This window comes from Neoarius graeffei, chromosome 9 (assembly GCF_027579695.1).
Source record: "Neoarius graeffei isolate fNeoGra1 chromosome 9, fNeoGra1.pri, whole genome shotgun sequence".
Classification (NCBI taxonomy): domain Eukaryota; kingdom Metazoa; phylum Chordata; class Actinopteri; order Siluriformes; family Ariidae; genus Neoarius; species Neoarius graeffei.
This window is the reverse complement of record NC_083577.1, coordinates 69,794,740-69,866,828: the sequence shown is the minus strand read 5'-3', so window position 1 is coordinate 69,866,828 and position 72,089 is coordinate 69,794,740. Positions and strand designations below refer to the sequence as shown.

The 72,089-nt window shown below is 43.1% G+C and overlaps 1 protein-coding gene and 1 non-coding gene across 2 annotated transcripts; both read left to right on the top strand.

The window, feature by feature from the left end:
* Positions 1-42,466: 42,466 nt before the first annotated feature.
* On the top strand, positions 42,467-68,930 carry LOC132892175 (piggyBac transposable element-derived protein 3-like). Its single transcript, XM_060930571.1, has 2 exons — positions 42,467-43,990; positions 68,853-68,930. Exons 1-2 carry the CDS (start codon positions 42,467-42,469, stop codon positions 68,928-68,930), a joined length of 1,602 nt encoding a protein of 533 aa, XP_060786554.1.
* Positions 60,588-60,660, top strand: trnat-ugu (transfer RNA threonine (anticodon UGU)). The gene has a single exon. It is a non-coding gene; the product is annotated as a tRNA-Thr (tRNA).
* Positions 68,931-72,089: the final 3,159 nt, after the last annotated feature.

The window sequence follows — 72,089 nt, the reverse complement described above, 5'->3', positions numbered from 1 at the left end:
TTCACTCGTGGCTTGCGTAGGTGGTCCATGCCTCGCTGCTGTATAGTAGTGTGCTGAGCATGTAGGCCTGACAGACATGCAGTTTGGTCTTTTCAGTGAAGCTGGGGTTGTTCCAGACCCTCTTGTTCAGTCTGGCCATAACTGCGGTAGCCTTGACAATCCTAGTATTTATTTCTGCATCAATGGAGGTGATGGTGATGCTGCAGGAGATGGTGGACCCAAGGTAGGTGAAACTCTCCACAACCTCCAGGTTGCACCCATTTATGGAGATGCTTGCAGGGTGGTCTGTGCCCTGTGCCATGATGTTAGTCTTCTTCAGACTGACGGACAGCCCAAACTCCTTGCAAGCATGGGAGAGACGACTGACAAGCTGCTGCAATCCATCTTCAGAGTGTGATGTCAAGGCTGCGTCATTGGCAAAGAGTAACTCGCGGATGAGTACCACAGTGGCTTTGGTCTTGGCACAAAGGTGGGTGATGTTGAACAGCTTGCTGTCAGCCCTGGTGTGAATGTAGACTCCTCCACTGCAGTCCTTGAAGGTGTACTGGAGGAGTGTGGAAAAGAAGATGCTGAAGAGTGTCGGTGCAAGGACACAGCCTTGCTTCACTCTGCTGCTGACTGGGAAGTCCTCAGATGTTGCACCATTGTAGCAGACTGTGCTGTGCATGTTGTCATGAAATGAAGTGACCACTGCTAGCAGTCAAGGGGGACAGCCGATCTTCTGCAGTAGTCTGAAGAGTCCGCTCCAGTTGACCAGGTCAAACACTTTTGTCAGATCTATGAAGGCTTTGTAGAGGGGCTTCTGCTGTTCATGACACTTCTCCTGCAGCTGACATAGTGAGAAAATCATGTCTGCTGTTTGGCTACTGGCTGGCTCGAAAGCCAAGGGTGCGGTCTACTGGCTGGCTCGAAAGCCACACTGAGACTCTGGGTAGACACGAGAGGCAAGAGTCTGCAGGCGAGCCAGAACGACATGGGCAAAAACCTTCCCAATGATACTCAGGAGGGAGATGCCCCAGTAATTGTTGCAGTTGCAGAGGTCTCCTTTGTTCTGATACAAATTGATGATGGTAGCATCCTGCATGTCCTGAGGGATATATCCCTGTTCCCAGCAGAAGCAGAGGAGTTCAAGCAAGGGCTGGAGTAGCGCAGGTTTTCCACTTTTCAGGAATTCTGGTGGGATGCTGTCGCCCCTGGGGGCCTTTGCACAAGCAAGGCAGTCAATTGCTTTCCTGAGTTCATTCATGGCTGGTGGGGTATCCAGCTTCTCCATGACAGGTAGGTCTGGAGTGGCATCCAAGGCGATGTCCATGATGACATTATGGGCTATATACAGCTCAAGATAATGCTCAACCCACTGCTGCAGCTGCTTCCCCAATCTGTGATAATTTCACCCGACTTGGACTTCAGGGGTGCGGTCTTGGTGGTAGAAGGACCTGTCACCTTCTTTATAACCTTGTACATCTTCCTTGCATCCCTGGTATCGGCAGCTGTCTGTATACTACTGCAGAGCACTGGCGGCTCGTTAATAGGGGCGATTTGGGCGACGCACTCCCAAACAGGGAGGGAGTTTTTTTTTTTTTTTTTTTAATCTACTCCTACTACCAACAGTAATGTCATTGTCCAATCAGGCTAAGGTCGCGCCTGGTGTAGCCACGCCCTTTTGGGGCGATTTCTGTCAGGTTCAGATTTGCCCCAAAATCTCCCATTGACACTAATGGTACGTACGTTTTTTTTTCCAAAATCCTGCTCCCAATGCATTTTCTATTAGGTTTTATGTGCTCGCACAAGCAGCATGCTTACGTCATACGCCTGTTGCGCCGCGCAAGTGTTGCCAGATTGGTTTTAAGTGCATTTTGGCGGGTTTTGAACATAATTTTGGGCTGGAAAACGCAACTTGCGCGGGAAATGTGTGAACATTCTATGAAGATGGCGGCGAGTGTTGAGTGCAACAATACGATAGCGTCTCTGAAAGAAGTTCCCTTTAGTCGTCGTACCAATGAGGAGAAAACGGCAATCAAACAGCTCAGACCTCCTAGACCGTATTTAAACATCAAGCAAGTGTCTACGAAGGGGGAGAAGACCTACTCAAGAGGTTTTAACAAGAACTGGTACCACTGGAAAACTTGGCTAGCTGGCTGTGATGTAGTCAGTGCTCTTTTTTGCTACCCTTGCATTCTCTTCCACCCTGGAAGTAGCACAGCAGACAGTACAGTAATATCTGATATTTGAATTTACTAGGCAATTTTTTTTTTGCGTGTGTGTGTGTGTGTGTGTGTTACCAGTGGCAGTTTAACATTGCCATGCTTGTAATATTTCAGTAGCCTCAAGTTCTCTCTGACTTGGTGTAAATTAAGCATATTTTCAGTTTTTATATATTGTACAGTATGTGTTCATTGGAGCCAGCAGCACCTTACCTTTTTTCCAACTTGTTAAGCCAAGTTGCACTGACTACAAAACCTTGTGTGTATATAGCTAAATAACTAAAGCCTTTTGTGTTCATTGACAAGTTGTAATACTTTAAATTTCCTTTTAAGGCATGGCTTTCTGGAGGAATTCTTGGGAAAAAAAACTGCAGAATTTATTTAGAATTATTTGTTGTTAAAATGGTGCAATTCCATATAAAAAAAACCCACATAATTAAGCTGCACATGTTTGTTTGATGGTTATGTTTTTCTTCATCTTTTTCAAAACTTAAATAAACACTTGTTTTGGATTTATATCCTGCCACTTTAATTGCATTCTTTAGAATTGAAGAAATTAGAATATGTTTATAATTAAGAATTTGTGTCTACTTATTATAGAATACTGGAATAATATGAGAAAATAAATGAGTAATGTAATATTAATTGATTGTGATGCCAAATGTTTTGCTTTGAAGGCTTCACAATGAATCTTCCTTAGTTTTAGCCTGGCAAGCCAGACTAAATGTGAATATTTGCCACTCGTAGGCAAAAATATTTTTGGCCGCTAGGCGGGTGGGTCTAGTTTACTAGGCTACCTTAGTTTGCCACCTTTAACTTGTTTAGTGTTGCCACCTAGTGGAGAGAAGAGATTGTCTATATTGATATCTGAATTTACCAGGCAAAAACAAGTTCGGCCAATTGATTTGCTACCTAGGTCAATTTACTTCAGTCCTGTGGACATTTACGGTCCGTGTAGACATAACGGGGGAAAATTGCCCCCCCTGAAAAAAAATTCAGGAGCCGCCACTGCTGCAGAGGTTCAGCCAGTAGGTGTTAGCGCAGTGACGGGCAGTCTGCTGGGTGATTCTCCTGGCAGTCCTGAGGGCTTCTAGTGTGCTGGGGCTATGTGCAGCCTTGTAGGCCAGGAGGGCTTTCCTCTTAGGCTCAGTCACAGGCTCCATTTCTTGCCAATGGGCTCCATACCAGTCGGTATTTTTCCACTCTTTTTTCCATAGGCAACCATGGTTGAGTTGTACACAGCATCACGGAGGCGGGACCACTTGGAGTCAATGGTATCATCTGGTGTCTTAACCGCAAGAGCCTCCTCCAGTTTGCTGATGTAATGCTGTGCCTTTTCAACTGAATTCTTCCTGTGCATGTGACGTCACACTTATTTTCCAAACCGGAAATCTGCCATGTTGGATGATAACAACAACCAAGCTGGCTGAGCTTCACGTGTGAGCTGCTGCAATGCTTTATGATTTTCTTTTCATTTCATTGCCTTTGAAGAAAGATAATGCCTACTTTGTGTGTGGTGTATATAATCGTGGTAATAATGCTACTCGCGACAAAGAGAAACGGTTCTTCAGAATTCCCAGAATAATTAAAAATGGTGATGAAACAGATGAAGAACTGTCCAGAGAATGCCATGCGCTGTGGTTCAAAAACATACATTGTGAGGACTTAACTGAGAAAAAGCTAATTACATCCGTATGTGTGGTGACCACTTTATATCTGGTAAGAGTTCATTGCTAATTAAAGCTATGTTTTCTGCTGATTAAATTGAGTGTTAGCGCAAACACTCTGCTTCTCACCTTGCAGGACCACGGGCAAACCTATGTGATTAAACAAATCCAGATTGGGCACCAACATTCAAATTAGGACACGTTAAGATCAAGACGAAAACTCCATTCATCCATCCATTATCTTACCCTGTTCTACAGGGTCATGGGCAAACTGGAGCCTATCCCAGCTGACTATGGGTGAGAGGCAGGTTACACCCTGGACAAGTCGCCAGGTTATCGCAGGCCTGACACAGAGACAAACAACCATTCACACCTACGGTCAATTTAGAGCCACCAATTAATCTAACCTGCATGTCTTTAGACTGTGGGGGAAATCAGAGTACCTGGAGGAAACCCACACAGACACAGGGAGAACATGTAAACTCCACACAGAAAGGCCCTTGCCAGCAGCTGGGCTCAAACCCAGGACCTTCTTGCTGTGAGGCGACAGTGCTAACCACTACACCACCATGCTGCCAGACAAAGACTCATCTCGCAGTATCAAGAAGCAACAGGATAAATGAAAGATCTGCCAAGAAAACCAGATTAGAAGCAGCGCAAACCTTAGCAAGTTTGGATACACAAGGAGAACAATGTGGGTCGACTTTGCCAGATGAGATATTAGCAATGCCATTCTATTAACTCAGTAACTTCGGAACTTATAAGCCTTAATTTGTGCGTTGGTTGTCCACGAGGTTTGTAGTATGAAGTAGTTCACAATATCAGGGTAGTCAATCACTGATAATGAGGCTAAATCCTCTGTAGAATCAGATGGCCTTAAAATATATGGGTCAAAGCCACAAATTCCAACTTTTTCTCTGAATCTTGACTTGGCAGAGGACTCCAGGGTATCATAATATTTCGAAAAAGTTAGAGATGCATCACAGTTACTGTTCGCACAAGACGACATTTTGGATTTGTATATCATCCAACATGGTGGCGGATGCATACGTCACACTATTTTGTCACGTGGTTGCACACAAAGAATATAGGTCGAAAAGGGTTTGCAAATGATTGCCTTCTGGTTTTATTTACCTTTTACACAGCATCCTAACTTTTTCAGAATCAGGGTTGTAATATAAGAAAAGGATTTTCACTAGCTGAGCTGTGAGTCATCTGGGTGATTAACAGCAGGCATGTGTCACAACTCAGACATGTGCTTGCGATGGGTTATACTGTTTCAGCAAGGTATACAGCAGTACACATAGACCATCACACTTAACACTCCCTCTGTCAGTTAATACAACTTTGACTGATGCTTGCTCACAAACTGCCAGCTATACAGTAGTGTTTAACAAATCATATCATATCTAGAAAAATTAATTCATATTGAAAATTATCATTCATAAAAATAAAAATATGTGCAACAAAAAAGGAGAAAATAATGAAAAAATAATGAAAATTTCTAAATTTTACACATTTAAAAATAACTAAGCTTAAGGGTGCTATTCTGTTAACAAGAAACGAAAATGAAGTATAGTATGTGAAAACAGCACAGATCCTGGGAGTATTTCTTGGAGTCTGAGTCGGGTGGCATAATGGTTAGCACTGTCACCTCACAGCAAGAAGGTTCTGGGTTCGAGCCCAGTGGCTGACAGGGACCTTTCTGTGTGGAGTTTGTATGTTCTCCCCATGTCTGCCTGGGTTTCCTCTGAGTGCTCTGGTTTTCCCACAGTCCAAAGACATGCAGTTAGGTTAACATGGGGCAGCCATGGCCTGGGGTTGGTCTGAAGTGCCCTTGAGCAAGGGCACCTAACTCACAACGTCCCCTTGGGCACTGTATCATAGCTGCTCACTGCTCTGGGTATGTGTGTGCGCTCATTGCTCACTTGTGTGTGCATGTGTGTGTCACTGCTTCAGATGGGTTAAATGCAGAGGAGGAATTTCACTGTGTGCTTAAGTCTGTGCTTGAGTGTATGTGTGACAAGTAAAGGTTTCTTGGCTTCTTCTTGGCTTAGATAACTGAGTCATGCTGCTTATTTTCATGCTAGTCAATCTGTTACAGAGGTGAGTTCACATAAGACACACATACAGTACCAGCAACAGGAAGACAAGGATAAGAGGCTTTTATATTAAACATACTGTAAAGTGTATATCTCGGACAAGAGAGAGGCAGAGAGAGCATCCGTAAACAAGGGAAGATCATTAGCCTTGGGTGTGAAAAGTGGCCTCTGGGGCACAGAGTAGGAACTGTCTAATTTCTCAGTTGTCTTTCATAGTACCGGTAAGTGTGTGTGTGTGTGTGTGTGTGTGTGTGTGTGAGAGACTGAGTGTGTGTCTCCACACAGTGAGATCCCCAGCACTCACTGACTGTGCAGTCTGGGTTACATGGGGTTGGTCCAGTTCCTCCCTATGGTTTTATAGACTGCACACATGGCTTCAGGGGCAACACATAATATTTCTTCCTCTCCAATTTACACTATACGCCCTCTCCTTAAGTCTGTGTGTACACTCACCCACACATACACACACATACTGAGAAATATCCTCATCTGTGGTACCTACCTGATCTCATCCCCTACAGACCTGTTGTTACTGTGTGCATTAATTGCTTAGCAGGGGGTGCATCAGTGGGGACATATATAGCTGTGTGTTGACTTGTGTGTGTGCGTCGTGTGTGTGTGTGTGTGTGTGTGTGTGTGTTAGGGGAACTGGATGTACAGTTACAGATAAACTTGTTCAGTAAAGTTAAGGTATTATTAAGCAATAACAGATGTGCACTGTTCGCTCTCTCTCTCTCTCTCTCTCTCTCTCTCTCTCTCTCTCACACACACACACACACACACACACACACACACACACCATTTATCCATTATGACAAAACTGGCAGGCAGTAGGAGGTTGTTTTTGTCAAATTTGTTGTTTTCTTTTGGAGGCAGTGCAGGCGGATGTGTGGCCTTCAGAGACATCCAGGTGGCTACAGTCCTAATTAGACCCGAGGGTTTTGGGGAAGGGAGGAGCCGAGCCCCTGTGATGATTGACGCCGGCAGACAGACTTTGAAAACCCATCTTCAATTCACATAGTGCTCCTGCAAACAGACACAGATGACATGTCATCCTCATGCTTCATAGACTGGGTTTTAGCCCATGAAATACAGAACTCCTGCAGGACATAGAGACAGACAGACAGGAGGAGAGGTCAGTCCCATATGTCTCCTATATCTTCCTGACTGATACAGTCTGCCTGACACATGTGAGAGTGGGTTTAAAGCTATGGGCTGGTTGGGAATAGAAGGCACTACTGTTGATTTGCTGCCTCTTTCTGAGTGATTAAGAAAGTATGACTTGAGAGAACATCATGGCATTGGACCAAGGGGCAGCTTGTTTCAACCTTCAGCGGTTCATGAAAAGGTCACATTGACTCCCACTGGAGACTTGACTTGCGGTCATTACTTTGTTAATAAATGGAATTTGCTTATGGAAGGAAATTAAAGATGGCATATTTGAAATCAAACAATGTTTTTAATGGGGATTTACAGCAGTATATGACCTTAGTGATCTGTACAATGAGATACTGAGCCTGATATTTCAGGTTAGACATAGGTCAGACCCTAGCAAGCACTAGACCTCCATCCATTGAAATGGATATTATTTCTGATGCCCAGACTATTAGAATGACCCCAATAGCCAGCCAACAGTATCAGATCCCAAACAGCCTGCCATAATGAGGCTGAAATTGAAAACCCAAAACTAGACCAGCTTCTGTCAGAGAAAACGTAGCCGAGTGTAAATAAGGACATATGTAATCTCACTTGAAAATAGCCATGCCTGTTTTTTTGCTGACCACCAGACTCATTTGTACACCAACACCACAGTGAGAGTTGGTTCACGTTCTTGGCATTGAGTTGAAATTGCTTAAGGTCAGTTTCATACACCGTCATGGGTGTGTCTTGTCTCCATTCCTGTTTGTGGTTTTCAAGGACAGGATTTCAAGACATAACCAAGGTTCGAGAGGTGTCCAGTATCAAGGGGCTACAAGGTATATCCCTGTTATTTGCAGAAGATATTGACCTTTTGTCACCGTCTTAACTGGACCTTTGACACATACTGTACTGATACATTTTTAGCCAAAAACTACTGTATGCGGAGCTGGTTGAGACTCTGCTGAAGAGCTATGGCACAGTGTGCTGCAGGATGTCTCTCAAAGTCCAGATCCTTGATTCTCATCTTGATGAATTCAAGGAGAACATGGGAGCATACTCAAAGGAGCAAGATGAGCGCTTTCACCAGGATATAATGGATTTTAAATTCTGCTACCAAGGATGATATAATGAGAAACAGAGACTACATCAGGGGGCTGCTTTATGAAAGTGATTGACAGTATAATCATAAATCTTAAAAAGTACTCATTTCTAAATCTTTTCTGGTCATTTTTGTAGAACTTTAGTATAAATACTTTTTTTTAACTTTATGTGAACAAAAAGACAAAAAAAAAAGCTAATTTTTTTTTTGATGAAAATAGGCAAATTATAAAATACCAATGTCCTGGACAGAAAAGCAAAGTTTGATGAGATTAATAGCCATTGTCTATACGTTTGAAGCATAAGCAATTAGAAAATAATATTTACTACTCCAGGGCGGCATGGTAGTGTAGTGTTTAGCACTGTTGCCTCACAGCAAGAAGGTTCTGGGTTCAAGCCCAGTGGCCTATGGGAACCTTTCTGTGTGGAGTTTGTATGTTCTCCCCGTGTCTGTGTGGGTTTCCTCTGGGTGCTCCAGTTTCCTCCACAGTCCAAAGACATGCAGGTTAGGCTAATTGGTGGCTCTAAATTGACCGTAGGTGTGAATGTGAGTGTGAATGGTTGTTTGTCTCTGTGTCAACCGTGCGATGGCCTGGTGACTTGTCCAGGGTGTACCCCACCTTTCACCCTGTGGCAGTTCGTGTAAATGGGTGGAGCACAGAAGGACGGCAGGACAGAACTGAGTTCACAAAAACTCTCTTTATTCAGCTTTTCAGCTGCCAACACACACTCAGACACACGCACACACATCAGCTGTCTGGTTGTGGAGAGAGTCCCTCTGCTCTCATTCTCTCTCCTTAAGAAGGGCGCGGTCACTGGGAAGACACACAAACACATCAATTAACAACAGGTGTAGTGATTCTGCCACTTAACTTCCCCGACTCCGCCCTCCTGTCACAGACCGATGCTAGACCACGCCCCCGCTGCCACATACCCCCACCGCCCGACTCAGGCCGGGCAGCCGTCCGGCTCGCAGCCGACTCCCCCCCCCCCTTGACAGGAGAGGAAGTCCGCCACGACCATCTGTGCCCCCGGCCTGTGGATCACCTTGAAGTTAAAGGGTTGGAGTGCCAGATACCAATGGGTGATCCACGCATTGGCATCCTTCATGCGGTGGAGCCACTGGAGGGGCGCGTGGTCCGAACAGAGGGTGAAAGGGTGTTCCAGCAGGTAGTACCGGAGGGCGAGGACCGCCCACTTGATCGCCAGGCACTCCTTCTCGATGGTACTGTAGCACCCCTCACGCACCGACAGCTTGCGGCTAATGTACAAGACAGGGCGATCCTCCCCCTCCACCTGCTGGGACAAAACGGCCCCCAGCCCTCTGTCCGACGCATCCGTCTGCAACATAAAGGGGAGAGAAAAGTCAGGGGAGTGTAAAAGTGGCCCCCCACACAGTGCAGCCTTAACCTTAGAAAAAGCCCGCTGGCATTGCTCCGTCCACTGGACCGGATCTGGTGCCCCCTTTTTAGTCAGATCAGTCAGCGGGCTGGTGACGTCCGAATAATTAGGTATAAACCTATGATAATAGCCAGCCAGCCCCAGGAACTGTCTCACCCCCTTTTTGGTCTTGGGCCTCGGGCAGGCCGCAATCGCTGCAGTCTTGTTAATTTGGGGACGCACCTGCCCGTTGCCCAAGTGGAAGCCCAGATACCATACTTCCACCCACCCAATCGCACACTTCTTCGGGTTGGCCGTGAGACCCGCCCGCCTCAGCGACCTAAGGACGGCCCTCAGGTGTTGTAGGTGCCGCAGCCAGTCATTACTATAAATAACGATATCATCTAAGTACACGGCCGCATAGGTGGCGTGGGGGTGGAGGACCCTGTCCATCAGCCGCTGAAACGTAGCGGTCGCCCCAAACAGCCCAAAAGGAAGTGCGACGAATTGGCGTAAGCCGAACGGTGTGGAAAAGGCCGTTTTTTCACGGGATAATGGAGTCAAGGGGATCTGCCAATAACCCTTTGTTAAATCCAGTGTCGAGTAAAAACGAGCCATGCCTAGCCGATCGAGCAACTCATCAATACGAGGCATTGGGTACGCATCGAATTTAGACACCGCGTTTACTTTTCTATAGTCCACACAGAACCGGATCGACCCGTCGGCCTTGGGTACCAAGACCACCGGGCTGCTTCAGTCACTGTGGGACTCCTCGACGATGCCCATTTCGAGCATGGCCTCGAGTTCTTCCCGAACCACCTTTTTCTTGTGTTCGGGTAATCTGTAAGGGCGGCTACGCACTACCACCCCCGGGGGCGTCTCAATGTGGTGCTCTATGAGGTTAGTGCAGCCGGGCAGGGGTGAGAACACGTCCGAAAACTCGGTCTGCAACTGGGCAACCTCTGCGAGTTGGGTCGGGGAGAGGTGGTCTCCACAGGGGACCGGAGAGGGACGTGATGCTAATGTTCCTTTTTGAACCTCCGGCCCCAGCTCCGCGTTCTCCAGAACCACCGACACCAATGCCACGGGGACCTCCTCTTTCCAGAGTTTGAGTAGGTTGAGGTGGTAAATCTGTAGCGCCCCACCCCTGTCCGTTCGCTTCACCTCATAGTCGACGTCCCCGACTCGCCGTGTGACCTCAAAGGGCCCTTGCCACTTGGCGACTAATTTAAAGCTCGATGTGGGCAACAGTACGAGTACTTTCTCTCCCGGTGCAAACTCTCTAAGGCGCGTACCCTTGTCGTACAGGCGGGTTTGGCATTCTTGGGCCTGCCGCAAATTCTCCTGGGTTAGTTGTGTGAGTGTGTGGAGTTTCGCACGCAGGTCAATAACGTATTGAATTTCATTTTTGCTTGGTGAAGGTCCCTCCTCCCAATTTTCTCGCAGCACGTCTAAAATGCTGCGCGGCTTACGCCCATATAATAATTCAAACGGGGAGAACCCCGTGGAGGCTTGGGGGACCTCTCGCACTGCAAAGAGCAAGGGTTCGAGCCATTTATCCCAGTTACGCGCGTCCTCACTTACAAATTTCTTAATTATGTTTTTAAGGGTGCGATTAAACCGTTCCACTAAGCCGTCCGTTTGTGGGTGATAAACGCTGGTGCGGATCGGCTTAATACCTAATAACCCAAACAGTTCATTCAGTGTTCGTGACATAAACGAGGTACCTTGATCAGTCAGAATCTCTTTCGGGATTCCAACTCGGGAGATGACGCGGAAGAGCGCCTCCGCAATACTGCGTGCTGAGATATTGCGAAGAGGCACTGCTTCCAGGTATCGCATTGCATAGTCCACCAGAACTAATATAAAGCGGTACCCTCGTGTTGACCGATCTAATGGCCCGACGAGATCCATCCCAATTCTTTCGAACGGGGTCTCGATTAACGGTAGAGGGCGCAAAGGTGCTTTTGGAATGGCCGCTGGATTTACTAACTGGCATTCGCGGCATGCCACCACCTACGGACATCGCCGCGAATCCCCGGCCAGTAGGATCGGGCCATTATTCGGGCTAGTGTTTTATCCTGCCCTAAGTGTCCAGCCATGGGATTAAAGTGAGCCGCCTGGAATACCAATTCCCAGCAGCTCTTCGGAATTAAAAGCTGCGTGACTCGCTCTTTAGTTTGAGTGTCCTGCGTCACTCGGTATAATCTATCCTTCATAATCGCGAAGTAGGGGAAGGACGGGGTGGCGTTCGGCTGGAGCGTTTGACCATCGATTACTCTCACTTGGTCAGAAGCATGCCGCAGAGTCTCGTCTCGCGATTGCTCTAACGGGAAATCCGCGAGGGATTCCCCAATAGAGAGAGGAGGAGCCGGCGGCTCCTCACTCTGGCGCGGAGATGACGTAGACGGCTCTGTGACAGCTGCTCCCGCCAAAGCGACACCGGGACCTCCCCCTGTCAAATGGCAGGACCCACTCTTGACTAAGTGTGTCATTAAACCCCGAAATCCCGGACAATCAGTCCCCAAAATTAAAGAGTGGGTAAGGCGAGGATTAACCGCCGCCTTCACTATAAATTTTTCCCCTCTGAAAATAATGTGGACCGACACTAAAGGGTAGTTGTGAACATCCCCGTGCACACACAACACCTTCACCAATTGTGCTCCCCCCAATGCCTCGTCTTGCACCAGGTTTTGGTGGATTGAGGTCTGATTACAGCCCGAATCCACCAACGCCTGATATGTATCCCCTTGGATACTCACCGGTATGCGATACGCTCTGGCCTGATCGAGGGCGGCTCCTGGCATGTTGGGGATCCGAACCACCGCGCCCACCTCCATTATCGAGCACTGCTGTTGGAGGTGGCCCGGTTCCCCGCAGCGCCAGCAAACCGGCCCGGGCTTCCTCTCTGCACTAGTGCTCTGGGGCTCACTCACCTGAGGGGGGGGAGAGACAGACACAGAAGGGAGACACGTCTGTGTGCGGCGGGCCAGCTGAGGTGGCGCCGGTCCCCGTCTCCGCGGTGGGGGAATGGGGCGAGGAGAAGACACAGGAGGAGGGGAGAGAGAGAGAGAGGAGAGAAGAGAAGAGGTCGTCTGCTGTCCTGCTGTCGGGACAGCTGCCAGATGATCCTCCGCCAGCTCGATTGCCTGATCCAGCGACGCCGGGCGGTGGCACTGGACCCACTCTGCGGTTCCCGCTGGTAGACGCGCGACGAACTGTTCCAGTACCACCTGGTCGATGAGTCCCTCGGCGTCGCAGCTGTCGGCCCTCAACCACTGCCAGCAGGCATCCTGGAGTTGCTGGCCAAACGTGAACGGCCGGCCGACTTCCTCCAAGCGCAGAGCGCGGAAACGCTGATGATGTTGCTCCGGGGTGCGTCCCACCCGCTGGAGGACGGCCCGGCGAAGGTCCGCGTAGGCCAGCCGGCAGTCGGCGGGGAGCTGTAGCGCGGCCAGCTGCGCCTCTCCCGTTAGCAGGGGGAGGAGGTGCGCCGCGCGCTGTTCCACCGGCCACCCCGAGGTCTCTGCTACCTGCTCAAAGAGCGTGAAGAATGCCTCGGGGTCATCCTGCGGGCCCATCTTCGTGAGGGTGAGGGGGGAAAGGCCCGCAGCGGTGGAGTTGGTGGACCCTGCCGACGCGAGGAGGTGCCGGAACGCCCGACGATCTTCCTGTTGCGCCAGCACCAGGGCCTCGAACCGTTGTTCTTGCTCCTTTCGGAGGGCGAGCAGCACCTGGTGCTGGCTCTGTTGGGCCGTGGCGAGGGCGTGGATCAGGTCGGCGCAGGTGGAGGACTCCATGGGGCTGTTGTCTTCTGTGCTCATTCCTGGGTTTCGGCACCACTGTGGCAGTTCGTGTAAATGGGTGGAGCACAGAAGGACGGCAGGACAGAACTGAGTTCACAAAAACTCTCTTTATTCAGCTTTTCAGCTGCCAACACACACTCAGACACACGCACACACATCAGCTGTCTGGTTGTGGAGAGAGTCCCTCTGCTCTCACTCTCTCTCCTTAAGAAGGGCGCGGTCACTGGGAAGACACACAAACACATCAATTAACAACAGGTGTAGTGATTCTGCCACTTAACTTCCCCGACTCCGCCCTCCTGTCACAGACCGATGCTAGACCACGCCCCCGCTGCCACACAGCCATAGTCAGCTGGGATAGGCTCCAGCTTGCCTGCGACCCTGTACAGGATAAGCGCTTACGGATAATGGATGGATGGATACTTACTATCCAGGAACAAAAATTGTGTTATGTAGTGTTATTATTATGAGAAGCATTACAACACATGAGAAGAATCTAAGTTAATGACTAGAAAAACTCCTAATTCTGAAAAAAAGACTCTCTTTCCACTCAGGGTTGCCCTCAGTGTACACAGTAATGCAATGTAACATTAGCACAATGGTACCGCTAAGAGAGTCTCATTATATCTCTATGTTGATGAGTCAGTGTTGCCTGCAGGTGGCTCCATTAAACTGTCTGAGCATAAATGGTAATGCATCTAATAAACACTGGCAGCACAGCATGAGCTCGCTGTCAGAGCTAACCTGCTCATGCCCCCTACACAATCACCACTGTTTCACTTCAATTAATCTGCACAGGTGAGGCTTTTGGGTGTGGGTGTCTGACACTTCCTACCCCATAACCACTGCTGACCAGATATCATTTGCGTGATGGGCCATTCCCAGAACAGATGTGACACTGACCATGGTGTGTGGCATGAGTATGAGTGGATGGAGGTGAAGTGCAGTTTTTTTTTAAATGTTATGTTCTTTTTCTGGCCACTTATTCGACAATCCTACCAAGCTGATCAACTTTTAAGTGTCCTGTTCGATAGTATAGCTTACAGATTCCCACCCTTCGTCCTGGAGTATTCACAATCCTGCAAATTGTCGTGGTTTCCCTGCTTTAATACACTTGTTTCAACAAATCAGCTCATCAAAAGGTCTTGTTGAGTTGAAATAGGCGTGTTGGAGCCCAGAAACACTAAAATGTGCAAGATGAGGGTTTTCCGAGGACCAGGGTTGGGAACCTCTCCGAGCTGATCTGATTTAAATGAACAATTTTTAAGTCATTCTTTACTCATTATTAATGCCAATTTCTGGCCATAGCATCTGTATTTTTTTTTGGGGGGGGGGGGGGGGGGGGGGAATGGGGTGGGTTTGGTGGGGATGGTCCTTTTGTTTGGCGTTTAAAATTCCTGGCAACTCTTATGCATCTAATACACTTATACCAGCTCATATGTTACGCAATATAATTCCACTACAATGTCAGTGCTGCTGATGTGATGAAAATGGGTGGTAAGCATTGGTCCTACAGTGATCCCTTTCTGTTGATGTACAAGGTAGTGGGGATTAACAAGTAAACAAGTAAATCTGCATAGCAACAGATAGGCTACACGCAGTAACTGCATACATACAAGGTTATTTTGTTTACCTGATGGAATGGCAAATGATTACAAATTGACATTTAATTGCATGTCTGATGCAAGTGAATAAGATGCAGTAGGTGTGTGTGTGTGTCCATCATCCAATTTAGACCCCCTAGCATATATCAGAGTCTGCAGTGGTCAGGATTTAGGCCCTTATTAGAATCCCTAAAGATTTTCTCATTAACAAACCAGCTAGACCAGCAGAGCACTTTGAATGTGCACAAGCACCGAGGAAAGAAAGAAAGAAAAAATTGTGATTGTGGTCTGGTCTGCTGCCCACAGGCTGCTGTCTCCTCTGAGTTCTTTGCTAGAGGTGAGCTGAACATTAATGATAATAACAGCGATATTAAAAGAAAAAAAAAACAGAGCTGTTTTTCCAGCCAAAGGTTGAATACAGTGACCTCCCTTCAAGCAGGAAAGGACCTGTGTGTCTGCTGCATTTAGATTCTGGTGCTGTTAGTTCTTGTTAAACCAATATGAGAATCATCATTTCACTCAATGAGTTTTGCATTTGGTGGACCTTTTTTTGCAGCATTCTATGCACATTCACCGGATATGAGCAATCGCACGCTCTGATTGGCTACTCTACTACTAGGCTATCAGCTCATATGCCATGAGTAGAGAAAAACAAAATGGCGGCTTTGTTATCAATTATTTAAAAGAAACAGAAATAGCTAAAAGAATATAGGTCCCCCCCCAATATCTCCTGTTCCATACTCCAGCCCAGTTGGTGGCAGTCATGTATCTTTAAATTGGTTTGCCAACCACCAAAAAACCCAAAAGAAGAACAACAACAAACTGGCGGAGCGTGCTGCTGAACCAGCCGAGGACAAAATAAGAACTCTACTCAAAAACAAAACCCCCAAAAATAAAAAAACACAGCAAAATATGGAATAAAAGTATTTGATGGTAAGAATGTGTATTTTTTTCAAGAATTATTCTAGCATTTTTCATAAATTGTTACTGTCATCTCGCCGGTTTGTTTACATTCTAAGCGGAAATGATTTAATCAGACGTTATGTATAAAGTTTTTATATATCGAATTTGCAAAAAAAATTAATAAAAATATTCAATTTCTCAAAATCCAGTGAATGTGGATATAATAAAACAGTTATTCCATGAAATCGAGTCGTACACATGGCTTATAGCTAACTTGGCGCTACGTGCCTCGTCGCCTATCAGCTCACATACGACTCGATTTCGTGGAATAACTGTTAAATACACAATTTGGGATAATTAGGGATGCATTGATATTGATATCGACACCAGTGTCCAATAGCATGTGATAGTATGCGAGAAGAAATAAGCATAGTGGACACTGCATATTAATGAACATCCAATATGAAATGACAGCTTTCTGGACATATTTCATGATTAATGATGGCAATCAAATCAAAGTAGACTGCAAACTGTGTTCTGTGAAAATACCAAGAGGAAGAATTACAGCAGCTTCCGACAATCCAAAATCCTGATAAAACATCTTAAATACAAAATTCAGCATAAGACATTCATTGCTAAAAGCCCAGGGCACCAAGCAATGCTGCAGGCAGGGCTCTATTTGTGAGAATATTCATTATAGAGACAGTTATGAAGATTGACATAATTCTGGTCGATAGTCGGCTATCAGCTCATGTATGACTCAATTTTGTGGAATAAGTGTTTAAAAATGTATATATATATATATATATATATATATATATATATATATATATATATATATATATATACACACAGTGGTGCTTGAAAGTTTGTGAACCCTTTAGAATTTTCTATATTCCTACATAAATATGACCTAAAACATCATCACATTTTCACACAAGTCCTAAAAGTAGATAAAGAGAACCCAGTTAAAAATGAGACAAAAATGTTATACTTGGTCATTTATTTATCTCATCTCATCTCATTATCTCTAGCCACTTTATCCTTTTACAGGGTCGCAGGCAAGCTGAAGCCTATCCCAGCTGACTACGGGCGAAAGGCGGGGTACACCCTGGACAAGTCGCCAGGTCATCACAGGACTGAGACATAGACACAGACAACCATTCACACTCACATTCACACCTACGGTCAATTTAGAGTCACCAGTTAACCTAACCTGCATGTCTTTGGACTGTGGGGGAAACCGGAGCACCCGGAGGAAACCCACGCGGACAACATGCAAACTCCGCACAGAAAGGCCCTCGCCGGCCACGGGGCTCGAACCTGGACCTTCTTGCTGTGAGGCGACAGCGCTAACCACTACACCACCGTGCCGCCCCCATTTATTTAATGAGGAAAATAATCCAATATTACATATCTGTGAGTGGCAAAAGTATGTGAACCTTTGCTTTCAGTATCTGGTGTGACCCCCTTGTGCAGCAATAACTGCAACTAAGCATTTCTGGTAACTGTTGATCAGTCCTGCACACCGGCTTGGAGGAATTTTAGCCCGTTCCTCCGTACAGAACAGCTTCAACTCTGGGATGTTGGTGGGTTTCCTCACATGAACTGCTCGCTTCAGGTCCTTCCACAACATTTCGATTGGATTAAGGTCAGGACTTTGACTTGGCCATTCCAAAACATTAACTTTATTCTTCTTTAACCATTCTTTGGTAGAACGACTTGTGTGCTTAGGGTCGTTGTCTTGCTGCATGACCCACCTTCTCTTGAGATTCAGTTCATGGACAGATGTCCTGACATTTTCCTTTAGAATTCGCTGGTATAATTCAGAATTCATTGTTCCATCAATGATGGCAAGCCGTCCTGGCCCAGATGCAGCAAAACAGGCCTAAACCATGATACTGTGCACGTCGTGCGCATTCTGGCTGCCGCTTCTCACCGGAGCTTTTTTGTTTTATTTTATTTCTTTTTCTATTTTTTTTTCTGTGTTTGTGTAGTTTGATGTTTGTTTGAGTGTTTTGTCCGCCGGTTGTGGTGTAGCTCCGGACCTAGTTTTGGGCATTGGTTCCCTCCAGGCCTTGGTTCGCTGTGGGTGATGCCTGTGCTCCTTGCTCTGGACTGCAGTGAGCTCGTTGCTCATTTTACATCGTGGTTGTCCAGCGCTCTGTGCTTTAACGCTTGGCGTGATGTTCCAAGCGATGTTGCTTGGTGGTGTCGCGGCAGCTATGCAGGCGGTTTGGAACACACCAGCGCTTTGCGTGGCAGAGCTTCTCTGCTCGCTTTGTGGATCCATGGTGTGGTGTTCTGAGCGATGTTGCTGATGGCGTCGCGCCGGCGGTGCTGGAGATGTGGGACTTGTTTTCGTGCGCCTTTTGGTGGAACTGTGGCTGCTACACCACGGGAATTACATCCTGACCCCTACTTGGTGGACTTTTTACTTTTTATTTTTTATTTATTTTTTTCTTATTATATTTTTAATTTATTTTTTTTCTTTGTCAACTATTGTAAAGCGTCCTTGGGTTTCTTGAAAGGCGCTATATACATTTAACTTATTATTATTATTATTATTATTATTATTATTATTATTATTATTACCACCAGCACCTTTCACGGATGGGATACGGTTCTTATGCTGGAATGCAGTGTTTTCCTTTCTCCAAACATAATGCTTCTCATTTAAACCAAAAATTTCTATTTTGGTCTCATCCGTCCACAAAACATTTTTCCAATACCCTTCTGGCTTGTCGAAGTGATCTTTAGCAAACTGCAGATGAGCAGCAATGTTCTTTTTGAGAGCAATGGCTTTCTCCTTGCAACCCTGCCATGCACACCATTGTTGTTCAGTGTTGTCCTGATGGTGGACTCATGAACATTAACATTAGCCAATGTGAGAGAGGCCTTCAGTTGCTTAGAAGTTACCCTGGGGTCCTTTGTGACCTCACCTTGCTCTTGGTGTGATCTCTGTTGGTCAACCATTCCAGGGGAAGGTAAGAATGGTCTTGAATTTCCTCCATTTGTACACAATCTGTCTGACTATGGATTGGTGGAGTCCAAACTCTTTAGAGATGGTTTTGTAACCTTTTCCAGCTTGATGAGCATCGACAACGCTTTTTCTGAGGTCCTCAGAAATCTCCTTTGTTCATGCCATGATGCACTTCCACAAACGTGTTGTGAAGATCAGACTTTGATAGATCCCTGTTCTTTAAATAAAACAGGGTGCCCACTCACACCTGATTGTCATCCCATTGATTGAAAACACCTGACTCTAATTTCACCTTCAAATGAACTGCTAATCCTCGAGGTTCACATACTTTTGCCACTCACAGATATGTAATATTGGATCATTTTCCTCAATAAATAAATGACCAAGTATAATATTTTTGTCTCATTTGTTTAACTGGGTTCTCTTTACCTACTTTTAGGACTTGCGTGAAAATCTGATGATGTTTCAGGTCATATTTATGCAGGAATATAGAAAATTCTAAAGGGTTCACAAACTTTCAAGCACCACTATATGTGTGTGTGTGTGTGTGTGTGTGTGTGTGTGTGTGTGTGTGTGTGTGTGTGTAGAGCATTAAACTGAAGATGGATATGCAGCGTCAGCAGCACATCTGTGGGAAACCACACACACATACCTGACCTCACAGGTTTCCTGGACCCCTTGTAGAAGATAAAAGGCAGTGTCCGGATTCAGAGGATAAAGCATTCCCTCCTTTACTTCCTTCCTATTTCATTGTAAGATATCAGACAGGTTGATTCATGGACTATAAGTGTTCATCGTGACTGGGAATCTGACATGCCAAAGCATCTGCCACTGTAATCTGCCTCCAGATCTCTGCTTTTATTACATTGTCATTCTGTATTGACTTGATGCTTTCGTTGTTAGAAATGCCCTTGAGGTTGTTATAATGATGATGATGATGACTTTATATGTCTTGACTGAACATTTGCGAACTCCATCTTCCACTCTCGGCTTGCTCTGAGGAGATGTTTCATGTAACTCGTTTCAGAAGTTCTGCAATTCAGTGCATTATAAATATACATCATCAAGATTTACAGTGGTGATAACTGTAGGGCTTGGAAAGTATCATTATTGACAGTCTTCTGAAGCACCATTAGCCTTTCTGCCCAGAGTAATGAGCACAAATCTGCAATCAGCCCTCTTATTGATTTCAGTATAACATGAGTGTGGGGATGATTCTTATTCAAAGGATCACTCTTTCACTGGAGCCTTTAATACTGCTCATTTCTAATTCATGTCATTTATGAATTAGAGATGAGTGGCGCATATCAGCAATATGCTGTGATTGTCACATCATCATCATCGTGAGAATATTTCTTTGACACCGAATCTCATATTTCTCAGGGCATTGAGCATTTATATGATGTAGGCTTTACTTTATGCATGTGATTTTGAATTTCAGTTTTAATTCAGAGAGACACATCCTCCCATTCTGTCTGTTTTTTTTCTCCCTTAGTCAAGCTGTCTCTTTCATTCTTTCTCAGCAATTGTAATCATTTTATATCATTTCTTCAGTACCATGATGTGTTCTACAGTAAACCTGCATGGCATCTGAGTTATTTGCCTCATCGGTGTTTTATGAGTGCTACATTTCAATGTGGCTTGCTACCGGCACATTTATTAAGGCCTGTGCGGCAGACTGGCACCACTGCAGGGAGGGGAGAGTAACAGCAGTGGAGCTACAGGTCTTAATTCAAGAGCACACTATTTTTATGTTCCCCCAGTGTGTGCATATATGGGTGTGTGTCAGAGGGAAAAAAAAATAGTGTCTCTGTGTTTCTCTGTGGACATAGTGATGGAAAGAAGGCCTTGCAGCTCTGCGACGGTTTAGATGTCCATTAGAGGGTGGAAATCAGCATGTCATGTGCTGTAATTGCAACTGACTGCAGGATTGATGGGACTGCGCTGTTGCTTTTTAAATATTTATACCTAGAGCCGAAGGAAGGTTGGTATACATTTAAAGTGTACGGACAGAGACAAAAGAGACACGGAGGAATGGGAGTGAACAAGAGCGGAAAGAGACTTTTCTCAGGGTGGTCAGGATGGCCGGAATAAATTCACTGCTCTGGCATGTCAGTTTCACGCTCTGGCTCTTCCAGCATGCCAGCCCCTCTTTCTCCTCGCTCCTTATCTGGAGTTTCCTTTCAAAGGGATTATTATGTTCACGGCATCGCCAGTGCAGGATCCCAGAACAAAACAGAAAAGGCTGTGCCATTCTCACTGCCTTTATCCAGTTGTTTTTTGGACAGATGGCCACTACGATGGACGGGCTTTGTGATGTTTTCTTTGTTCATCTCAGCCTGATCTGGCGGTTTCACAGACACGCCTACTCTACACAAGGGCAGGCTGAGATTTAGGCTACTCTCTTTCTCTTTTTGTCTTTTTTCCATCCCATGCCAGCCTGCCAATGCACCTGCCCTTTTCTCTCTGCCCACTAGCCATCATTCTTTGTAGTTAATTGGCCTGTTCAGAAAGAGACCTGGCCACACCAAAGCATAGGATTACACCATGCTGCCCTAGAGATCTTCTGTCCATCTCAGTCATTGAGATGCAGTTCCGCTAAAAGGCTCTATAGAAGTATCTCAGCCTGGCTGTGGCCATGTTCCTGATTTTGACATAATTTGTTTCCCATGAAGAAGCCCAGGACATTTCTTCCTCTATAGTGATATCCAAGAAATTTCGAACCATTTTACTCCTTTCTGACTTCTTTCTCTCCTGTTATGGACCAGATTGGCCATAAAACCAGAGAATAGGGCTCTCAGAGTGAATCCATTGCTCTCCTGGTTGAATGGGATAATAGAGTTATTTTACTCAAAGACATAGAGACACAGTTCCTCAGAGTGGAGGCGTGCACCTGGGGAGAATAATAGCCGGAAAACCAGTGATTCAGAGACTAGGGTTTTTGAAGGTTTGCTATTTGTGAGTCTACAGGAGACAGGTGAGGAAACTTGACTTTCAATGTAGAATGATTTGTCTGTCTGCCTTTCACAGCAGTTGTGTCGGAAGCTCATGTATAATGATAGCTTAAGATCACCTTGAGCAGTGTCTAAACCTCACCAGTGTATGAAAGACAATTACAAAAAAATCTTTGAAATGCATATCTTCGGGTTATAATGCAACACTGTCATGTGCATCTGCATCTATGTCTTTATTCAGAATTAAACCCAAAGGGTTGTTTTCAATTGAGATGTGTTTGGGATTTTTAAATCCCTATTAGGTAGTTATTATTTTTGCTTGTACCTATCCATGACATTTTCTAATCAACTTACTTGGTTCTATTTCCACAAATATACACTATATGGCCAAAAGTAGTATATGGACACCTGACCATATCTACCCATTCCAAAATTTCAAAATTGACACAGAGTTTGTCCTCCCTTTGCTGTTATAACAGCCTCCACTCTTCTGAGAAGGCTTTCCACTAGATTCTGTAATGTGGCTGTTGGGGTTTGTGATCATTCAGTCACAAGGGTATTAGTGAGGTCAAGCACTGATGTCAGGCAAAAAGGCCTGGGGCATGTTGGCATTCCAGTATATCCAAAAAGGATACTGGGTTGAGGTCAGGGTTCTGTGCTGTCTACTTGAGTTCTTCCACTCCAACCTTGGCAAACCATGTCTTTATGGACCTTGCTTTGTGCACTGGGGCATTGTCATGCTGGAACATGTTTGGGCCTTTTAAGCTGCTTTTACACGGGTGCTTGCACCAGAACAAGTTGTTCCTGGAACAAGTTGCCCCCAGTGCAACTAACTGCCCATCTAAACATGATTTGTTCCGGAACAATTTGACACCAGTGGGCACAAATTGTTCCACTTTATGAGGTGGTGCAACTTGTTCTGGAACATCTTGTTCCAGGTGCAACTTGTTCCCACTTACTGTCTAAACACAATCGGTGGCAAGTAGGAAGGCTTACACATGCGCGGTAATGTTCATCCAGGTCATTTATCATACAGACAGAACCGCTTCGCCACAAATTCAGTGGTCAGTTCTTGTTGAGTGCTTTTCCTTGTCAAACTTCTCTGCCTTTAAACGATGGAGTCAAGCGATTCCTAAGCCAAGTGCAGTGATAACTGGACTAAAGAAGAAGTTCTTACCTTCATCCAGTTGTGAGGAGATGCAACTACCCAGTTAGAGTTGAAGAAATGAGCCAAGTTACTGCTGAATCACCGAACGTTTAAACAGAAACGAGCAGCGAGAGGACAATAAAGCTAGTTAAAAACAAGCTTCTGATCACTGATTTGTGCATGCACATTTTTGTGTTTGTGTCTAACCTCCAGTTTGTCACCGATAGAGAGTGAGCGTGTAAACACAAAGGAAAGTGGACGCAACTTGTTCCAAGTGCAACTTGTTCCCACTGCCTGTGTAAAAGCAGCTTTACATCCAGTGAATGGAAATTCTTGATGCTACAGCATGCAAAGATATCCTATACAATGGTGTGCTTCCAACTTTGTGGCAACAGTTTTGGGAAGAATCATGTATAGAGGTGATGCTCAAGTGTCCCCATACTTTTAGCCATATAGCGTCGGTCAAAACTAGCTAATATAAATTACCATGACCCTGATCAGGCAGTTACTAAGGATGAATGAACTCTGTAAATTCATTGCTGTAAATGCACTGGTGTAAATACATCGACCATTTTCATCTTCCTGGATGTGGTCTTTCTTTTTCCTGTGAGCTTCACATCAACAAGCCTCATATTTGATCACTCACCCACATGAAAATAAAAACCTCTCACTCGTGACGTTTCTGTTGAACCCCTCATCAAATACTGCACCTCATTCATATCCGTATTTGTATCTGTTTAGAGCACATTATCCGTCATTCCAAATAACATATTTGTATTCAGATACCTCCCTCGTATATCATCTGGTTTATAATACTCCATGCATCAGAAACATACCATGCACTTCGAGCTTGACTAATTATTTGGACAGTGCATGAGACTCAGTGTCTTGCTGTGTCTGGTAGCTCAGGAAAACACTCAGCTGGGACACTGCAGTCAAGCACATAAACAGTTTTTGAAAGATAAGCAACCTTCCGTTCTTCCTCCTCCAACAGCTGCATTCAGCATAAAACATGAGTCATAAATAATCACCGAGATAATTCTGTCATAAATAATCACTAGGGTGCACAAACAACAAACAAACAACAGGATATGCTGAAGTAATGTCCCAGATTTTCCATACATCATTTTAATATCCGAATGAGTTTTGCAGGGTCTGCGATGGATGTTAAAAGAAGGTACTGCATTTATATAATACTGACTTGCTGTCTTTTACCCTGTCAAGGGCACAACCACTGAAAAATGCCAAAGATCTTCCTCATGCCTCTATTTTATACATCATCATGTCTACAACCGCAGAGAAAGGCCAAGGCATAGATTACTTATATGTTGCTCTCATATTCTTGGATTAAGTAGGCATTATTCTATCCCAGCCTCTAATATGAAATCCTTGTATTTCATTTCCGAATCAATTATCAGAGCCAGTCTGGGAGTCTATGAATGAGGCAGCTCAATATATACGCCTTCAGGGAGCTTACCTAATTTAAAGTTCATCATGCCTTTTCCTACTCTATAGCTTGCACCTGAGAAGCTGTGTCATTAGTGAAATGGAGGGAAGGTATGAGATATTTCTTCCTGACTCTGGTCAGATGGCTTTATAAAGGGATAAGATATTGTTAAAGCCGGTTGATCCTGGCCTGAGGAAAGGCAGGCAAAAGAGAGGATTTCTCTCAGTGTGTCATATTACTCTCAGCTCGCTTTCATTATCGGTGCTCTTAAATCTCATTTGAAACCAAGGCTGCTACCTGAGTTTCTCCAAAGTACCCACAGGGAGTGTGGACCTGTACCACAGTATCAATATTGCACAGCTCAAACTCAATCAAACATCTACAAATGGTTTGCTTACTCTTTTCTCAAAGTTTGACTTTGCCATATATTGTCTTTATAGCAACTTTGGGAATAAAATGTGTGTGCTAGAGAAGTTGACTGTGACCATAATAAAATCTAACTTTACATCACTGTGGCTTTGACAATGAGAAATGAGTTCACTTCAGAAAATTTGATGTATTATAAGGAATGTTAGATCTGGTATGTGGCATTCCTTCAGTCTTCAATGAAACTCTTGACTTGTTACAGCCATTATTTCATCAAAACTACCAAGTCTACAAAGGGCTTTTATAATTATTTATCATGTATTTAGGCCGGCACGGTGGTGTAGTGGTTAGCGCTGTCGCCTCACAGCAAGAAGGTCCGGGTTCGAGCCCCGTGGCCGGCGAGGGCCTTTCTGTGCGGAGTTTGCATGTTCTCCCCGTGTCCGCGTGGGTTTCCTCCGGGTGCTCCGGTTTCCCCCACAGTCCAAAGACATGCAGGTTAGGTTAACTGGTGACTCTAAATTGACCGTAGGTGTGAATGTGAGTGTGAATGGTTGTATGTGTCTATATGTCAGCCCTGTGATGACCTGGCGACTTGTCCAGGGTGTACCCCGCCTTTCGCCCATAGTCAGCTGGGATAGGCTCCAGCTTGCCTGAGACCCTGTACAGTGGTGCTTGAAAGTTTGTGAACCCTTTAGAATTTTCTATATTTCTGCATAAATATGACCTAAAACATCATCAGAATTTCACACAAGTCCTAAAAGTAGATAAAGAGAACCCAGTTAAACAAATGAGACAAAAATATTGTACTTAGTCATTTATTTATTGAGGAAAATGATCCAATATTACATATCTGTTAGTGGCAAAAGTATGTGAACCTTTGCTTTCAGTATCTGGTGTGACCCCCTTGTGTAGCAATAACTGCAACTAAACGTTTCCGGTAACTATTGATCAGTCCTGCACACCGGCTTGGAGGAATTTTAGCCCATTCCTCCATACAGAACAGCTTCAACTCTGGGATGTTGGTGGATTTCCTCACATGAACTGCTCGCTTCAGGTCCTTCCACAACATTTCGATTGGATTAAGGTCAGGACTTTGACTTGGCCATTCCAAAACATTAACTTTATTCTTCTTTAACCATTCTTTGGTAGAACGACTTGTGTGCTTAGAGTCATTGTCTTGCTGCATGACCCACCTTCTCTTGAGATTCAGTTCATGGACAGATGTCCTGACATTTTCCTTTAGAATTGACTGGTATAATTCAGAATTCATTGTTCCATCAATGATGGCAAGCCATCCTGGCCCAGATGCAGCAAAACAGACCCAAACCATGATACTACCACCACCATGTTTCACAGATGGGATAAGGTTCTTATGCTGGAATGCAGTGTTTTATTTTCTCCAAACATAACGCTTCTCATTTAAATAAAAAAGTTCTATTTTGGTCTCATCCATCCACAAAACATTTTTCAAATAGCCTTCTGGCTTGTCCACATGATCTTTAGCAAACTGCAGATGAGCAGCAATGTTCTTTTTGGAGAGCAGTGGCTTTCTCTTTGCAACCCTGCCATGCACACCATTGTTGTTCAGTGTTCTCCTGATGGTGAACCCATGAACATGAACATTAGCCAATGTGAGAGAGGCCTTCAGTTGCTTAGAAGTTACCCTGGGGTCCTTTGTGACCTCACTGACTATTACACGCCTTGCTCTTGGAGTGATCTTTGTTGGTCGATCACTCCTGGGGAGGGTAACAATGGTCTTGAATTTCCTCCATTTGTACACAATCTGTCTGACTGTGGATTGGTGGAGTCCAAACTCTTTAGAGATGGTTTTGTAACTTTTTCCAGCCTGATGAGCATCAACAGCACTTTTTCTGAGGTCCTCAGAAATCTCCTTTGTTCGTGCCATGATACACTTCCACAAACATGTTGTGAAGATCAGACTTTGATAGATCCCTGTTCTTTAAATAAAACAGGGTGCCCACTCACACCTGATTGTCATTCCATTGATTGAAAACACCTGACTCTAATTTCACCTTCAAATGAACTGCTAATCCTAGAGGTTCACATACTTTTGCCACTCACAGATATGTAATATTGGATCATTTTCCTCAATAAATAAATGACCAAATATAATATTTTTGTCTGATTTGTTTAGCTGGGTTCTCTTTATCTACTTTTAGGACTTGTGTGAAAATCTGATGATGTTTTAGGTCATATTTATGCAGAAATATAGAAAATTCTAAAGGGTTCACAAACTTTCAAGCACCACTGTAGAACAGGATAAAGCAGCTAGAGATAATGAGATGAGACCATGTATTTATTTATAAAGGTTTTATAATTTTTTAAGAGATTGTCTGAAATGGTGGTAGAAGCAGAAGCTAACTCTGTCACAGCATGCTACTCTCTTTTGGCATATCACCACAGTGACGTGGTCACTCTGACAGCTCCAGCCATCAAAGTTGATAGGGAAGAATTACAGCAGTGGTTTCCCATTGCCTTCGACTGGATTATTATAGAGGTTTTCTCATCTCAACCATTCACACCCACATTCACACCTATGGGCAATTTAGAGTAGCCAGTTAACCTAACCACATGCCTTTGGACTGTGGGAGAAACTGGAGCACCTGGAGGAAACCCGCGCAGACATGGGGAGAATATGCAAACTCCACACAGAAAGAGCCCCGTTGGCCACTGGGCTCAAACCCAGAACCTTCTTGCTGTGAGGTGACAGTGCTAACCACTACACCACCATACCACTTACAGTATGCTACATTTTTAAAAAATATATATATGACTCACATGGCAGCACGGTGGTGTAGTGGTTAGCACTGTCGCCTCACAGCAAGAAGGTCCTGGGTTCGAGCCCAGTGGCTGAAGAGGGCCTTTCTGTGTGGAGTTTGCATGTTCTCCCCGTGTCTGTGTGGGTTTCCTCCGGGTGCTCCGGTGTCTCCCACAGTCCAAAGATATGCAGTTAGGTTAATTGGTGGCTATAAATTGACCGTAGGTGTGAATGTGAGCGTGAATGGTTGTTTGTCTCTATGGCTACGTTTACATTAGACCGTATCTGTCTCGTTTTCTTCGCGGATGCACTGTCCGTTTACATTAAACCACCTGGAAAAGCCGGGAAACGGGAATCCGCCAGGGTCCACGTATTCAATCTAGATCGTATCTGGTCCGGTGCTGTGTAAACATTGAGATACGTGAATACGCTGTGCTGAGCTCTAGCTGGCGTCCTCATTGGATAACGTCACTGTGACATCCACCTTCCTGCTTCGCTGGCGTTGGTCATGTGACGCGACTGCTGAAAAACGGCGCGGACTTCCGCCTTGTATCACCTTTCATTAAAGAGTATAAAAGTATGAAAATAATGCAAATACTGATGCAAATACTGCCCATTGTGTAGTTATGATTGTCTTTAGGCTTGCCATCCTTCCACTTGCAAGTAGTAAGTGATATGCGCTGGGATCACACACACAGCGGCTCAGTCCCAAATCGTGGCTTGTGCACTTCACTCGCGCGCTGTGTGAGCTGCGCAGGGCCGGAGTGCGCACCCTCCAGAGGGCACTCGCTGTTCAGGGCGGAGTGATTTGGAGCGCAGGATGCCTGCGGAGCCGAGCGTATCCGTTTATTGGTGTTGCTGTGTGCACGGCTAACGGTTTTAGTGTAAACGCGAATCGTTTTAAAAACATTAATCTGATGATCCGCTGATTCGACGTAATGTAAACGTAGCCTATGTGTCAGCCCTGCCATAACCTGGCGACTTGTCCAGGGTGTACCCCGCCTCTCACCCATAGTCAGCTGGGATAGGCTCCAGCTTGCCTGTGACCCTGTAAAACAGGATAAGCAGCTACAGATAATGGATGGATGGATGGATATATGATTCTCATGGCGGCATGGTGGTGTAGTGGTTAGCACTATCACCTCGCAGCAAGAAGGTCCTGGGTTCGAGCCCAGCGGCCAGTGAGGGCCTTTCTGTGTGGAGTTTGCATGTTCTCCCTGTGTCTGTGTGGGTTTCCTCCGGGTGCTCCGGTTTCTCCCACAGTCCAAAGACATGCAGGTTAGGCTAGGTGGTGCACCATGGCTCTAAATTGACTGTGAGTGGTTGTTTGTCTGTCTGTGTTAGCCCTGCGATGAACCTGGTGACTTGTCCAGGGTGTACCCTGCCTCTCACCCATACTCAGCTGGGATAGCGACCCTGTACAGGATAAGCAGCTACGGCTAATGGATGGATATGACTCACATATCATATAGGAGAAGTCATATGTCATATAATACCATGGTTGGGAAGCTTGGATGAAGAGATCTTTTGAAAAATCAATATCATGCTAGCATCAACAAAAGCTGGAGCAACAGCAGATCATGCCCATTCATTCTTAATAGCTATGTGCTTTTTGTCACCTGAAACATTCTGAAGATTTTTGTAAACCAAAGAAAAGCATAGGAATGGCATGGTGATGCAGTGGTTAACACTATTGCCTCAAATTTAGCAGGTTCTGGGTTCTAACCTGCTGGCTGACAGGAGCCTTTCTGTGTGGAGTTTGCATGTTGTCCTCATGCCTGCGTGGGTTTCCTCCGGGTGCTCTGGATTCCTCCCAAAGCCCAAAAGCATGTGGATTAGGTCAACTGGTTACTCTAAGGTGGGGTTTACATTAGACCGTATCAGCGGATCATCAGACTAACGTTTTTAAAACGATTAGTGTGCACACAGCAACGCCAATACACGATTCGCGTGCACATAGCAACGCCAATACACGGATACGCTCAGCTCCGCAGGCATCCTGCTCTCCAAATCACTCCGCCCTGAACAGCGAGTGCCCTCTGGAGGGTGCGCACTCCGGCCCTGCGCAGCTCACAGAGCACGCGAGTATAGCGCACAAGCAGTGATTTGGGACTGAGCCGCTGTGTGTGTGATCTCAGTGCATGTCGGGCATGCGCGTCACTTACCACTTGCAAGTGGAAGGATGGCAAGCCTAAAGACAATCATAACTACACAATGGGCAGTATTTGCATCAGTATTTGCAGTATTTTCATACTTTTATACTCTTTAATGAAAGGTGATACAAGGCGGAAGTCCGCGCCGTTTTTCAGCAGTCGCGTCACATGACCAACGCCAGCGAATCAGGAAGGTGGATGTCACAGTGACGTTGTCCAATGACGACGCTCAGCACAGCGTATCCGCGTATTCTCAATGTTTACACAGCACCGGACCAGACACGATTTGGATTGAATACGTGGACCCTGGCGGATTCCCGTTTCCCGGCATTTCCAGGCGTTTTAATGTAAACGGACAGTGCATCCGCGAAGAAAACGAGACAGATACGGTCTAATGTAAACTTGGCCTAAATTGCCCATGAGTGTGAGTGTGAATGGCTGTCTGTCTCTCTGTGTTAGCGTCGTGATTGATTGGCGACCTGTCCAGAGTGTATCCCGCATCTTGCACAATGTCAGCTGGGATTGGCTCCAACTTCCCCTGCAACCCACAATGAATAAGTGGTATCGAGAATAAATGAATGAAAGCACAAGAGAAACTTTGACCCATAGTGCATCATAAAGCTTTGCAACAACCTGCTGTGAGCTATGTTAGACACATCAGTGTACTATAAGAAGCTCACTGCACTGTTAGTACATAACCTATGTCTGAATGAAATCCTGTCTGATGTAGAGCCTGTTTACTGTCAGACCACCTACATGGTTCAAAGGCAGCTGACGGGCTATTGTAGGAACTGACATGCATATTGGGCTGAATATCATAGTCTACACATGTCATATAAATATCATCAAAAGCTTAAACTGTTTCAAAAACACCCCTGCCTACACACATCCTTCAAGAAATAAATGACAGTAGTACACATAAATAAATGTTTGCTGTATGAGTTGAGGGGAATGGCTTTTTTTCTGGAGGAAACAAAAAGCAGGAAGTGATTTCCTTGTTGACCTGACCAATTTAAGAAACAGCCATTATGATATAACACCATATTTTGAGGAGTCTGCTTCAATTTCTTTGTGACTTAAGAGCATCTTTATATTTACATTCATACATTTGGCAGAGGGCGGCACAGTGGTGTAGTGGTTAGCGCTGTCGCCTCACAGCAAGAAGGTCCGGGTTCGAGCCCCGTGGCCGGCGAGGGCCTTTCTGTGCGGAGTTTGCATGTTCTCCCTGTGTCCGCGTGGGTTTCCTCCGGGTGCTCCGGTTTCCCCCACAGTCCAAAGACATGCAGGTTAGGTTAACTAGTGACTTTAAATTGACCGTAGGTGTGAATGTGAGTGTGAATGGTTGTCTGTGTCTGTGTCAGCCCTGTGATGACCTGGTGACTTGTCCAGGGTGTACCCCACCTTTCGCCCGTAGTCAGCTGGGATAGGCTCCAGCTTGCCTGAGACCCTGTAGAACAGGATAAAGCGGCTAGAGATAATGAGATGAGATGAGATGACATTTGGCAGATACTTTTATCTATTGATTTATAAATGTGGATAACCTGGCGACTTGTCCAGGGTGTACCCTGCCTCTTGCCCATAGTCAGCTGGGATAGGCTCCAGCTTGCCTGCAACCCTGTAGAACATGATAAGCGGCTACAGATAATGGATGGATGGATGGATGGATTATAAATGTAGTTTAATCTACATGGTTCAGCAAAATAAATGCTTTAGGAGTCATTGTCCCTCTACATCTCAGATGCAATATTTGTTGTAGCTGTAGAAAACACAGAGGTAGAGTAGGATGCATAGGTGCTTGCATAAAGGAGTTCAACAAACCCTGGTGACAAAGCAGTCAGTCAAGCTACACATATATCCTTGATACACTTTGATATTAATCCAATTCAATCTTATTTTATAGAGAATTTAACAATAGTCATTCTTATAAACGAGCTATAAATCTGGGTCCCAGCCAGAAGTTAGACAGATAATGGAAACACTCAAGGGTAGAAAAAATGTGACTCCAAATAGTGGAATTTTGATGTACAATATACAAATAAGGAAAAAAGTACTAAACTGGATTATTCTAACCACATTCATTGGATATGAGCAATCATGCGCTCTGATTGGCTACTCTACTACGAGGATATCAGCTCATATACCATGAGCAGAGAAAACAAAATGGCGGAGCGTGTTGCTGAACCAACCGAGGACGAAATAAAACCTCTACTCGAAAACAAACCCCCCAAAATACAAAAAAGCAGCAAAATATGGAGTAAATTTGTTTGATGGTAAGAACGTGTCTTTTTTTATTTTTCAAGAATTATTATTATACGGTGGTGTAGTGGTTAGCAGTGTCGCCTCACAGCAAGAAGGTTCTGGGTTCAAACCCAGTAGCTGATGGGGGCCTTCCTGTGTGGGGTTTGCATGTCTGCATGGGTTTCCTCCGGGTGTTCCAGTTTCCTCCACAGTCCAAAGACATGCAAGTTAGGTTAATTGGTGACTCTCAATTGACTGTAGGTGTGAATGTGAGATTAGATTAGATTAGATTAGATTAGATTAGATTAGGTAAAACTTTATTGATCCCTTTGGGCGGGTTCGGGTTCCCTCAGGGAAATTAAGATTCCAGCAGCATCATTACAGATAAACAGAGAAAAGAAATAGAGAAAACTTCTAGATAAATTAAAATAAATTAAGTATTTACATATACAAATATAAAAAGAATAAGATATGGGGAAGAGAGGAAGGGGAGGGGGGAAGGAGGGGAAAAAAGGTGGGGAGAAGGGGGGGCAGGAGAGATATTGCACTTTATATTGCACATTGTCCGGTATTGCTTATTGTTAGGCTAGGCTACCGCTCCTTCCCATCCTCTGTCCTCCTGTTACCCCTTCTCCCCCCCAGAGAGGAGTTGTACAGTCTGATGGCGTGAGGGACAAAGGAGTTTTTAAGTCTGTTCGTCCTGCACTTGGAAAGGAACAGGGAAGGAATAGTGAGTGTGAATAGTTGTTTGTCTCTATGTGTCAGCCCTGTGATGATCTGGCGATTTGTCCAGGGTGTACCCCGCCTCTCGCCCATAGTCAGCTGGGATAGGCTCCAGCTTGCCTGCGACCCTGCACAGGATAAGTGGTTATGGATAATGGATTATTATTATAGCATTTTTCACAAATTGCTACTGTCATCTCACCGGTTTGTTTACATTCTAAGTGGAAATGATTTTGTCTGACATTTTGTATAAAGTTTTTATTTATTAAATTTGCAAAAAAAAAAAATGCTCTGTTTCTCAAAATCCAGTGAACATGCATAGAATAAAACAATTATTCCACTCAATCTCATCGTAGATGGCTTATAGTCAATTCGGCACTACATGCCTCGTCGCCCATCAGCTCACGTACGACTCGATTTCGTGGAATAACTGTTAAATACACAATTTGGGATAATTAGGGACGCATTGATATTGATATTGACACCAATGTCCGATAGCATGTGATAGTATCTCATCTCATCTCATTATCTCTAGCCGCTTTATCCTGTCCTACAGGGTCGCAGGCAAGCTGGAGCCCATCCCAGCTGACTACGGGCTAAAGGCGGGGTACACCCTGGACAAGTCGCCAGGTCATCACAGGGCCGACACATAGACACAGACAACCATTCACACTCACATTCACACCTACGGTCAATTTAGAGTCACCAGTTAACCTAACCTGCATGTCTTTGGACTGTGGGGGAAACCGGAGCACCCGGAGGAAACCCACGCGGACACGGGGAGAACATGCAAACTCCGCACAGAAAGGCCCTCGCCGGCCACGGGGCTCGAACCCAGACCGTCTTGCTGTGAGGCGACAGCGCTAACCACTACACCACCGTGCTGCCCATGTGATAGTACAGTGGGGCAAAAAAGTATTTAGTCAGCCACCAATTGTGCAAGTTCTCCCACTTAAAAAGATGAGAGAGGCCTGTAATTTTCATCATAGGTACACTTCAACTATGAGAGACAGAATGGGGGGAAAGAATCCAGGAAATCACATTGTAGGATTTTTAATGAATTAAGTGGTAAATTCCTCGGTAAAATAAGTATTTGGTCACCTACAAACAAGCAAGATTTCTGGCTCTCACAGACCTGTAACTTCTTCTTTAAGAGGCTCCTCTGTCCTCCACTCGTTACCTGTATTAATGACACCTGTTTGAACTCGTTATCAGTATAAAAGACACCTGTCCATAACCTCAAACAGTCACACTCCAAACTCCACTATGGCCAAGACCAAAGAGCTGTCAAAGGACACCAGAAACAAAATTGTAGACCTGCACCAGGCTGGGAAGACTGACTCTGCAATAGGTAAGCAGCTTGGTGTGAAGAAATCAACTGTGGGAGCAATTATTAGAAAATGGAAGACATACAAGACCTGGAAGACATAATCTCTCTTGATCGTGGGGTCAAAATGATCACAAGAACGATGAGCAAAAATCCCAGAACCACACGGGGGGACCTAGTGAATGACCTGCAGAGGGCTGGGACCAAAGTAACAAAGGCTACCATCAGTAACACACTACGCCGCCAGGGACTCAAATCCTGCAGTGCCAGACGTGTCCCCCTGCTTAAGCCAGTACATGTCCAGGCCCGTCTAAAGTTTGCTAGAGAGCACTTGGATGATCCAGAAGAGGATTGGGAGAATGTCATATGGTCAGATGAAACCAAAATAGAACTTTTTGGTAAAAAAACTCAACTTGTGTTTGGAGGAGAAAGAATGCTGAGTTGCATCCAAAGAACACCATACCTACTGTGAAGCATGGGGGTGGAAACATCATGCTTTGGGGCTGTTTTTCTGCAAAGGGACCAGGACGACTGATCCGTGTAAAAGAAAGAATGAATGGGGCCATGTATCGTGAGATTTTGAGTGAAAACCTCCTTCCATCAGCAAGGGCATTGAAGATGAAACGTGGCTGGGTCCTTCAGCATGACAATGATCCCAAACACACCGCCCGGGCAACGAAGGAGTGGCTTCGTAAGAAGCATTTCAAGGTCCTGGAGTGGCCTAGCCAGTCTCCAGATTTCAATCCCATAGAAAATCTTTGGAGGGAGTTGAAAGTCCGTGTTGTCCAGCGACAGCCCCAAACCATCACTGCTCTAGAGGAGATCTGCATGGAGGAATGGGCCAAAATACCAGCAACAGTGTGTGAAAACCTTGTGAAGACTTACAGAAAACGTTTGACCTCTGTCATTGCCAACAAAGGATATATAACAAAGTATTGAGATGAACTTTTGTTATTGACCAAATACTTATTTTCCACCATAATTTGCAAATAAATTCTTTAAAAATCAGACAATGTGATTTTCTGGATTTTTTTTTCTCATTTTGTCTCTCATAGTTGAGGTATACTTATGATGAAAATTACAGGCCTCTCTCATCTTTTTAAGTGGGAGAACTTGTACAATTGGTGACTGACTAAATACTTTTTTGCCCCACTGTATATGAGAAGAAATAAGCATAGTGTACACTGGCATATTAATGAACATCCAACATGAAATGACAGCTTTCTGGACATATTTCATGATTAATGATGGCAATCAAATCAAAGTAGACTGCAAACCATGTTCTGTGAAAATACCAAGAGGAAGAACTACAGGAGCTTCCAACAGTCCAAAATCCTGATAAAACATCTTAAATACAAAATTCAGCATGAGCCATTCTTTGCTTAGAAGCCCAGGGCACCAAGCAATGCTGCAGGCTGGGCTCTATTTGTGAGAATATTAATTATAGAGACAGTTATGAAGATTGACATAATTCCAGTCCATCCTTGGCTTGTCACAGAAAACTCCTGTGTATTGGCATATTGAAATGTGCTCCTCAAATGTCACTGTGGTCTTTTCAAGATCGTTTAAAGTGTCAAAAGTGTCATTGGTTAAATAAACAAAAAATGAGGGTCTATACTGGTGAGTGGGCCCTGTGTGTATTGCATTGTTATCGTTTGCGAGTGGAAATTCAATGGTGCTTTTCTTTACTGGACAGGATGACAGCAATACCGCGCAAGGGTGAGTGCTTCTGATGGCAGCAGCAGCCTTCCCATTTTATCAGCATCGCCCACGCTGCCACTACCAATCAGCAGCCTATGGGGGGGAGGCGCTGTCACTCATGCAGATGGACAGGGAGCTGGGCCGGGTTGCCGTGGCAGCAGCTGGATGTGGCTGATGCCGTTTAGATGGTGCCACACGGCTCCTCTGAGTCCATGGTGGTGCCAGCTAAACCTGACAGACCAATGACACAAATGAATGGATGGGTTTATAAAAGACTGTTCTCCAGGGATCTGCAGGCAGTTGTTATGAAAATGAAGCATTGAGCAGCTTTCTGTCGAGACGTGTTACCTCTGCTGTAAATAATGTGCCTAGTTAATCTGTGAGCACTGACAACTCTTTCTTCTCTCCACTCACTGATGCGAAGGATGTCTTTTCTTTGCACCTTATTCGCTATGATAATGGCCACTCCTGAAAAAATTTACCTCCGATTTATCGTCATTTCAGCTGCATCGGACTATTCAGTCACTGTAATATCCGCCCAAATTGTCACTCTTTTACTGTGAATTCTGCTTTCTGGAGTTCAAGACCGACAGTCTGATGAAGAACAGAAAATGTGACAGCCATTCATCAAGAATGTGTTTCCTTTTTTTGACTAATTAAAACCAACAGAGAAGAGTTGACTAATTAAATCGAAATCCCCAAGCAGATAAACAAGCAGTGTTGTTTCCTCCATCTCTCCCCTCCAGATGACCAGCCATTTGTTCAGTGCTTTCCTCTGCAAAAGTCTCCATTTTTTCCTTGAGTGTCGACCAAAAGGGAATCAGATAGCTCATTAGGGATAAGCTAAACATTAAAACAGTTTAAAAAAATAGATATATATTTATTTGGGACATTTTATGATTTTTATTACAAACAGATTTCTGTTTACGGCTCCTCAGAGAAGACTTGGATTCAACAACAGCCTTCATGTGTGTAATCATTTTCTTTTTTAACTGTAATAGGCAGTTCTGGTTAATTACATTGTGTTATTTCATTGTACATGCCCACAGAGGCTAAACAGACAGAGTTTGGCCTTTTCTGATTCCTTTGTTAAGATTTTCACAGATTATTGTAGAGGTCACTCACATTGTAGAAATCAAATGAAGGCGTCCTTATTTGTACTGATGGAATTAGACTGCCCTCTAGTGCTCCGAGGTCCATGTCTTGGCTTCTGTAAATCTTTTTTCTCTGGCTGATGGAGTTAGTGCCAATATGGGGGTGGGCTGTGCAATCAGCCTCCTGATGTCATCAGTCAGCAGGGATTGATAACACCATAAATACTTTAACAGCAGTACTACGCTACCTAGGCCTGCAATTCAGGAAACACTTATGATTGTTTTTTTTTTTTTTTTACCATGACCCATCTCTAAGCCGAACATAATGCTTCTTATACAATCAATTCAAGAAAATAATCTTGCCAAAGACAACGATCCTCTAAGCAATGCTTTTGATTCTTTGTTTATCAGCCAATGTGATCTCAAATTGGACAACTTCCCTTTCCATGATGTGGCAGTACAGCATGGATATACTATTGCAATCACAGTTTAATGGTCACTTTACTGAAATAGGCTCCAAGTCGTGGAGTGTGTTCGGATAAATGAATGTTCTCTCGACTCTTGTCCTTGTGCTACGTGATAATAATGGTTGTTTCTGATATTATCTACATCCACAGTCATTGCACTGAAGAGAACAGGACAGTTCATGAACTCTAAGAAAGAGGTCCATTGTGGTTTCAGTGAATGACTTAGTGTGATGCGATCTTATCTTGCAACTACACTGGTGGTCCACAGACTCGGCCAACACCTCTAGCTGCATGTCAGGAGCATGTAATGTTCCCATCAGATATCAGTTAACAAGCTCTCTTCCTCTTTCTGTCCTTCTGAATGGATCAGGATCTTTAGATAAAATGTGCATCCATGGGAGTGTGTGGTTCATGCTGAAAGCACATTGTTCCTGTCAAATAGAGGAAAGATTGGATCCTGGTGATCTCCGTGTCCTGATTCCTGTAGCTGTAGCACAAAGAGCGAGGGAGAATAGGCAACAGTTTGCCCGAGCTGCATCTATTCACACACATTGCCTCCCTGCTGTACACTGCAAACGCTCCAGCAGGACTCCCCCCTGTGCAGTTCTGTCTGGACCTGAAAACAAACACACACACACACACACACACACACACACAGAGAGAGAATGTGCACACATACATACAAAGGGTTGTCTTATTATGGGAAATGCCACTCCTGCAGAGAGCTATTTTGCAGCCTCAGACAGAAGCACACATAACTTAAGTATAAAGCTGAGTGCAAAAGTTTGTATCCCTTTACATCTGCCAAATGAAAGCAACAAGGCTTTTAATGCCAGTTAGGTTTCAATACAAAGGTTCATTCATTATCACAAACAGGACCAGTTGGTATAAATAGTCAAAAGCTTTTCCTCTTTCAAGAAAATAAATAAACATAACGTTCAATTTTTCATCAACCACAAATAAATGCTGTTAACAAATAGCTTGAAGGCTTTTTTTTCCCCCAACCCAAAACAACAGAACCACCAATGATCAGAAGAAACACAAATGAAATAGAGGTTGGTGCTGATTTCTTTTTAGCCCAGCCCTAAAAAGATTCAATTCAATTCACACAGTCTATCAGTGACATAGTGAAATGCTGCCTAGATTTAGTGTCCATTTAGGCTCATTTATTTAAGACATACATTTTCCAGGAAAATGAAAATTGAATTGAATTAGTCTTTTTTTTTTTGCCATGTAATGCATCACATACCGTAGGTTCTGCTGTTTCAATTCAATAGTTTGTCCATGCAGTCCACGGACAAACTATATTCCTTAGATAGTTCACTTCATACAGTATCTCTCATCAAAAAATTCCCGTGCAGGGATTGGCCAAGGATGGCTCATGTGACATAAAAATAGTTCCACCATTGGTAAAGCAATGCATCTTGTGACATCAAAAAAGAAAAAAAAAGGATATGGTGTGAGTCAGTCATGGTATATCCTGAATATACCATGAACTGGGGCGGCACGGTGGTGTAGTGGTTAGCGCTGTCGCCTCACAGCAAGAAGGTCCGGGTTCGAGCCCTGTGGCCGGCGAGGGTCTTTCTGTGTGGAGTTTGCATGTTCTCCCCGTGTCCGTGTGGGTTTCCTCCGGGTGCTCGGGTTTCCCCCACAGTCCAAAGACATGCAGGTTAGGTTAACTGGTGACTCTAAATTGACCGTAGGTGTGAATGTGAGTGTGAATGGTTGTCTGTGTCTATGTGTCAGCCCTGTGATGACCTGGCGACTTGTCCAGGGTGTACCCTGCCTTTCGCCCGTAGTCAGCTGGGATAGGCTCCAGCTTGCCTGCGACCCTGTAGAACAGGATAAAGCAGCTAGAGATAATGAGATGAGATGAGATACCATGAACTGATGTCACAATTTCAAGCTACATGGCCGACTCGAGTCACAGCTGTGGCTCCGTGAGCATTTCTAAGTGTGTAGATTCACATATTATGATCATGCCTAGCAAGGCAGGTGCTAGCATGGTACATTGCACATGTGCAGGTCAAAGGTCGCTCTGATGTAAACAATAAACATGGCTGCCTCTAGTGAGTTTATGCTGAGATTCAATCTTAACATCTTTAGTTTGGATTTTGATGAGGGATATAAATCTAATATACCATGCACTGAGAGGCACCAGTACTTATAGATTCTCTTTGATGACTGGCATAGTACTATATTCTTTGGGGCTGCACCCCTCAGAATATAGTACTATGCCAGTCATCTCAGAGAACCCATAATTTCAACTGGAGCCTCTCATTGCATGGTATATTAGATTAATAGTATTACCCATAGTGCACAGTAAATCCAGTGTATAACAGATGCACACTGTTTTCTCACTAAATTGCTACAATGCACAGCAAATCCTTTCAACTAGAAATTTATCTCAGGTCTAATGTTGTTTAATAACTACTAAAGCCAAAAAGTATTGTTCGTGGTATAAATATTTAATCACCTTTCATAGATCTGTATACCTGTGGTTTCAGTTTGATCGGCAAATGAGAACATTTGAATTGTTTATACAATTGCAGGTCAAGAAGATGCATTTTCTTAATTAGTGTTCAGTGTCTCACTTCCTGCTGCTCTAAACAGAGCACAATTAATACTGAACAAGTGTGTGATGGAGCACTGTCAGACTCAGTAACTGTCTATATCCATTCCTGTAACAAACATATCCCATCATTTTAACCCCAACACATATTTCTTTCGTAACTCCTTAAAATACATATGACCTGTCTCATCTAATCTCATTATCTCTAGCCGCTTTATCCTGTTCTACAGGGTCGCAGGTAAGCTGGAGCCTATCCCAGCTGACTACGGGCGAAAGGCGGGGTACACCCTGGACAAGTCGCCAGGTCATCACAGGGCTGACACATAGACACAGACAACCATTCACACTCACATTCACACCTACGGTCAATTTAGAGTCACCAGTTAACCTAACCTGCATGTCTTTGGACTGTGGGGGAAACTGGAGCACCCAGAGGAAACCCACGCAGACATGGGGAGAACATGCAAACTCCACACAGAAAGGCCCTCACCGGCTACAGGGCTCGAACCCGGACCTTCTTGCTGTGAGGCGACAGCGCTAACCACTACACCACCGTGCCGCCCCATATGACCTGTTAGACATAAAAACACTTTGAATGACCCCTTACAAAAAAAAACAACTTTAGTAATATTATAGGGTTGCTATACAAAAATATCATAGCAAGCAGTAATACTGCAGATATTGCATAGTACTCCTATATGAATCTTATAATAATTTGGGAAAATGTATAAGATTGTCCTATATATTATAGAGGTATTACAGAATATCATAGAAGTAATGAAATCTTATAGTATTACAATTGTTCTTTTTTGTATGGTACAACTGGACACACACATTTGTCTCACTATTCTTATGAGGACCTTTCATTGACATAAGTATTATTGCAGTTAATTAAAGCTGTGCCTGCACCTAAACCTAATCTATACCTCAGTATGCATCCATCCATCATCTGTCGCCTCTTATCCTGTTCTACAGGGTCACAGGCAAGCTGGAGCCTATCCCAGCTGACTATGGGCGAGAGGCAGGGTACACCCTGGACAAGTTGCCAGGTTATCGCAGGACTGACACATCGACGACACAAACGACCATTCACACTCACAATCACAGGGTCAATTTAGAGCCACCAGTTAACCTAACCTGCATGTCTTTGGACTGTGGGGGAAACCGGAGCACCCGGAGGAAACCCACACGGAGAACATACAAACTCCACACAGAAAGGCCCTCGTCGGCCACTGGGCTTGAACCCAGGACCTTCTTGCTGTGAGGCGACAGCGCTAACCACTACACCACCGTGCCGCCCCTGAACGTCAGTAATGCAAAGGAAACTTTTTGGCTCTTTTTTTTTTTTCAATTTTGTTAAAAAAAACCACACACACAACAGCAATTTCCTTGTGAAGACCATCCAAATGTCCCCACAAGGTTGAAATTGTCAGATTTTTCTATCCTTGTGGGGACATTTGGTCCTCGGTAGTACATAAAAACGTGTGCGCACACACACACACACACACACACACACACACATGTAGGAGGATATATGTAGGCAGATAATCTACAGTCAGTAACTGCACAACATCCAAAGTGCACCGGATACCTGATCAAATGTAAGTACAAAACAGGTATTTTTAATAAATTTTTAAATTCTTTGTCCATGTGAGAAATGTGTGGCTGTTTATCACTTTTCTGTCTGAATGATGTGCTTATTTAATCAAACTGGATTTTTAATGTGCAGTGTTGCAGTATTGCCATCTCACAGCTGCAGTGTCCCTGGTGAGATCCTGTGTTTAGGTTCGGTGGTGAGAAGAACATGCCTACATGGGGAGAACATGTTGTTCTCCTGATAAAATAATTGCCTGTGAGATTTTGATACTGTGACAAAATCCACTTCTTTTACATTAACTTTCCCAATACGCTGGCCATTGAGCATACTTTAACTAGGTTAACCTGCAGTGGCAGTGCTTGTCCACATAGAGGCGCTTTAAGACAGTTCATTTTTTTTATTTATTACTCATCTTAGCCCTCCTGTTATGTTACGGGTCAAATTGACCCGTTTCAATTTTTAAAAGTGTTAAAAACACAGTTCATTTTTGTTTTCTGCTATGTACCTTATTTTATGTGTCTCATTTAGTGTAAAAAACACATAAAATGAAAAAAAAAACCAATGAATTCAAATATTTGTAACCCCCCCTGCATGAACCTATTACATAGATACTGTTCCGGGTCAATTTGACCCGGTTGTCAAAGTAGAGGCTAAACAGAGACAGAAGTGTCAAATATTATAGGTTTCTTGCATTTGTGAGATATAGTCCACTTCCACATCTTCCCTCCACCCCCCACTCTCTCTTTCTTTCTCTCTCTCTCTATCTATCTATCTCACACACACACACACACACACACAACCTATTCCTGACCTCAATGGAAAGTGCGAGAAAGAAGGAGTTTCACGGGAACCCTTTCAGTGTAGCATTCTAATCTCCACCCACATAGTATGAACACTCCATGGGTCAGGGGCAAGGAATACATAAAGCACAGAATTCCCACCAATATTACACTCTGCAGCTACAGACAACATACTCTTGTCACTGGTGTCAAAATGAGCAGGCGACCTAAACTAATGACAGACCTGGAGGCTCTGAAACTCATTCTTGATCACGATAGTGAAGTAGAGGAGAATATATCTGAAGATGAAGATCACGTTGATGTCAATTCTGAATCTGATGATTCTGATTCTGAACCGTGCAAGGAAACTACTATGAACATTTCTCAACGCAAGACATTCACATCCAAAAATGGTGAAATTCAGTGGTTCTCATCTCCAAATCCACACCAGCAAAAGCGGTCGGTAGAAAACATAATAAAGACAACCCCAGGGCCCACTAGGATGGCAGTGAGTCGTGTCACTGATATCAAGTCAGCTTTTGAGCTGGTCATGCCCAACTCAGTCCAAAAAATCATTCTGGAAATGACTAATTTAGAAGGGAGACATGTCTTGGGGGAAAGGTGGAAGGACCTGGATTATATTCATTTGCATGCCTATTTGGGGGTCCTCATTCTGGCTGGGGTCTATAAATCAAAGGATGAATCAACAGCCAGTCTGTGGGATGCAGAGACAGGCAGGGCTTTATTTCGTGCCACAATGTCTCTGGAGACTTTTCACATCTTCTCCAGAGCTGTCCGATTCGATAATCATGAGACAAGAGCAGTCCGACGGGAGACGGACAAGTTAGCTGCCATTAGAACTGTCTGGGACAAATGGGTAGAGCAGCTTCCACTGCTCTACAACCCAGGTCCTTATGTCACAGTTGATGAAAGGCTAGTGGCATTCAGAGGTCGGTGCCCATTCAGGCAATATATGCCTTCCAAGCCAGCTAAATATGGCATAAAAATCTGGGCAGCATGTGATGCCAGGACCAGCTATGCCCTGAACATGCAGGTTTATACTGGAAAACCAGTTGGAGGAGCACCAGAGAAGAATCAGGGGGCAAGAGTTGTACCTGACATGGCACAGGGCCTAAGGGGGCACAACATTACTTGTGACAACTTTTTCACAAGCTACGCCCTGGGTCAGGAACTTCTCAAGAGAAAGATCACAATGGTCGGAACGGTCCGCAAAAACAGGACTGAACTCCCACCAGAACTGCTTGTGACAAAGGACAGAGCCCCTCAGTCCTCTGCATTCGCCTTCACAGACACCACTACTGTGGTGTCATACTGTCCTAAAAAAGGGAAGAATGTTGTGCTCATGAGCACTTTGCACAGGGATGCGGAAATCAGTTCAGGAGAAGACCGAAAACCCACCATCATCTGTGACTACAATGCCACCAAAGGGGGTGTGGATAATTTGGATAAGGCGACAGATGCCTACAGTACCAAGCGGATGACTGCACGCTGGCCTCTTGTCATCTTCTACAATATAATTGATGTATCGGCATACAATGCCTTTGTGATCTGGTCAGAGATCTGTCAAGAGTGGAATGCTGGAAAGCTTTTCAAGAGACGCATGTTCCTCGAAGAGCTGGGAAAGGCCCTTGTGGTTCCACATATTGAACGAAGAAAATCCATGCCAAGGACACCAACTGCTGCAGTCACCGTTCGGGAGATCCAGGACAGCGCATCAACCAGCACACCAGTGCGCGAGGTAAGAGTGTGCGTTTGTGTTTGTGTGTGTGTGCGTGTGTGTGTGTGTGTGTGTGTGTGTGTGTGTACATGCACGCGTGGTCATCCTCACCGCCATATTGTATGTGGCAAAGTGGAGATTCTTCAACCGTCTCTGGTATAGCATGACAGTAGCCAAGAATAAAGATGCCTCATTCATGTGCTGTGTTTAACTGTACCAACAGGTTTACCGTCCAAACGAGATCACATGGGATTACCTTTCACAGGTGAGACTGGAAAAACACTTTTCATTGTATTTGGTCATTATAACGTAATTTTACGAACAGATTTTCCTGACTTTGTGGCTAATATGAAGTCTCGCGCATACTAACCGCTCGGTGAAACCTGTCTCCAAACAACGAAGTATTTCCTTCGTAACTACGTTGATAACACTTTGTGTTTTTGTCAAACATTGGAGCTTTGTATTCATTCTGAAGGTTTATTGTTATTAATATTGAATAAAAAGTAACTGGGATATCTCATCTCATTATCTCTAGCCGCTTTATCCTTCTACAGGGTCGCAGGCAAGCTGGAGCCTATCCCAGCTGACTACGGGCGAAAGGCGGGGTACACCCTGGACAAGTCACCAGGTCATCACAGGGCTGACACATAGACACAGACAACCATTCACACCCACATTCACACCTACGGTCAATTTAGAGTCACCAGTTAACCTAACCTGCATGTCTTTGGACTGTGGGGGAAACCGGAGCACCCGGAGGAAACCCACGCGGACACGGGGAGAACATGCAAACTCCGCACAGAAAGGCCCTCGCCGGCCCCGGGGCTCGAACCCAGGACCTTCTTGCTGTGAGGCGACAGCGCTAACCACTACACCACCGTGCCGCCCCTAACTGGGATATATCATTGTTAATTATCATTCAAATTTTAGGTAAATTATTTTAATTTGCATCTTATACGGATTTTATAAGGGAAATACGGATTTTGGAGGTTGGTTATACAGGTTTGATTGACCAAAGGTTGACATGTATGGTGATGTTGCCCGGCGGCATCGCAGCAGCTGTGCTGGCGGTGTGGGACTTGTTTTCGTGCGCCTTTTGGCAGGACTGTGGCTGCTACACCACTGGAATGACATCCTGACCTTTATTTGGTGGACTTTTTTCCCTATAATTTTAAAGTGACCTTGGGTTTTGAGAAAGGCGCTATATAAATTGAAATTATTATTATTATTATTATTATAGTGAGCTCATTGGTAAAATGAAAAAAAAAAAAACGCTTTTGGACACTAGTCCACTGTGCTGGTATTTACATCGTTACTGTCACACAATTAAACCGTGCCAGATCAGTCGGCTGGTGGGTTTTCAAAATAATAAATATATGCATGTATTTTTGTGATAAATCCATATTATACTGAGCATATTTCCCACGTTAATCAATACAAAGTACCTGCATCTTTCAGTTTTTTTTAAATCAAGGCTGAATACTTTCTTCTTTGCTGCTGCCTTTTATTAAATCAAATTTGAGACGTTTAATTTGATTTCTTTCAGCGCAGCCGCAATGCATGATGGGATATATTGCTTTGGTTAGTGACCATCGTTGTACACTTCTTTTTGTGATGCATTGTGGGATACTTTGAGTGCACTATATAGAGTGTAAGTAATCCTCACTAAGGTTTCGGACATCACTACAAAATGGCGTCTCCACTATATAGTGCCCTATATGTAGTGAGTAGGGAGCAATTTCGGACACAGGGCATCATGTCTCCCCCAAACAAGCCAGGTAATCTGTATGTCCACAGCTCTAACCAGAATGAATCCACGCAAACCTGCTGGACCTGACAACATACTATACTGTATGTGGCTGGGTGCTGGATGATGTCCTGACAGATGTTTTTAACACCTCCCTGAGCCAGGCAGTCATTCCAGCACATTTTAAGACTACCACAATCATTCCAGTACCAAAGAAGTCATTTGTGACCTGTGTGAATGACTCTTGCCCTGTGGCACTCACACCATTCATTATGAAGTGCTTTGAAAGACTAGTCATGAGCCACATTAAAGCATGCCTCCCCAGCTCATTGGACCCTCTCCAGTTTGCTTATTGCCCTCACTGGTGTACTGACGATGCCATATCCACTGCACTTCATCTGTCATTCGTCCACTTGGACAAGAAAGATTCTTATGTAAAGATGCTATTCATTGATTCCTGCTCAGCCTTTAACACCATCATTCCTCAGAGACTGACTTATAATATTGAGCAGGCTGGGCTTGAACACCTCCTTCTTCAATTGGATCCTGGATTTCCTGATGGAAGGACCTCAGTTAATCTGAATTTGCACCAACACCTTCAGCTCCATCACACTGCACACAGAAGTGCAACAGGGCTGTGTCCTTAGCCCACTGCTCTTCACACTGTTGACCCATACCTGTTCTGTGGAGTTCATCTCTAACCACATGATCAAATTTGCAAATGATGCATCTGTAGTGGGTCTTATCAACAACAATGATGAATCAGCTTACATGGAAGAGGTCGTGAGATTCACTGCCTGGTGTAAAAGCAAGAATCTTTCTCTTAATGTGGATAAAACAAAAGAGATGTCAGAAAATCTGGCACTGCACACCTTCCACTCTCCACTAATGGCTTCATTGTTGAGAGGGTTAAGGGGCACCAAATTTATCGTGTCCACATTTCAGACAATTTTATTTGGTCCCTCAATACCACATCTATATCAAAGAAGGCACAACAACATCTACATTTTCAGCAGAGACAAAAGAGAGCTAGTCTCCCCTCTCCCATTTACACCACTGCAGAGGCATGATCAAAAGTGTCTTGTCCAGCTGCATCACTGTTTGGTACAGGAATTCCAGAGGATCAGTGAATAGTGTGAGCAGCTGAGAGGGTCATCTGAGTGCCTTTATCATCCCTGCAGGACATCTACAACAAATGCTGCACTTGTAGAGTACGCAGCACTGTGGAAGACCATTCTCACCCCTTACATAAAGTCGTTGGTCGTTTGCCATCTGGAAAATGGTATCGAAGCATCTGCTCTTGTTCTATCAGACTGTGTAATAGTTTCATACCACAAATTATCAGAATTCTCAATGCACAAACATGTTGAACACCCGCCTAGCTGAACTGACGTTCCTGTGCACTACTACACTTAAAGGAACAGTCCACTGTATTTCCATAATGAAATATGCTCTTATCTGAATTGAGACGAGATGCTCCGTACCTATCCGAGCTTTGTGCGACCTCCCAGTCAGTCAGACGCGATGTCACTCCTGTTAGCAATGTAGTTAGGCTCAGTATGGCCAATGGTATTTTTTGGGGCTGTAGTTAGATGCGACCAAACTCTTCCGCGTTTTTCCTGTTTACATAGGTTTATATGACCAGTGATATGAAACAAGTTCAATTACACAAATTGAAACGTAGCGATTTTCTATGCTATGGAAAGTCCGCACGATAATGACAGGCGTACTAACACCTTCTGCGCGCTTCGGCAGCGCATTGATACGGAGCTCAGATATCAATGCGCTGCCGAAGCGTGCAGAAGGTGTTAGTATGCCTGTCGTTATAGTGCGGACTTTCCAAAGCATAGAAAATCGCTACGTTTCAATTTGTGTAACTGAACTTGTTTCATATCACTGGTCATATAAACCTATGTAAACAGGAAAAACGCGGAAGAGTTTGGTCGCATCTAACTACAGCCCCAAAAAATACCGTTGGCCATACTGAGCCTAGCTACATTGCTAACAGGAGTGACAGCGCGTCTGACTGCGTCTGACTGACTGGGAGGTCGCGCAAAGCTCGGACAGGTACGGAGCAGCTCGTCTCAATTCAGATAAGAGTATATTTCATTATGGAAATACGGTGGACTGTTCCTTTAATATCATCCTCATCATTCTTTACTTGTAAGAGCACTTAAAGATTGTGTAGAACCATACATCTGAGCATTTCCTTCTCAGAAAAAGGTTTGAAGTAGAATCTGTTTAAGAAGTTAAGAACTCTTATTTATCAATTTAGCTCTCAAAGAACCCCATTTTCTCAAGATGGAGACGACCCTATATGTAGTTGTATATAAAACTGATTATACCTAGGACAGCACAGTGGCCCTGGTTCAATCCTGACCCTGAGTTACTGTCTGAGTGGAGTTTCTATGCATGTTCTACCTCTGTCATTGTAGGTTTCCTCTGGGTTTACTGGTTTCCTCCAACCTCCCAAAAACATGCCAGTAGGACTGGATAAAAGAACTTGCATATAGATGTAAATGTGTGTGTGCATGATACATGGTGCCATGTGACAGACTGGCATCCCAACCAGGGTATTTTCCACCTTGCCCAGTGTTTCTGGGATAGGCTCCGGATCCACTGTAAGCCTGACCAAGATGTTAACTGCTTAAGAGTGATTATATCTGTACAAGAATCTGGGCTTACCCCTAATGGTTAGAGAAGCAGCTTGGGAACCAAAAGGTTGCCGGTTTCACTGTGTCGTCCTTGTGATGTTGTTATAAGTTGTGTTGTGATATACATCAATAAAATAAAATAACTGAAATGATGGTCAGTTAAACTCACTGTTCACAAAGCAGTACTATCGCTGGAGTGCCTCAATTGTCATTAAAATCCCCTACGCTTGTGTTGTTTTGGGCTGCTCGAATCAATCGAACTGTAAAACTGATAAAAGTTTCTTCTGGGTTCCCCGTGAAGCGATAAAGGCTGAAATTGCAAAGGATTTTTTTTTAAATAACCAAAAGATGATGAGAAAGGTGGATCATGACTCTTTCGCTGTGATGGAAGGGAGCTGAATCGAAGAATGTTCAAGTTTACATCCATCCATCCATTATCTGTAGCCGCTTATCCTGTTCTACAGGGTCTCAGGCAAGCTGGAGCCTATCCCAGCTGACCATGGGCGAGAGGTGGGGTACACCCTGGACAAGTCACCAGGTCATCGCAGGGCTGACACAGAGACAAACAACCATTCACACCTACGGTCAATTTAGAGTCACCAGTTAGCCTAACCTGCATGTCTTTGGACTGTGGGGGAAACTGGAGCACCCAGAGGAAACCCGGGAGAACATGCAAACTCCACACAGAAAGGCCCTTGCCGGCCACTGGGCTCGAACCCAGAACCTTCTTGCTGTGAGGCGACAGTGCTAACCACTACACCACTGTGCTGACCCCACTCGAGTTTACAGTAATCATAGGATTTAGTTGTGTAATTATGGACGAATCCAGAACGGGGCAGCAACGCGACTATAAGGATGCCGGCTGCCGTAAAACCGCAATTAAGAAGAAGAAGTGTCAAGCATAGACATACAAACATAGACGCCGCATTGAGCGTAGAATCATACGTCACCCTCGCCGCCATATTGGATGTGGCAAAGTAGCCGAGAATAAAGATGCCTCACTCATGTGCTGCGTTTAACTGTACCAACAGGTTTACCGTCCAAACGAGATCACATGGGATTACCTTTCACAGGTGAGACTGGAAAAATACTTTTCATTGTATTTGGTCATTATAACGTAATTTTACAAACAGATTTTTCTGACTTTGTGGCTAATGTGAAGTCTCGTGCATAATAGCCGCTCGGTGAAACCTGTCTCCAAACAACGAAGTATTTCCTTTCCACTCTTTTCTATGGGTATAATTTATTTCATAGCCCACCCAACCAATTTCACCACCAGCTGTCAGATGGTGATGGCACACTCAAAAATAGAAGAGATTGGAAGCATGTCAGACTGTGAAGCAATCACATGGAGCAATCCCATTGTAATATGGTTTAATTGAATTTTTTTTCCATATAGCACTGTATATTGCAAAAATTGTTTTTGGAGACATTTTATAGCCTATCTGCACGGCATTTAATGAAAGTGATGCGGAGATGGCACGGCACGGCTTCAGCAGCGTAAGCACAGCACATTATTCTACACGATCCCCTCTGAGCTCCAAAACATGCCTTGATGTGTAGATATCGTTAGTAGACTACGATAGTAGCAGCGGAATAAAAAAAAAAAAACAAGTTTCCAGCTTGATTCCGGTATAGATAGTTTTCACATGACGTCACAGAGTCGGGGATTCCCTGGTGGCGGCCATCTTGTGGGGCAAGCTTACCGTACGGGTCACTGAGCACACATTGTAACGCGTGAGTTACATTTATTTATATATTATTTACATTTATAGTTACATTATTACTATTTAAAGCTAGCAATGGTGCACACCTGTTGTATTCACGGCTGTCTTAATAGGTCAGATGATGACGTCAAGCGGAGCTTTTATGGAATTCCCACTGTACGGGAGCACGAAGGCGAGCAAACAAAGAAACTCAGCATACAAAGGAGAAATCTATGGCTTGCAAGAATCAACCGCAAGGATTATCAGCCTTCCAAACACAGCAAAGTCTGCTCCGATCATTTTATAAGTGGTAAGTTGTTTAAATAAACAATCAATTGTGTAACAAGCCTACATAACAGTTAATTATATTACAAAGTTTATACTGACATGGTACTGTAATACCACTAATGGATGTAAAATTTGTCTTAAATCAACTCGATATTATATACACATATTTATATGCAGTGTTGAGAGCTCTAAAACTCCAATGTGTACATACCTTGGCTGTAATTAGGACATCTCACTTGTTTTTGGTGGACTTCACGGACCCAGCCACAGACAAAATAATTGTATGACTCCAGCGACTTGTATGCTTTGAGGTCATCAAGTGCGTAGGCGCTTTTAGTATTCACAAAATAGTTCACAATATCAGGGCACGATATGGATGGCAGCCCTGCATAGTCACTTGAAAATGCTTCTTTGTCCACTTCGTAGGGGTCAATTCCCCCAATCAAGGCCAGTTTGGCTGCATACCGTTGTCGTGAGATGTCGTCCAATGTATCCATATACTTCCGTATGCTTGATTTTGCCGACAGTGATCTTTATTTTAGAAAACTGACTATATAACTTAATAAATTCGTCCGAGATAACGTAGCCGGTAGTGGCGATGGTCCGTTTTGTTTGCCCTGCAAGATGGCGGCTGGGGGGGCGTTCCCCGGAATGCCGTGACATCAGTGAAAACTGCTGCATGTTGAGGAAATTTAGGTCACACCTCCCACGGAATATAGACGGGTATTTCGCACACTATTTATAACCATCACATTAAAAGTTATATATGTTGTTTTGATGCCTGTTTGTTTCCCAAATATATACGTGTGTGTCTTAATGGGTGAATAAAAGGCATCGAGTTAAACATTATTGTAGAAAGGGGCTTTTATACATTTAGATTTAACATTTACTTTTAACATTTAGATTTAATTTTTATATTTATATTTACATTTAGGTTTAACATTTAACATTTATTTGTAACATTTAACATTTAGATATAACTATTTAAAATATCTCTAAGATGACAAATATTGTTATAAATGTGCAAAAACGGGAGTCTGAAAAATTCACACCGTTTTTAAAGCACTGTTTTAAGCTAAATGTGACAAAATGTTGCTGAAATTTTCAGCACGGACATGCTTTACAAATGGCGCCCCATAGGCTTTATGAAGTTCAGTCCATTTACTTGCATTGGTTTACGGGGAAGATTTGCCACATCCAATATGGCGGACACTCTGACGTATCCCAGCAACGGGGCCAGGATGCGCGCGCAGCCTGGACTCAGAAACAATGGCGCTGCCCATAGACCGGCATTATGAGCTGTCAGATTATGCCAAACAGTTGTCGCTACAAGATCGAGAATGCTACATAAATAAGTTAACTCTAACAAGTGGACATCGCCTACCGGATCCGCATTTAATTAAAGAGTGGACGGACGATGTTAGTAAGTTCCCTGGTATAGACCCTTCCCGCATGACGTCACCGCACCGCGAGATTTCGGTAGTCGCCATATTGGAAGACCAAGTACACATCTATACAAGTACATACATACATAAAACAAACTACACCCGAAATGTAGCCAGGGCCGGTTCTGCCCTAATCTGGACCCGGGTGCAACATCGCGCAACCCCCCCCAAAAAAAACAAACAAAACACACCAGTCTAAATCAGGACAACCAGTGTTCGAACTACGGGGGTACTTGGGGGATCCGAGATCCCCTGAAACAGACATGAGATCCCTTGAAAACATGATTTGGGAAATGTTGGGGGGTCTCTAAAATATTGGCAAAATGATGTTTATTGACATAGCAATCGTGTGTAATGGGAAGCATTTGCATATCCGAAGTGTTGTGTTTACATCAAAGATAAAATAAACCGATATGACAACGACTGCTGCTGCCAGGTTGGTTGTTGAGTAGCCTGACTGTTTTTTTGTTCTTGCGTGTGGTATCATTGTTGACGCGAGGTTGTTTTTTGAACATGCCAATGCGGACACGATTTCCCCTGATGAGTTATGACTTCAGACGCGATGCGTGTGTGGAGGTGTGGAGTCCGCGTGATATGTGCGTAAGATAGGCTTCTCGTGTTTGGAGATCCGCGCTCCGAGACAAGCGCAAGCACCCCCCCCCCAGGGAAAAAAGGGACCCCCCGAATATCGGCATAGTTCGAACACTGAGGACAACCATCACATAACTATAACTATAAACATTTTATATCAACTATTTTAACTAAATGGGCTATAATAAATAAGCCTGCAGGCAGCCACGGCGGGCTGCCTCAGAAAAGTAACCATTCAATGACACAACTGAAAGCCTGCAGCCACGGCGGGCTGCCTCAGAAAAGTAACCATTTGTCCTACCTTAACTCGTTTTGCTTTTTCTGCTTCCTTTTTTGTATTTTCAACCCTGCATTTATTTTCTTTCCTTTTCTGAAAACCCGATTTGTGTCCAGACATTTTGTTCTGCTACCAACGAACTAACTCGTCAGGTCTCGTCTCTCGAGTCCGCGATGAAGGGTGACAATTGATACATTTTTACAAACAGCCAATAAACAGCCAATAGGGAGGTTGCAATGTTCAGGCTCTCCTTTGCTCATAGACACTCAGTAATGCACTTATTCTCTGTCTCCTGGCAGAAAGCTCCTTGGTTTGCTTGTGTCTCAGTCACAGCTGGTATTCTGTAGAAAGACTTATTTTCACCTTTCCCATCAGCTTTGTTGGAACACCCTAACACAGCACAAAAGTTTACCATTGTAGGTTTATGATGAATCAAGTGCCTCGTGGGTTTAAATTCCGCGCGCTGCCGTTATTTCCCCCTAAACACGAGTTTGTTGGTCTTCCAATATGGTGCAGGGTTTGTTTACTTCCGGTTTCCGGTGACGTCAGTGGGAAGGGTCTATACGATGGCCAGATATATACTCGTACCTTATTGACAAGACTTCAGTGTACACCCATGAAAAACTTCGTGCCTACAAGTCTTTAGACGCATATGATTATGTTATGTGCGGGCATGTACAACTTGATTAACAATGGGACATTCATATTCATTTTGTTTTAATCAAATTATGCCAGTGATGTGATGGCAATGTGGCTTTAGCTACAACAGCAAATACCAACACTAAACAGCAATTTGCAGGAGGTAATGGCATGAAAGGAATGATAGTGTAAAGAGTGCAGCGAAGAGAAATCAGAGCTGCGTAAAAAGCGAGAGGCCGAGACCAGAAATGAAACTGAATGGGGCGGGAGCTAGGTTAGAGCAGTCAACGCAAGTTGGCATTTAGAGTGAGGGCACACAATTTTACCTTTCCATCCTTGCTTTAAAATTGTGATTTTCGGCATACACAAATAATGATGGCACAAAATCTGGACTGCTTGAGTCAAGCGAGACCTCGCCTACAAACAAAATTGCATGCAAAGCTGAGTTAACATGCTAACAATATTCATTACATTATGTAACTATGACCAGCTAATCAGACAAACGTTACCAAAGTATTTTGCTACATCAATAAACGAAGACTAGAAAGAATAAAAAAGAAAGATTTAATAAATAGCCTGATCTTACCTGTGATGAAGTGGGCGCTGCAAACCTGTGCATTTTTGATGGTGCTTTCATCCCAGTCTACACGTTTGATGGCTTGTAGCCATAGACGTCGGCGATTTTTTTTGGAATGGGTGAGATCCTGCTGGAATTCTGAACATTTTAACCCCATCACTGCTACGATTCTGACACCCGAAAACACAACAACTAGGCATTTCTGAGTCTTTTTTGGGTCCAGGCTGCGCACGCAATTTCCGCTTACGTATGAATGACGTTTACTGCGAAGGGGTCTATATGTCTATGTATAGACCCCTTTCACTGACGTCACCCAAAACTGGAAGTAAACAGACCCTGCGCCATTTTGGAAGACCAACAAACTCGTGATTAGGGGGAAATAAGTGAACCCACGAGAATAAAGTGGAATGGCAAACGACTTAAACAAACAAATCTGAGCTGTTTTATTTATGATTTATTGGCCCAACAGTAGACTTGAAAGAAACCTGTGTGAGACTTGGCAAAAAACTGTGGATATAACAGCTAAGTCTGTGCATGATCTGCGGACACTTTGAGGTAAGCAAACGCAAGAAATTCAGATTTAAAACATGCTAAATTGGCCCCAAGTTGATAACTGTATGAGGAGCAAGCCTCCCAGACTTCTACAATTTAATAATAATAATAATTTAGGATGGTTTGGGGCTTGCTCACTGCTGCCAGGTTGGTTGTTGAGTAGCCTGACTGTTTTTGGTTTTTTTTCCTTGCGTGTGGTATCATTGTTGACGCGAGGTTGTTTTTTGAACATGCCAATGCGGACACGATTTCCCCTGATGAGTTATGACTTCAGACACGATGCGTGTGTGGAGGTGTGGACTCCGCGTGATATGTGCGTAAGATAGGCTTCTCGTGTGTTTGGAGATCCGCGCTCTGAGACAAGCGCAAGCACACACACCCCCAAGGGAAAAAAAGGGACCCCCCGAAAATATCGGCATAGTTCGAACACTGAGTGTAGGCACTGGGTGTAAACAACAAATAGTTTACAATGTCTGGGTAGCAAACAGATGGCAGAATTGGTGTCCGGTCCTCCTTATGTTTCCATTCTCCCTTGCCCCGAGTCTTATCATATGGGTCAAACCCATCAATCACAGCCAGTTTCTCCACATACCGTGCCCTTTCTGCAGCTGGTAATGTACTCACATAACCAGAATTATCATCCATCGTGTCACTTTACTCTCGCTCGTACTTTGTTTTATATTGTGAGTGCATGTACTTGGTCTTCCAATATAGTGCCTAACAAAATCTCGCGGCGCGATGACGTCATGTGAAAGGGGTCTGGCCCGCCCATCCTAAGCGTGATGCAACACGAGGGCCTGTTCAGATGCTCGCAGAGCTTTGAAGTCGCGTTTTAGGCTGGGCAGACACTGTGCGATTTTTTCAATCGCGGTATTTAGCTGCTGCTCATACTGTACGAGTGAATTGCAGGGGTAAACAGCACGCAGCTTACGATTCCTGTTCTCACACTACACGATCCGATGCACGGATGCGATCTGACTGCTCACATTGTACTTCCATACTTCCAGATTCTTGTATCCGGAACTGCAATGTGAATAGTGTTGTGACGTTCGCGAACGAACCGATTCTTTTGAACGGCTCCTAGGCGTGAACGATGAGAACCGAGTCTCGAGCTGGGGGAGCCGTTCTTTCTGTCATTCTTTTTCTGTACTGTGTTTCAGATAGTTTATCATGTTGTTGTGTGATATTAATGATAATATTGTGGGAAAACTACTTTGCACGGACGTTCATTTAATTTATTCTATCGTCATTTTGTTTGTTCTATTTTTGTGCATTTTATTTATTTATGTTTGTCTAGTTGTATATATTTTGTATCTCAGACTTAAATATTTTTGTAAAAAAAGTGTTTTTCTATAAAATATTCTTGCATTCTTGATAACTATGTTCTTGAGTGGGTTCTTTTTTTTTTTTTTACAGAAAAGCCGTTCTGCATGGACATTCATTGAAGCCCTCATTGTTTTTTAATGGTTATTTATGAGCGTTTAGGGGTTACAATAATGTAAGTCTAGGTTGCTTTATATAAAAGGTATTCATTTTACAAGCTAATCTAATGTTACATTCCTCAAGGACAGTTTGCTAGCTTGCTAGCTAGCAGTCAGTCACTGCACTTGCTAATTGACATGGTAGCCATACAGGCTTGCTGTTTTCGCGACCACGCCCCCAGAGCGAATATTCATGAGCGAATTTTGCGTGGTGTTTCGCCCAGTGGAAATCTACAGTAACCATTAGTGTACCGCGCATGGAGTGTTATTTAAAAAAAATTCAATCAGAAATATTGGTAGGGACATATCAGCCGTCGTTTGATATTGGTAGGGACACATCCATACCCAATTCTACGCCTATGCATGTCCCTCTAAAAAAAAAAAGAATTACCTATTTACTTGTTAATAATCTAATCATAACACAATTATCTCATCTCATTATCTCTAGCCGCTTTATCCTGTTCTACAGGGTCGCAGGCAAGCTGGAGCCTATCCCAGCTGACTACGGGCGAAAGGCGGGGTACACCCTGGACAAGTCGCCAGGTCATCACAGGGCTGACACATAGACACAGACAACCATTCACACTCACATTCACACCTACGCTCAATTTAGAGTCACCAGTTAACCTAACCTGCATGTCTTTGGACTGTGGGGGAAACCGGAGCACCCGGAGGAAACCCACGCGGACACGGGGAGAACATGCAAACTCCACACAGAAAGGCCCTCGCCGGCCACAGGGCTCGAACCCGGACCTTCTTGCTGTGAGGTGACAGCGCTAACCACTACACCATCGTGCCGCCAATTTTTGATAATCTTATAAATAAATCTTATAAAAAAAAGATAAATGTTGACAAAAAATGCTACTATGTTTGCTGTTGTTGTGAACAAGCGAGTCGCCAGTGGTCCGTAGGATACGGACCCGCTTGCCAGCCAATCAGAGCGCAGGATTTGGACCGTGAAAAAGAAAAAAAATTATTATTATTATTATTCATGAATTACTACAGTTCTCATCTCATTATCTCTAGCCGCTTTATCCTTCTGTCTTTGGACTGCATGTCTTTGGACTGTGGGGGAAACCGGAGCACCCGGAGGAAACCCACACGGACAACATGCAAACTCCACACAGAAAGGCCCTCGCCGGCCACGGGGCTCGAATCCGGACCTTCTTGCTGTGAGGTGACAGCGCTAACCACTACACCACCGTGCCGCCCTTGCTACAGTTCTGAACTTCAAATTTTAAAAGTTTGGACTATGGAGAGATGATGGATACTCTTTTGGTGGAACACAACGGAGCAAAATATTGTGACCCTCTAATGTTGACCTGAAGTTGGCGCCACTGGGGGTTGGCATTGGGTTTATGTCCCCACCAATGTTAATACCAAACCTACGCTCTTGGGGACATGCATTTCAACTTGTGTACTTACAAAAAAAAATTAATCCCTAACATTCTCAGTGGATTAAATGAATTCATTTCATACCTCAGGTATTTTTTAAAACAGAAATATATAAAGCAACAATGTGGTGGATCTGTATAAATGTACACTTGGTGATGTGTACTTGTTAGACTGGGCTATTAATCAGTTAAACAAATGAGACAAAAATATTATACTTGGTTATTTATTTACTGAGGAAAGTGATCCAATATTACATATCTGTGAGGGGCAAAAGTATGTGAACCTTTGCTTTCAGTATCTGGTGTGACCCCCTTGTGCAGCAATAACTGCAACTAAACGTTTCCGGTAACTGTTGATCAGTCCTGCACACCAGCTTGGAGGAATTTTAGCCCATTCTTCCCTACAGAACAGCTTCAACTCTGGGATGTTGGTGGGTTTCCTCACATGAACTGCTCACTTCAGGTCCTTCCACGACATTTCCATTGGATTAAGGTCTGGACTTTGACTTGGCCATTCCAAAAACTTTAACTTTATTTTTCTTTATCCATTCTTTGGTAGAACGACTTGTGTGCTTGGGGTCGTTGTCTTGCTGCATGACCCACCTTCTCTTGAGATTCAGTTCATGGACAGATCTCCTGAGATTTTCCTTTAGAATTCGCTGGTATAATTCAGAATTCATTGTTCCATCAATGATGGCAAGCCATCCTGGCCCAGATGCAGCAAAACAGACCCAAACCATGATACTACCACCACCATGGTTCACAGATGGGATAAGGGTCTTATGCTGGAATGCAGTGTGTAGCGGCCAAAGTAGAATTCATATTGATGTGAATTACAATTTATGTTAAAAGGTATATATAATTTCATTTGAGTGTTTAATTTCATATAAGTAGTTTATTTCATGATTAAGATGATGAATAATATGTGGCAAGGTTAAAAGAATTAGAATTTATTAATAAAGGGTCAACATGAGCAAGAGGTATACTGTTCATGAGGCGCTGGATCACATCTTTGGTCATGACAGCGATCCTGAAGACAGAGGGGAAAGTGAAGCTGAAGGGGATGTGTCTGACGCGAGGTTGTTTTTTGAACATTCCAATGCGGACACGATTTCCCCTGATGAGTTATGACTTCAGACGCCTCTTAAATTTGCGACCCTAATTGTAAACTCCGCACAATTCATTCACGTGTCATTCACGTGGGGGATGGTGATGTAGGGGGCCGGTGTGTGTGTGTGTGCCTGCATGCATGTGTGTTCCTGTGTCTCTCTGTCTGTGCATGTGTGTGTGAAGGGGGCCTGTGTGTGTGTGTGTGCGTACGTGCGCACATCTGCATGCATGTGTGTGTTTGTGTGATGTGGGCCATAACTGGGCATATTGGGCCATAATTGATCCCCAGAGCAACCCATAGCTTTTAAGTGATGCATAGAACAGCCAGTCTTCTCTGCCGGGTCATTTTTGACCCGTAACACCACAAATGTAACTTTTTTATTTTGAAACCTTTAGAATTTACTAAAATGGTGAAAATCAATTTTGCTGCATTTAATCAGATGTGTCTGAGGATTAGATGAAGCCTCATTCCAGTACAAAAATCCAAATGGTACTTTTTACAAACTTGAACTTGAAAACGGGTCAATTTTGACCCGAACACAATATAAGGGTTAAAAAAAATACAGATGTTATAATGGACTTAAGTGATACGGATATATGGTTGGGTTTTTTTTTTACATTTTTACATGCGATATTTAGCATTTCCTTTTTTTGGTGAAAATGGTGATTGCTGACATTACAACAAGTAAAAATAATTTGTTTGGGATGTAAATAAAGGGTTAATACTGAGAAACCAGACTTGGCAAATTTTGCAAAGTAGGTTACATATGCTCCCTGACTATAAAGTTTCTTCAAAACATGTTGCACTCAAGTCTCTATCAGTGAGCCCTTGACATCATAAACAAAGGACTTCAATTAAAACTCTAAAGGATTCTTATCATGCTGCAAATATTTGTAAGTTCCTGGTTACACAATTCCAACTTTTAGCACTAGGAAACTTGGGACAAGAACTCTATGAGATGTACACGGAAAAAGCATGAGGTTAAGAAAATTACAAGTTAAAAATGACAAGAAGACAGTCATATATATCCCCCACCCTATATGCCAACTATATACCAAGTTTCAAGATATTGTCACATTTTTCAAGTTCTGCTGCAGGAAACCAACCCTACCTCTTTACACTGACCTCAGCAGCCCATGGCATAAACCCACCGGACCTTTGGTCCAGGTGAGCTAAAAATGTAAATTTCTCACATTTCTTAGAATCAAAAGGCACATATACATTATCTTGTTAACATACATACCAAGTTTCAAATCTGTATCATGAATAGTTTTGGATATATGCTCTGGAAATGAACATTGTTCTTAGGAACTAATTCAAAATCTATTTTTTTATGTAAAAATTTGAAAATTAATTTTTTCCAAAAATCCAAAATAGCAAAACACAGCAGTTCACATGTTGCTTGATACGTATACAAAGTTTCATGAAAATATCTTCAGTAGTTTTAAAGATATGGCCTGGAAATGAAAACATGACCAGATGGAACCCGTTTCTATATCCCCCGCCAAACTTCGTTTGGGCAGAGGATAAAAAAAAGAACCAAAAATACTGTGGGTGGTAAAAGAGAGCAACAGGACTTGCTTGAAGATTCTTGAAGACGTTTCACCTCTCATCCGAAAGGCTTCTAAGACAGAAGAAGTATTCGGATGAGAGGTGAAACGTCTTCAAGAATCTTCAAGCAAGTCCAGTTGCTCTCTTTTACCACCCACAGTTTACTATGACCTGGATGACTGAGAATCTTCACAGACATGCAACCAAAAATACTGTTTGGATTTTTTTTGGTTGGAGTTCTCATCACCTGAAAACCATTGGCTGCTGCTGAGGATGACCCCACATTAAGAGCCTGAAGATCAGGAGGTCACTCATGGTGCTTATGGTTCATCTCTTGAGGGCTTGGCCTGTCCAGTGTTTTTGTTAGCTCAGATGAGAAAGTAGCCGGAATGTACAGTCCACAGCCCACTCTACGATTGACACACCACATTATTTAAAATGTGTGTCTTTTTTTGTGAGACAAATAGTAAACAGAAGCTAACTGCAGCTAAGAACTAAAGTTGTGAGTGATGTGACACCAATTTCTGTGGGCTGTTTTGAGGATCGGTGCAGGGGCTTCAAGGTTCTGCTGTGGCCCCAAGCTTCAGCAGCTGAGAAAGAGTTAAGGCTCCATAGCTCAGTGGTGAGCGCACTGGCCTTGTAAACCAGGGGTTGTGAGTTCAATCCTTACTGGGGCCTGTAAGGCAGGGCTGCCAAATTTTCAAAATTCCTTGGAGTGAGATTTTTTTTGGGGGGGGGTCGACGGCAAAATTTTTCCGCACACCATGCAGTAAGTGGGAATTTTGTATTCAGTTTGATATTCACTTGTCCCCCTGCATTCTGGTGTTTTGTTTGTGGGTCGTCCAGCTGGAGATGGACAGTGGGGGGGGAGGGGTGTTGAGATTTTGGATTTAGTAGATGTTCCTGCATTCTGGTGGATTTTTGGAGTGGCCTGCTGTGCCATACCTACATTCTTACACACCCTGACTTGCCAGGCCTTCAGTTTGTGGCCAACAAAAGCACCAAGTTTTGGCTTAAAAGCCCCCACACTAGAAAACTACAGATGACTGCCAATGTTCCTGTAGCCCTATAGACCTGTGTTTCAGATTTAAAGGCAAGTTCATGTTTGAAAATATTTCATCAGCTAAGCCTGAATACCTTCTGAATTGAAACTAAATGTTAAGTTTTTAATAACTGTTGCAAAAAATAAGATTGTCCCTCACTGACTATTCATTATGCATTTAAGGGCTTTCCCCACCACTGGGTTCAGCAAAAGATTGGCATGGGGAAAAATATCAACAGCAAAAGAACAAATAAAATGCTTAAACAGTAAGCAAAATGTGCAAGAAACATTAAAATGATTAAGTTTGAACAGTATTGAAACACAAAAAGCTGAACCTTGGCCATAAGTGGGAATGTGCACACAAAGATGGGCTTAAAAATTTTGGTCATACTTAACTAAGCTATATTAATATATTTCTTATTAATTTATTTCTTATCTATGTTTCTTATTAGTAATAGAGCATTCGTCAGGGCCTGTTATCTGACAAATATTCTCTACGTGTCTTGCCCTCTTTGAAACCCTGTCTCCTCAGTATATTGTTCTCTGTCTTTTTTTTAATTATTCACAAGTTCAAGTTCTTTGATATTACAGGTGACCATGCTTTATTTACTTTAACTGAGCAATTACATACATCATAAATAATTAAAAATAAATACCCTGTAAATAAACAATAGGTATGGTGGCTAATGGTTCTTCTTGCATTTGTAATATTATCTCTTACTTGCTTTATTTTACAACATTTCCAGTATGGCTTCAAATAAAGTCATAAAGTATGATAACATACAGTAAACAAACTAAAAATGCACCTTAATAAATGTGTGCTAAGGAGGTGCTCTCCCGCACGGGCGCAGATAGAGGGGGGGACGGGGGGGGGGGGGGAATCGTCCCACCCAGATTTAAATTCACCTTGTTCGGTCCCCCCACTTATAGGGAGGAAAAAACATCTATGCTGTCTTTCTTTGCATAAGGCAAACCTCACAGAAAAATCAAAAGACTAATTACCATTCGGTTTATTGAGGTGCACAGCAGTACTGACGTAGTTGCAACAACTCATATAAAACAAAGACTGATATTTGGTTGGTTGAGCTGCGCAGACTGCACAGGTTGCGAGCAAGAGCTTGGTTGCTATGGTTACCCACAACAAGTTTGACAGGCATATCGGGGACAGCGCCTCCTAGTTCAGGACCCCTACACGGCATGATGAAGGGTGCCAAAAGGCAGAAAACGATTGCATCGTTTTTTCAAAAAAAAAAACCGACTGTAAGTAAACTGTGCCTTACTTTATCATATCACCTTGCAATTTTTTGATAGTCTGTTCAAAGTAATGTCGTAGTGAAAGTAAAATCGTACGGAGTAGAGAGGCCTTTCTGGTAGCCTCCTTCTTTCGGTGGTAGCCTATAGATACAGTGCTCAGAAGGCAGTTTTAATGTTTAATCTGGCGTTCCCTGCCATAATTTCAGCGAGCATATTGTTTCATAAGGAAACTTTGCGAAGAGTTGTTGACTGACTGCCACTCACGCAACACACAGGCATAGTTAGAAAGTCAGGATGCACTGGTTTACACTTTACACACACACGTAGCCCAGCCTCTCGCTATGTTTAACAGTTGGAACTTAGCGGTTTTAAAACTAGTTTTGGGCAATTCCATGTAAATGTCAACCTCACCATGCAAAAATAAAGCAACATGTAATACATCAAAACCACTCCCAGAGATATCACCTAGGCCTGTATTTTACAGATGTGAATAAGTTGAACCAATTTGTAACCAACCTAATATGTCACTGTCAGTCTTTCTTTCTTATAATGTAAAACCCAAGCTAAAATCAACTTTGATGATGTACAATTCTATATTATTCCCACAAGCCACAGAAATGTATGCTAAAATCCACAAAACAGCAAAAAAATAGCCACCCTAAATATTATTTAAGAACTTTGATAATTTTAGCTGATATTTAGAGAGTTTTTCAAAGGGTTATGGTGGTTAAATTGCTGATTTTCTAAACATATGCCATGTCTATTTCAGACGCGTCACATCCATAACGGAATTTCGTCACATCCATAACGCTGACTTTTCCTTCCGAAACTCTGCATGAAATACAAAATATTTTAAACAAAGATTTTTTTAATATTCACCTTGGACCCCTCTATCAAATGGATATCTCCATTTCGACATTAGGTTTACAATTTCACAGAGTTTGATAAAAATGTACAGTCACCCAAGAAAAGTGATACTTTTTCTGTCACATCCATAACTCATCTTTTATGGCATTTTCTGGCATGCCCTAGATGTACTATGGGAATTGTTCTTGTTCTATCACTTCTCCAGTATGGTACAGCCTTAAAATATGCAACACCTGTTTAAATACTGGGAGACAATAAAACATGCACTGGGTCATTTGTTGCCATTTTGAGTTCAAGTGTCACGTCCATAACGCTGGAATTGCTCTTTTGCAGTTTTGCAATTTCTGTGCGTGATGATAATGTGTAAACTTTGGATTTCCATAGGCTATGTTAAAATGTTATCATTGTCCTGGCCTGCAGGTAGTTCCTGGTGATGGCAGTGAGGGAGGTGAAATAACATGTATACACACTACCGTTCAAAAGTTTGGGGTCACCCAGACAATTTTGTGTTTTCCATGAAAAGTCACACTTTTATTTACCACCATAAGTTGTAAAATGAATAGAAAATATAGTCAAGACATTTTTCTGGCCATTTTGAGCATTTAATCGACCCCACAAATGTGATGCTCCAGAAGCTCAATCTGCTCAAAGGAAGGTCAGTTTTATAGCTTCTCTAAAGAGCTCAACTGTTTTCAGCTGTGCTAACATGATTGTACAAGGGTTTTCTAATCATCCATTAGCCTTCTGAGGCAATGAGCAAACACATTGTACCATTAGAACACTGGAGTGAGAGTTGCTGGAAATGGGCCTCTATACACCTATGGAAATATTGCACCAAAAACCAGACATTTGCAGCTAGAATAGTCATTTACCACATTAGCAATGTATAGAGTGGATTTCTGATTAGTTTAAAGTGATCTTCATTGAAAAGAACAGTGCTTTTCTTTCAAAAATAAGGAAATTTCAAAGTGACCCCAAACTTTTGAACGGTAGTGTGTATATATATATATATATATATACACGCACACATACATGCATACACAAAATGGAATCATTTGCTGACAGCTCAGTCCCCCCCAGTTCAAAAATCCTATCTGCGCCCCTGCTCTCCCGTGCTGCTTGTTGGGGAAGATAGAGGCTGTGGCACGGCAGTAGACCTATAATGATTTAGCATGCCTAGTACACAGCTCTCAATATGGCATTAAATATTTTCACAACACTTATAGGCTAAAACAATTAAGAAACTTTATATAAGTTCATAATTACGCCAGTAACACCACACATTGGCATATGTACAAACCTGTCTGAGACACCCGTCTTCAACTCGAATACCTTCTTCGAATGCTTCAACTTCAACTTCGAATGCTTCTGTATTGGAAATCACAAAATGGGCTCAGGAATATTTCCAGAGAACATTATCTGTGAACACAATTCACCGTGCCATCTGCCGTTGCCAGCTAAAACTCTATAGTTCAAAGAAGCAGCCATATCTAAACATGATCCAGAAGCGCAGACGTCTTCTCTGGGCCAAGGCTCATTTAAAATGGACTGTGGCAAAGTGGAAAACTGTTCTGTGGTCAGACAAATCAAAATTTGAAGTTCTTTATGGAAATCAGGGACGCCGTGTCATTCGGACTAAAGAGGAGAAGGACGACCCAAGTTGTTATCAGAGCTCAGTTCAGAAGCCTGCATCTCTGATGGTATGGGGTTGCATTAGTGCATGTGGCATGGGCAGCTTACACATCTGGAAAGACACCATCAATGCTGAAAGGTATATCCAGGTTCTAGAGCAACATATGCTCCCATCCAGATGACGTCTCTTTCAAGGAAGACCTTGCATTTTCCAACATGACAATGCCAAACCACATACTGCATCAATTACAGCATCATGGCTGCGTAGAAGAAGGGTATTAGGGGCCGGGTATGTAGCGGCCAAAGTAGAATTCATATAGGCGTGAATTACAATTTATGTTAAAAGGTATAAATAATTTAATTTGAGTGTGTAATTTCATATAAGTAATTTATTTAATGATTAAAATGATGAATAACATGTGGCAAGGTTAGAAGAATTAGAACTAGAATTAGAACTGTCTCACGCTTCTCAAGAATTAGAATTCATTCAGCTATATAAGAACAGTCTCGTGCTTCTCAGGTAGATCTCGAGAAGCCGTGGAAGCGAACAGTTTTTCTTACCTGACTCTCTGATATTGACTCACCGACTCTCTGTATCTTAGAACCTTTGTAATAGTTAAACGAGGATTAAAGTTCAACTTTCAAGACGTTTCAAGTGGATTTATTGCAAGGCACACGGACACTGAGAGGGGAAACAGTTATTACTTTGGGACAGAGACTTCGTCAGCGTAAGCTATAGCACTTTTCTCAAGGTCTCACTAAGAACGAGCCTCTACTGTAGTTGTTGATGCTGTATGCATTTGATTTACGGCTGTCAACCTTCAGTAAGTTCACTGCATTGTCAAAAGTAGTTAGTTAATTCTAATCTACAGAATCCCATAGCACTCAAAAGTCAGTGCATACTAGCATTTATATAAGCTACAAAAACTATGCAGTCTTGCCAGGGTGAAAATCAATAACTACCATAAACCTTTGATATGGGGGGGGCTGTGACTCAATAGAGCTTTATGTCTAGCAATGCCCCGGGTCTGTATTCATCTTCTAAAAATTAAAAGTGGAGCATAACTTGTTTCCATGTTGTAACGGTTAGCACTCTGGCCTTTGAATCCAGTCATCCGAGTCTAATTCTTGGTGGAACCTTTAAAAGCTTTTGCCCACTTTGAATGATGGACAAAGAAATAACTTTTGTTAAAGATGAAAATGGGTCATGGCTGTGAATTTTGGTCCATGCAGTCAATGTGTGCATTGGGTGCAACATGGTAGCTCGGGGAGCATTAGAACAGAGCTCTGATGGTGGCATGGTCGGGCTTGTTCTACGAACGTGGTCATCAGACAAAATGGGATTCACCTTGCTCCTGGACCAAGCGTCTGATTTTTGCCTCATACGTTACTGATTTTCAGGTAAAGCAGCTCAGTTGGGAGAGCATCAGAACGCTATATGGACGAAATCTCAGCAAAGCTGCAAAGTCACATAATTCACTGTCACAATATTCATGCAGCTTGTGACCAATAAATACTGTTAAAACCTGACTGTAAGAATGAAGTGAAAATGGCAAATAACATGAGAAAATATTCCTGTTTCAACAGAAAGGAAGGATAGCCTTTGTGTTGGTATTTAAATAAACAGATAGAAAGGAAGGAAGAACTATACAAAAGAAAAAGATTAACTGAAATAATGTCTGTAAAAATAATTATAGTAGTAAAAGAGCTGTTCATAAAATGACCAGAGACTGAAATGGAAAAGAAAAAAAAACAGTGAAGGGGAGCGCTATAAAGATATGTAAGGAATGGGGTAAAGTTGAGAAAATAAGAGGAGGTAATGGGGATGGGGGTCAGGAGATACTTGTCTTAGGGCCAGTTTGATCGGATATGACGGTTTAACACACAAACCAAATCCACGCGATGTGAGGGGTAAGATGGCGGCCAGATGGCTTCACTCTGACGAGCCTATGAGCTCTCGGTCCGGGAGAGAAGATGTAAAGCCGCCCACACACAACACTGAATGGGCTACTGAGCAACACAGAGCGATCAGGATGCTCTCTCTCTCTCTCTCTCTCTCTCAGGGAGCTGATGTCACCTGGTCACATGACCTGGGTTTTCCCCTAAAGTTTAGGGGAAAACCCAGGTCACATGATTCAGACAATTTAATTAGTTCAATTAGTTTAAATGAAGACAGTTTAATTAGTTATGTTTCAAAATCTGCAGTTACAATCATTTTGAGGCGGTACCTCGATATGATTTGATGGCGTTTTTCCTTTATTTTACACTGTAGACCGGATTAAAATATTTCGTTTTGGGGTCAAACCTTCTGCTGTACTGCTTGCAACATGGGTGTGAGGAGCTTTTCATGCAATATGGTAAAAAAATACTCCTGAAAAAATCTCGTACTCCATCTTTAATTAGTTCAATTAGTTTAGAAGAAGACAGTTTAATTAGTTTAAATGAAAACAGTTTAATTAGTTATGTTTCAAAATCCGCAGCTATATAAGAGCCACACATCCACACAGAGCTTCAGAGCGACACAAACCTTCACAGCGAGTAACAGCGAGTTTCCAGCGATTATCAGCAATTCATCAGCGGTTTAATCTTCTCCTTCGTAGTAAGTCACCTTGTACTAACTGAGTGATTTGTATTTTTTTTTTTTAAGTTTTAATAATCTACTAACACGACACACACTAATCGCATGACTGTCTAGCTGACTATCGCGAGGCTGCCTAATATGAAATGTTTCCAATGTCGGATATTTCAGCTTCGTTTAAAAATGATTATGTGGACTTTATTTTTAGACAAACAAATGAGAACAGGGGGATGCAAGCTGAATTTAGAATTTTCCACCGATCAAAGTCAGAACGATTTTCATCATATATTAATTTCACATTTCTGAGTGGAAAAAAAAAAATACTGTGGGAAAAAAATGCCGAGGACATGACCCCGGTGTCCTCAATGGTAGTTACGGCCCTGCCGAGTATAATATTTTTGTCTCATTTGTTTAACTGGGTTCTCTTTATCTACTTTTAGGACTTGTGTGAAAACCCTTATGAAAATTAACTATGGTTTTACTATGAAAACTAACCATGGTTTTACCATGGTTTATTCATGGTTTTCATGGTTTTTTGGGTAACCATGAAACCCATGGTGCATTTTACCTCAATGTTTACTTAAATTTTTAGGTTCTAAGTAAATGTTAATGTATCTGGGCTGTTAATCGAGATCCTTCTCTACAGCATTGACTGTTGGACGAAAGCATGGTAATACTACAGTTAGTGCATCCTTTTAAAAACCATACTATCCCTTTTTAAACTAATTTCGTAGTTACTATGACCTATTACACATACAACTATGATGCTACCACAGCTACTGCAGTACTATGGATAAACCACAGTAATGCTATGGTTGGTTCATAGTACTTAGAATCACCATGAAATACCATAGTAGAACCATGGTTACTACCAAGGATGAACCATAGTAATACTATGGTTGGTTCATAGTACTTAGAATAACCATTAGATACCATGGTAGAATCATGGTTACTACATAAAAACCATGATAAAACCATAGTAAACCATGGTAGATTTTCGTAAGGGAATCTGATGTTTTAGGTCATATTTATGCAGAAATATAGAAAATTCTAAAGGGTTCACAAACTTTCAAGCACCACTATGCTGTACAGTTAGCTATACTGTGAATAAAACATTTCCCAAAACCACTTTCAGTGTAAAATCCAGCAATAATCAACAATTTGGGAAATTTTCCTCTACAGTTTACTTCTAATTAGGATAAACACTAATATAGGAATAACCTAGACATGTAAAAGTTACACTCTTAGAGCAGACTTCTTTTCTCAGTTCATTTTCTACTCTGACCCACTTACCAAGAAAATATGTGAATTTATTTCAGACTCTGTGACTTTTTATATTTATTGGCTCATGTTTTATGAATCATGTAGTGTGTGACAGCTCATTAGCCTAATCATACACTTCAGACCTGTGTTCCTCAAGGGCCTACTAGCGGTCAGGAGGCCCGGTCAGTAACCCAACCGTCCATGTAAACAGCAAATGTTTTTTTTTCTTTTCAGATGGAAAGCAATACAAGTGGAAGAAAGCAAACCGAGAAGGGGACCATGGACACCAGTCCAGGTGGGAAAATCTTTTAACTCTATTAAATGGAGAGTTTTTTTCCATGACAAAATACAAATGTGGTGGTTTGATTGGTTAAAATAAACAAATAAAAAATAATACTAATAATTAACACCTTTTTTCTTTTTATTGATTTCTTGCTTTTGTGTGTTACAATCACAGGGATTTCATCTGACTTGAGGAAAGACACGACAGCAGCAAAATTTGCAGGGGACGTTTGTCGCCTTTTGTTTGCACAATTTCCACAAATGGCTGGTGACAACATGTCCGAGCTGGATTTGTGGGAATTTGTAATCGCGACATGCAACAGTGTGAAGTCCCAGGTCGATGAATTTTTGCTCGGCCATCAGCAGAGAAAAGATGAGATGAGCGAAGTTATCACTTTTCATGAGCGACTGCAACCATCAGATGAAGCAGAGCGTTCACTACAGCTGATACTGAAGGCTTTTTCAGACACTGAGGAAACACCTGACGCTACCTCGTACAGCCAGAACATCAAAAAGAGACTCAGGATTCCAAAACTGAAGAATCCCTTCAAGGTAAAAATATTTTTTAGATCAATCCTTCAGCATATTTTATATCCTGCATTATTATATCCAGACTGCATCTTGCCACTAGAAGGTGCTGTAACTTAGAGAGTAAAGCTACTTCAAGTTTTTCTTTTATTAGCCCATTGGCACTGGAACAGGGATGGCCAGTTGAGCTTCAGCACTTACTTACATGCATTAGTACATTATTTTTGTATTTTGATATCCATATGTATTGATGTCATCATGGTAACAGAAGAAAAATACTTTTAATCCACCTATGGCAGTGAGCCCATGATGCTAAATATTACATACGTTTGCTAAGATGTTTTCATTGTGTTCGAGATTTTCCTAGAGTAGGTTAGCTTGAGAAAGCCAAGATAACTGAGGTGACTTGTACAACAAAAAGCTTAAACGTTTTTTTTTTTTTTCCAAACTTTAGTGGCAGCATGTCTTATCGTGATATATTGACTGGAAAATATGCTCATTCTGCTGTACGCTGTTGTAATGATATTAGAATAGTATAAATATTACCATTATATTATAAATTACTGGAGTATTGTCATGTATTGATGCTTCTATGGATGTGTAATGACGTTGTCTATTTGCCATTCTACAGAAGAGAGGTTCAGACAGCGTGAACTCCAGGACGGAGAATCAGAAGAAGCAGCCCGTCCATCTTGAACAGAGGATTTCTGCCAAGAATCGCATGGCACAGAGCTCAAAAATTGCAGCAGAAGTTGTTCGCCTGTTGTTCGACCAATTTCCACAACTAGCTGCTGATAACATCTCTGAGGTGGATTTGTGGGACTTTGCACTTAAACTATTTTACAACGTGAGGAATCGAGGCTACGAATTTTTGCTCCACCAAGACAACAAAAATTCCAGAACGGAGAAGCGGTCCATCTTTTCTCAGATCTTCTCAAATGTCTTGTTGAAATGTCTTCACGTCTAAATTAATAAATTGCACTTTTACAATGTTTCTGTGAGTACAGTCTGTTCATAACAATTTACTTCCCTTGTAAAGATGTATTAAAAAAAAGGATGTGTCAAGATTACAAGCATCCATGGTGCTTTGGCTTGCTGCAGCAGCCTTCCAGCTCCACAGGGACTTTTAGCTGTCTTGTAGTCCCTATAGGAAGGCAAGAACTTTAGAACCCACTTGATTTACATGGCTGATCAAAGTGAACGATTTACAGTAGACTGTTTTACTCCTCTTTTGCCCTGCAACGTTCTCATGAGGAACCACTGGTGTCATTATTGCATCATGTTCATTCTGTCCAAAACAACAGGTCTCCCCCACTTCATTAGGAGACTTAAACAGTCGATAAAATATAAAAATGCCCACATATTGGTTGTGAGAAATCCTATCCATATCATACATGATCGCATCAAGAAAACTGAGATGCTTCAACCATTTTCCAGACACATATCTATCGGCCCAGGTATTTAAGATGCGTAAACACACAAACATGAATTTGATCAGTTTTGTATTTTTGAGCAACAGGAATACATACATCACAGATTATCATTCAAGAATTTTATTTAGGCTGTGCAAAACAAGGTGTGTGTTGATAGATACAGTGGTGCTTGAAAGTTTGTGAACCCTTTGGAATTTTCCATATTTCTGCATAAATATGACCTAAAACATCATCAGATTTTCACACAAGTCCTAAAAGTAGATAAAGAGAGCCCAGTTAAACAAATGAGACAAAAATATTATACTTCATTTATTTATTGAGGAAAATGATCCAATATTACATATCTGTGAGTGGCAAAAGTATGTGAACCTTTGCTTTCAGTATCTGGTGTGACCCCCTTGTGCAGCAATAACTGCAACTAAACGTTTCCGATTACTGATGATCAGTCCTGCACACTGGCTTGGAGGAATTTTAGCCCATTCCTCTGGACAGAACAGCTTCATCTCTGGGATGTTGGTGAGTTTCCTCACATGAACTGGTCGCTTCAGGTCCTTCCACGACATTTCGATTGGATTAAGGTCAGGACTTTGACTTGGCCATTCCAAAACATTAACTTTATTCTTCTTTAACCATTCTTTGGTAGAACAACTTGTGTGCTTAGGGTCGTTGTCTTGCTGCATGACCCACCCACCTCTCTTGAGACTCAGTTCATGGACAGATGTCCTGACATTTTCCTTTAGAATTTGCTGGTATAATTCAGAATTCATTGTTCCATGAGTGATGGCAAGCCGTCCTGGCCCAGATGCAGCAAAACAGTCCCAAACCCTGATACTACCACCACCATGTTTCACAGGTGGGATAAGGTTCTTATGCTGGAATGCAGTGTTTTCCTTTCTCCAAACATAACGCTGTTCATTTAAACCAAAAAGTTCTATTTTGGTCTCACCCATCCACAAAACATTTTTCCAATAGCTTTCTGGCTCGTCCACGTGATCTTTAGCAAACTGCAGACGAGCAGCAATGTTCTTTTTGGAGAGCAGTGGCTTTCTCCTTGCAACCCTGCCATGCACACCATTGTTGTTCAGTGTTTCACCTTCAAATTAACTGCTAATCCTAGAGGTTCACATACTTTTGCCACTCACAGATATGTAATATTGGATCATTTTCCTCAATAAATAAATGACCAAGTATAATATTTTTGTCTCATTTGTTTAACTGGGTTCTCTTT

What these genes read in the sequence shown, in the direction of transcription:
- LOC132892175 (XM_060930571.1), top strand. Translation starts at nt 42,467, where the DNA reads ATGACAGACCTGGAGGCTCTGAAACTCATTCTTGATCACGATAGTGAA. An exon ending in CCAGCACACCAGTGCGCGAG is followed by an intron (nt 43,991 to 68,852) that starts GTAAGAGTGTGC and finishes TTTTCTTTTCAG; the next exon opens with ATGGAAAGCAATACAAGTGG.